This window comes from Spermophilus citellus, assembly GCF_964194105.1.
Source record: "Spermophilus citellus genome assembly, chromosome: 10".
Lineage (NCBI taxonomy): Eukaryota > Metazoa > Chordata > Mammalia > Rodentia > Sciuridae > Spermophilus > Spermophilus citellus.
The window spans coordinates 88,085,825-88,157,913 of NC_138197.1; the positions used below are offsets into that span (position 1 = coordinate 88,085,825).

At 37.2% G+C, this 72,089-nt stretch overlaps 1 protein-coding gene across 3 annotated transcripts; it reads right to left on the reverse strand.

Moving 5' to 3' along the window:
* Positions 1–18,441: 18,441 nt before the first annotated feature.
* Positions 18,442–50,977, reverse strand: MDM1 (Mdm1 nuclear protein). 3 transcript variants are annotated; one of them, XM_081311308.1, is made up of 15 exons: positions 50,839–50,977; positions 49,756–49,870; positions 46,003–46,373; positions 44,806–44,940; positions 42,505–42,672; positions 41,040–41,143; positions 40,862–40,961; positions 35,577–35,606; positions 35,076–35,251; positions 33,768–34,073; positions 32,839–32,948; positions 32,638–32,747; positions 24,870–25,122; positions 21,958–22,017; positions 18,442–20,727 (listed from the first exon to the last, which is right to left on the reverse strand). In XM_081311308.1, the coding sequence occupies exons 1-15, from the start codon at positions 50,854–50,856 to the stop codon at positions 20,615–20,617; spliced, it is 2,169 nt and encodes a 722-aa protein (XP_081167434.1). In that variant the 5' UTR covers positions 50,857–50,977; the 3' UTR covers positions 18,442–20,614. The 3 variants fall into 3 exon arrangements, with proteins under 3 accessions (XP_081167434.1, XP_081167435.1, XP_081167436.1); XM_081311309.1 differs by lacking the exon at positions 49,756–49,870 and having other exon boundaries at positions 50,839–50,921; XM_081311310.1 differs by lacking the exons at positions 44,806–44,940; positions 46,003–46,373; positions 49,756–49,870; positions 50,839–50,977 and having other exon boundaries at positions 41,040–41,112; positions 42,505–42,573.
* Between the last annotated feature and the right edge of the window lie 21,112 nt (positions 50,978–72,089).

The window sequence follows — 72,089 nt, forward strand, 5'->3', positions numbered from 1 at the left end:
AATGAGTCCTATCCAAAGAAGGTAGTCATCCCCAGTTTTCCAGTTTCAAGACAAGAGTTGTCTCCTACATAGAACTGCTCAATGGTGAAATGGAATAAAATAGAACTTCTCTGCTAGGCGATTTACATAGCCCATTTGTGATCTCCAAAGGAGGTATTTTGGAGATGAGAAAACTGGGACTCAGAGGATTTATGTGAGTGCTATTTTGTGGTGGAGTCTTGTTCAGGCAGAGGCAGAACAGCTTTATGCCCTTAGTAGATACAGAAAGTTCCTGCCCAGTGCCACTTGTTTGCTGTGTCTAGTGGCTACAGCTGTGGTGGATACGGTCCTGTCCTTGTGGACAGAACAATCCATCTAACAGACATCAAAAACTATCAGGTGTCAAGTGTTATGACAGGGGCCACAAGGAAGCACATAGAAGGTATACTCACCTCAAACTGGGCAAATATGAAAGGAGTTCTGGAAGAAGCAGTGTCTAAGCTAAGACCTGATAGAGAAACAAGGAACAATGATGTGGCCGGGACTCTATCAGGTCTTAGCTCTTGAAGAAATCATTATTCACTGAAAGATAACAAGTCAAGACAATATAATCACAGAGTTAGAGAATTACATATCCCCAAATGGTTTTTTTTTTTTTAATTTTGAGTAATGGTCTTTATTTCCAGAAAAGCTTTCTTTTTTTTTTTTTTTATTGTTGGTCGTTCAAAACATTACATAGTTCTTTTTTTTTTTTTTTAATTATTTTATTGTTAGTTTCTCACAACACTGGGAAGAATGTTTCTAAGCTAGTCCTTCTCAGGCAAATGTCACTAATTTCTGAAAGACGGACTTTGTACCAGCCTCAGAATGGAATCCAGTTTATCATGTAATTTTTTAAAAACCATTTGGGGGTAAAAATGGGAGTTCATATCCCCAAATGGTTTTTAAAAAATTACATGATAAACTGGATTCCATTCTGAGGCTGGTACAAAGTCCGTCTTTCAGAAATTAGTGACATTTGCCTGAGAAGGACTAGCTTAGAAACATTCTTCCCAGTGTTGTGAGAAACTAGAATAATGGCCGTGAAAGTGATTAACCTAATTGCTAATTGTTTTAGGCAGCACTTCCACTCTAAGGAAGAAGAAAAGAGGCCCCATGTTAAAGCTATCAATAATTTTTTTTTGTCTAGAATTTTCTGTACAGTTTTGCATGTCAAAACCAGAAATAAATAATGTTAAAAGTAAAGGTTCCCTATAATCCTTTAATAGCCTAGTGTATATTCATCCAATTGTTTTCTACAGTATGCTAACTAGATTATTTTTATTTTCTAAAAATGGGGTCATGATACCAACATTATTGTAATTTCCTTTTTGTGTTTTATTTTTCAAAGTTCTTTTTAATTGACATGTGTTTTTTAAAAGTCCTGCTGAAATCCACTTATAATTATTTAAAAGAATATGTAAAAAAAAGAAATATTTTCTTTACTTAGTGGCTCAAGGTTTACCAAGTGGCACTTGATATTCAAGTCTTCTGACCTTATGCTTAACTTCACCAAGAAAAGTAAATAAGAAATTAAAACAAGTTAAGTCAAAATGAAGTAGCAATCAGTAAGCACATCATTTTTCCACGAAAGAAAATTGACATATAAACATTTTTCATTATGCAAATATTAGACAAAAGATGATTTATTGCCTACTTGAAAGCTACTTGCAATTTTCTTCAGTGCTGGGGATGGTCGATGTTGCTAAAATTCAGAGAATGAGAGGAAGCATGGCTGAGCTTAGATGTGTCTCTGAAGGCAGAGGAAAGGAAGAGCATCCATAAGATTCCTAGAATTTGTTCTTTCAAGGACCACAGCCCCCAGTATGGTCAGAAGAACAGGTAACTGCCATGAATTGTGATACTGCTCATTGACTAGTCAAATGTATACTGTGTCAACAGTACCCCTGGTTAACACCTTCAAAATCAGGAGTTAAGTTCTTCATTCAACAAAAATCACTTTCTCCATGCTGGAACCTAGACTATGTTTGGAGATTAGTACCCAGTTCCTGCTTTCCAGGTGTTTGAAGCATGGGGTGCAAAGTCAGAGATGGTGTTTTCCAATGACAGAGGAGACACTCCAAACTGGAGAGCCTCTGAGTTAAGTCCTGAAGAAAAATGAAATTCACCTGATCCAAGAGGGCTCAACATGCCCACATTCACCCTTGATGAGCTGTGAGTTGTTAGGTGAAACTAAACAATTTATACTGTATGACAGAGAGACAGAAAGAGAAAGGTTGGAGAGAAACACATGAAGTACTCAGTATTCCTGTCAGATTACACTTTAACCTATAGGGGATGACAAGGCACTAAAGGATTATAATGGAGTGAGTCCCTGAGATCCCATCTGTTCCTTATAAATGGCATTCTGAGGAGAGTAAGGAGAAGAGTTTTGGTAAGATTGAAGGCAGAGAAACAAGTTAGCCAGCTGGTGCAATAATGAGAAGATAGTGGTCTGAAGAGGTTGACTGGGGGTGGAAAGATTGCAGAACATATCAATAGGATAGGCCTAAGAAAAGTAGAATTTAGAAATAGATGGGATGTGACCATGGAGGCAGAGGAAAAGTTGACAATATCTGGCTTGAAGGGCAGGCTGATGGGGTTTCATTCAATGGGCATCTAAAGGAAGAGCAAAGAGAGAAAACATAACTAGTTTGGTTTGAGCCATTGTGGTCCAGAGGTCCAGTAAACAGAGACAAAGATAGGGAATGTTGCTAAGCATAGGCCACTGAGCTACAATATTGCAGGGGACTTGTCATCTCACTGATTGTCATAGAATTTATGAGCAAGGATGAGCTCACCCAGAGAAAGGATATCGCGTGCAAAGAGAAGAGTCCACAGAGGAAAAAGAAATGTGGTAAAGCAATGCTGCAACAGAAATGCCTATAGAGTATAGCAGTAACAGGGGGAAAAAAAAGAGTGTGTGGTCAGCTGAGCTTGGAAAGTTCTGGAAGCTTTATTAAAAGATATAATTCATGAGCTGAGTGAGGTCAGTTGAGTAAGTTCCCCTTGTGTAGGCAAGGAAAGAAAGATCCTCCAGCAAGCAAAGGGTATTGCTAAAAAGTGGTATAGAGATGTAGAGAAACTCAAAATGTTAAGAAACCATGAATAGTTTGGAATTGCTGGAGTGTAGGATGCACAGAGATAAAAACATTTATTTTTTTCAAGATGTGAAACTAATAGAGTAGCCAGAAGATGGATCGTGAGAGGTCTTGGGCTCATTTCAATGCTAAGGAGTTGGATTTCATCATCACCTATCAGTCTAAGTCTTTTTTTTTTTTTTTTGAATGCCTAAATATGACTTTTATTTGCTTTTGAATCATTCATAAAGGAAATCATATAGAGTATTCTCATTTGAATCTGGCTCCTTTCTCTTCCTATTATATATCAGTCTTATTTGATGTAAATGAAGATAACTGTGCAAACAGAGTATTACAGATAAAATGTGCCCAATCTCTAACACAATGCCTGGATCACCGACATGAAAGAAATGTTAGCTATTACATTGCTAGCACTCCCACTCTAGCCTCCTTGTGCAAGAGGGTAGAAAGTGTAGGAATGGGGGTACAAGGTTGACTGCAAGGAGAGGACCTCAAGCCTATTTTCTCCATATGGCCCAGGTAAGCTTGTACTTAGGGAACTGTTCATCACTCTGCATGGGGCACTGTGCACCATTTAAAAATAATGAAGTCATCAACAAACAGCACAAAAAGGGGAAACCGGACTGATAAGGAAACACATTTATAGTTTTGGCTTCCAAAGGCAGAGCATCACCCTGTTCATCGAAGAACACACACATAGGGCCACTCAAAGTTTTCACTATTCCAACCAGGTCTACAAATCACCAAGAAAGCCTCATTATGATGGATTTTGGAGTTACAAATAAATTTTAGCAGAAGTAATATAGAATCTCAAACAAAAAGTATTGACTATACGTACATTCAGAGGAAGGAATGGTCATTTTCTAAAGAGATCAGTGCCAGAAGGAGACAATAAGTAAAAAAAAAACAGAAAACAGGTAGAGTCGCATTTCACAGACAGTTCAAGTAAAATGAGGGCTGGATAGAATCCATGAGATGGAGTAGGTAGAAGTAATTGCTGTCACTTATTAGAGCACTTTCATGAGTGGTTGAAGCAAGGGCATAGTTTGTTAGAGGATAATCAGGAGATGGTGACCTGGAAGGGAGAGGGAATTGCCTTAGGAAGTCTAGCTGTGCTGTGCAGGGAGATATATTCAACATTGCAGTGGAAGTTCTGTGAGAGTGGGGCTTTCTTTCTCTTGCTGCTTCCTCTGCACCTAGCAGAGTGCCTGGAACATACCTCAATCCCTATCTGTTCCAGTGGATCTGGTCTGGTACAGCTGAGATGGAACTTTTGAGTCATGAAGTTGAGCATTTTGTCTTCAGTCACAGAACTAGCTGATGCTAGAAAACCAAGACTTCTCACTTTTACTTCAGTGTACCTTTTTCTATACCATGTGGTCAAAGATGGGAGGTAAGTGGAAATGAGTGGGAGCAAAAATATTTTGATTCACCATTACAATAGGGTTTTCAGCATATGGAGATCCTGGTGGGCTTCCCAAGTGAACAAAGCAAAATGCAAACCAGAGAGTGACCCTGTGTTTTTAAAGTAAAAATAATCCAGCTGACATTGAAAAAAAAATGAGTATCACTACAAGGTTAAAGTAGTTTTCTCTGTAGGGTAGGATTTAAAGGATCTTCACTTTTAACAGTACATATTTCTGCAGTGTTTGAATTTTATTTAATACATCTATTACTTCTGTTAAGAGCAAAATAAATAGAAGAAACACTTTTAATGCCTATAGGGAAAAGTTAATTGCTGTTAGAAATGGATTGGGAAGCATGTCTAAGTAAATGAGGGATCTTTGACCAACATCTGGAGATTTTATTTGGTGCTCACAAAAATAAAATAAAAAGAAACCTGAAATAGCATTTGAAGTTTTCTTCAAACACCAGAGGGATCTAGAAGACTAGTAGGAGTTGATAGAATTGCTCATGCAAAGTAGGAGAAAGAGAAGGTGGTGGGAAAAAATAGGGAGGGATTCCCACTGTGGGGGCCTGAAGTGTGCTAAAAACCAACCACAGATAATCTAGGGATTAATAAGATAGACACCTACTGAGAAAGAAAATGACTCAGAGTTTGGTAGTATCAAGAATAGAGGGTTTCCTGCCTCCACCTTCTGGCCCAGCTCCCATTCACATAAGCACGCACAAGTGGCTCTGCCACTCTCCTGCTGCATGCACGGTTTGTGAATTACTAAACCCCTAGGAGCTAACTTCATCAGGGATGTTTGAGGATTCAATGAAACAATGCAGCAACTATTCAAGCACAGCAGCAGACCCATACTAAATTATTATTATGGCTGAATGAAAAGGCAACCTAGGGTTGCATATGCCGTGGGGAAGTTCACAGATCTGTTTTATGCTACATGTACATTTTCTCTTAATCAAACACCCTTCCATAGCTTTGCATGGAATAGGAATCATTAAGTGTGTGCATGTCCTGCTGATGCTCATGCTAGAGAACCTCCCACACAGTGGCTGTTTTTTGAGAACATAGTAGACAAGAGATGGTATGGGAGGTTCATTAGCCAAAGTGCAGGCTTTTCTTTTCCAGGTTCTAAATTAATAGTATCTTTTTTAAAAAGCAGTGAGCAGAAAGGTTTAGAAATCCAAGAGATAGGCATCAAGCATTGGATATCATTTAGTAGTAATCAGATATTTCCAGTATTTGTTTCTCAGTGTTCCTCTAATGATCTTTCTTTGCTGGAATTGTTTTGAACATCCAAGTAAATCAGAAAACCACCTCTTCTCTCACCCCCCCCATCCCCAAAACTCCTCATGCCTTTTGACAAATTAGGATGTGAGAAAAAGCATCATCCATCACAGCCAGCCCCAGATACCTGAGTGGCTGTTGCTGCTGCCCTCACAAGGTGACCTGTGACTAAGACAGTCTGTTATTAATATATATAAATGTGTAAGGCAGTTTAGACCTTTATACTCAAATAATTGACAAGAACATCTTTCCTTCTCAATGGAAATCTTAAAGAGTTGAAAGAATAGAAAGTCAGAACTAGAACCAAATGTCTACAGAGATTTGATATATGATGAACGTGGCCTCTCTGATCAGGGTAGTAGAAATGACCCTTTTAATAAAATAGTGGGGGGCAATTGGGTAGTCAGTGGCCAAAAAGACAAACTCGGATCCATAACTAATATAATGCTCATCAGAATTGATTCCAAATGCATCGAAAATGTAAAAGTGGTGGAGGAAGGGAGAAAGTGGGAAAATAGGATAAAACACAGGTACATCCTGTTGTAACATCAAGTAGGAGCAGCTAATAAGAGCTATTCTAATTATGGCTCAAAACCCAGAAGTCATGAGAGAATGATGATGCACTAAGTGTGTAAACAAATGAAAGCCCTCTGAATGGCAAACTAATCGTAAAAATAATACACCAAGAGCAAAGTCAAAAATGGCAAACTGGCAACTCAGGAGACTGAGGCAGGAGGACTGCAGGTTCAAAGCTAGCCTCAGCAATTTAGTGAGGCCCTACACAACTTAGGGAGACTGTCTCAAAATTAAAAAAAAAAAGGTCTGGGGATGTGGCTCAGCGGTTAAGCAAACCTGGGTTCCATCCCGGGTACCAAAAAAAAAAAAAAAAGAAAGAAAGAAAGAAAAAGAAAAAAAAAGGCAAACTGGCAAAATTATTGTAACCCATCTCAGGTAATGCAATCTCCACAGTATATATTTTCCAAATATATTCTCCCCAGTATATATTTTCCATACAAAAAAATTCTCAACCTCAGTCATTTTTTTAAAATTATGTAAGTCAAAACTGCACTAGGAAACCATTTCTCGCCTATCAGATTGGCAAAATTTCAAGAGCGTGGCAATACACTCTATTGGTCAGACAGTGAAGAAGGTGGCTATCTTATCTAATGCTGGTGGGAGAGTCCTATGCAGGACAATGACAAAAACCATCAAAAGTGCTTTAATCCTGTGACCCAGCAATCCCACTCTGGGAATCTTACTGCATAAGGAAGAATGTTATTTGTACAGGTTTATTCATTGCAATGTTGTCTGTAATTACAAGATTGCAAATAACCTAAATTTCCATTAATGGGAACTAATTGAAGTATAGCTACAGGATGAAATACTGTGCAGAAGTAAAGTAAAAAGTGAATGGTGTCTATGTACTGATATGGAAAGATCACCAGGACATATCATTAAGTAACAGGGGGGTTGGTTGGATGGTACAGCTTTCATGTAAGAAAAGATAATACAAGTATATTTGCATTTGCCTATATTTGCATTTTTAAAACATGAGAATTATTACATGATAAAATAATAAATATGCTTACTAATTTGGAGGGAGGAACAGAGTAGATGGGAACAAGGATAGAAATAAGACATCTGTATATATATAGAGATGTACATATATGCCTATATTTGCATTTTTAAAATATGAGAATAATTACATGACAAAAAATATGCTTACTAATTTGGAGGGAGGAAAAGAGTAGATGGGAACAAGGGTAATTTGTATATATATATACATTTGTATATATAGAGAGAGATGTACATATATACCTATATATGCATAAAATCACTTTATGTTGTTATAGCTGAACCTCTCTTACCTTTTGTTTTGATTTTGAGCCATCTGAATATATTATTTATTCAGACAAATAAACTGAAATTTTATAGGAATATAATGGCATAAAACAAGACATAATGATGGCAAAGCATCTCATGCTTCTCTCCTCCTCTTTCTGTAACATGTAAATCCAACTCTCAGGTAAAGATCTGCCCAAGCCTTGAGAATTCAGTTTTTCTTAGTTGGTTCAAAGGCAGACTTCATATTTGAAGGGAAGGCAGGACGTGAGAGTATTAGGTGAGTGCTTGGGAATAAACCAGCACTGTTTATTTCTCGAGACAGCAAACCTGATATGTGCTGTGCAGGAGCTGAGCACAGCAAGACTCTTCAGGCAAGGGATGGCAGTTTGTGGATTCCATGTGGTGCTCATTGGCTACATCTTCTAAAGAGACAGTCTGCCAGGGTACTCAAGACTGAGGTCTCCAAAGTCAGTAAGGCATGAGCCTCAGCCCCAAATGTACCATTTACATGGAAGGTAACTCAGTTTCTGTAAACCTGTTTCCTCATCTGTAAAACACAGGTAACGATTACAAAGATTACATAAGAATCTCCACATACAGGCACTTAACACAGTTGGCTGGCACATAGCAAGTGCTTAATAAATAGTAGCCATTGACATTATTACTCAGCCCATCTAAAGGGAGCCTGTTGTTTTGTATCTCACTGGGTAAATATCATGCATGGGCACTGTATTTCTAATGAGAACTATGGAATGTCTTTACTATCTCCCTTGTTTTTTTTATTTCAACTCATATTTCAAATTGAAAAGAGTAAAGTTCTCATTTGCACAGCACCTATTAGAGACAAGTCTTCCTAACGAACCTGCTCTCCACATGCAGGCTGGAAGGTTGCTCCTCACTTATTGCAATAATTTAACACAAGTGGGAGAATATCTAAACTGAGGTTGGACACCTTTGATTGAGTTCAGCAAAACCTTTTAAAACCAGTTAAATCATTTGGCTTCAGAAAATCTTCTCAATACAGGTACCAAATAGCCAGTTCACTGTAGCTGTTTTATAATCACGATGGTGCCTCTGTTTTCTCATCCCCTTTTTCACAATAACAGTAATATCTGTACCCTTGGAGAAGATTCAGTGAATACAGTACTTGGTGACAAAGAATTGAGCCACTACCTAGAAAAATCATTTCATTACCACATCAGTGCAGGGGCGTTTGTCTAGTATCTCTTGAGATATCACAAGCCCTACGAGGCTGGTGCTTGTCTGAGAATCCAATTTAGGGAAATGGAGCTATGACCAATTCACAGTTTTACAAGGAGGAATCAAATTTAGTAAGACATTTATTGGAAGCCATATACTGGACTGGCCTAGTTTCACAAGCACTTTGTCAATGCTGTACTCTCAAAAATCAACAGCATTTGCAATTGATGTGTGAGCAAGGATACTTACGAAGTGCTTAGTGAGTCAGGTTACCTTACAGAAGGTGGGGAGCGTGCTTTGATCTGGAAATGCTGGGTGCAGAGGGCAATAGGAACAAAATAGAGCAGCATCATAATTACACACTGAGGCTCAGAACTGGACCAATCTCATTTTGATTTCCTTCTCTGGCCCTAATAGGTGTGTGATCCTCAGAAAATAGCTGAACCTCTCTTACCTCAGGGTGCTCCTCTGAAGATTGAGGAAAACAGCAGCATAGGTAATGAGCTCATTTATGTAGAGCATTAGTAATAAATACCAGACACCCGAAACCACAGATCTTATTATCCAATAAAGCCACTATCTGTGAACTGATTTACCTGTCCAGTGTAAACAACAAGAGTACTCACTGCATCCAGTTACTGTGGTACTGAGTTAGCATGGATCAAACAGTTGATTATCATCCAGCCCTATGTTGTGGAAGAAGAAATTAATACTTGTAGTTTGAACCACACCGATTGCTAATATTTGACAGTTTATGTACCTGCAAAAATGGCAGTTTTTTATGGTTCCATCTAATCATTTTAGACCTCTTTATTTATACCTGTTCAGAGAAGCCACTCTTCCTGGTACAACCCCATCTTGTGTGTGATGTGATAAGGTTGTACTTAAAGCCCCTCAGATTGGGTATGGCCCTCTAGATCACCACTTTTTTATGTTAGAATGTTGTCAAAGGTATATTCTTTAATTAATTAATTAATTTTAATTAGGTATATATGGCAGCAGAATGCATTTTGATTCATTGTACACAATGAACTTTTCATTTCTCTGGTTGTACACAATGACAAGGGGCAGATCAGCCTCAGGCTCCAAGGAGCAACCAGCTGGACTCTCCCCAGGTTTAGCTGTTATAGTTAGGATCTGGAGTGTCCCCCCAAAGACCCATGTGTGGGGAGCATGGTCCCAGCCTGTGGTGCTGTTGGAAGGTGGTAGAAGATTATGGAGGTGGGGCCTAGCAGGAGAAGTTAGGTTATTGGGGGTGTAACCTTGAAGGGAATTGGGACCCTGGCCCTTTCTTCTTTCTCTTTTTGCTTTCTGGCAGCCAGAGGTGAACAAACCTCTCCCACCATGATGCACTGTGCTACCAACAAGCTCAAAGTAACAAGGCCAAGCAACCATGAATTGAAACCATGAGCCCAAATAAACCTTTCTCCCTTTAAGTTGATTTTTCTCATGTAGTTTGTCATGACAATAGAAAGCTAACACACAATACCTAAAATTAAGTTTCATTAAATAAATAGCATAATTATTTTACCAAGTTCTAATTGCTTAATTAAAAAAAAAAAGTATAGTGTGCAAGTTAAAGTAGTTATTTTAAGTAAAAATAAACAGATCAGTCCATTGTTATATCATTCTCATACTGAAATAGTTGAATGGCTATGTTTGCCTCTTGTGTTGGTCAACTTTCTGTCATTATGTCAAATTACCTAAAAAAAATTTTACCTAAAAATCGACTTAAAGAAGGAAAGATTTATTTATGTTTCACAGTTTCAGAGGTTTCGGGCTATGGTCATTTGGCTCCACAGTTTCCAAACCATGGTGAGGCGGAACATTGAAGTAGGGTGTTTGTGAGGGGAGTAAAGCTGGTCACCTCCTGGTGGCCAGGAAGCAGAGAAAATGAAGAAGAGGCCAGAGACAAACATAGCTCCCAAAGGGCACAGTTCCAAGGACCAATCCCTCCAACTAGGCCTCACCTCCCAAGTTTCTACCCCCTTCCCATGAAATTTTGACTTATCAACAGATTAATCCATTGATAAGGACAGAGCCCTCATGATCTAGTCACCTTCCAAAGGCCCTACCTCTGAATGCTACTCCCTCAGGGACCAAGTCCTCAACATATATGCTTTAGGGGACATTTCACATCAAACCATAATACCCCTTTAAACTTGGTTTTCTTTTTTTTTTTTTTCACAACCTTTGCATTTTTTTTCACTTCTACCTAAAGTGTCAAAAAAAAATGTAGTTTCTCAAAAATTTAGTCAGAATCTTTTACTCTGAGTTGAATTATGTCATCTAACTCTCAGTGTGTCACTGATTGAGGGAAGCCCCTCATCCCTCTCTGTGGATATAGAGAGGAACATATTAGACTTTGAAGTTAAAAGACCTGGATTTTAATGACGACCTATCTCAGCCTCAATGTTCTTACTCAGCAGAAGGGAGACAGTACCCAGAAAATCATTCAGAAAACTGAGTAAAATAATGTAGGCAAAGGACAAGCTGTCCAATGCACATTGATCCCTGTTACTTCATTTCTAATAATAGCTAATGGTTATTGAGTGTTTGCTGTGTACAGGTGATTCTGTAAGAATCCTAATGGATCTGTTTATTTAATCCTTTTGGGAGAAACTAAACACAGGCTCAGTAACTTGCCTAAGATGACATGGTACATGTTAGAGATTTGCACCATCAGTCTAAGTCCACACTAACAACTGCAGCATCCATGGAGATGATTTTCTGAAAGAAATCAGAAGTTTATTAATACTTTGTTGCTTTCACTTATCAAACATTTGGAACTTTTACAACTAAAGTGCTTGAAGAATGGTTCTCAACTTGTTTATCAGAGACACCCAGATGGTATTATGGGTATGAGGCTTGGGCTCAAAGCTCATTGCACAAGAAACACAATTCTGTTATTTTCTCTATAACGGTGACTAATTTCTCTTTGAAGTTCCATTGAGGTGGGTGTTAGCATGGAGTCCACTGCAGGTAATCACAATCAACTAAGAATCTGCTCACTTCTTTTTTAAAATTATTTTGTCACTTATTTTTAATGAGTTATGTTCCTTGATCAGACAATGGAATCACAAGGTCATCCAGAGAAGCCTGGATCTGAACAAGACATCAAATAAAGCCTATGAGAAAAAAGTAGCCAGAATGGATGTTCTCTGGCTGTTGATAGTTAGATACTTGTTATCTTAATATACACATACATAAATGAAGCCAACTGTGTATCCTATTTCATCTTTAACTTTGTGAATATGGGAATTTACTATAGAGCAGGACAGAAGCTAATATAATGTTTTTGGCCTTTGACTTCTTGGCTTCTATTTTCTTTTAAAAAATTTTTTTATTCTTTTTTATTTATGACAGTAGAATATATTTTGACATACATATGTGGAATATAACTTCCCATTTTTGTGGTTGTTCATTATTTGGAGTTACACTGGTTGTGTATTCATATATGAACGTAGGAGGGGTATGAAGGTAGGAAGGATGGTAGAATAAATCTGACATTATTACCCTGTGTACATATATGACTACAGAACTGATGTGATGCTACATCATGTATAACCAAAAGAATGAGCAAGTATACTCCATTTATGTAGGATGTGTCAAAATGCATTCTACTGTCATGTATAACTAATCAGAACAAATAAAAGATATTTTAAAAATCAGACAGTAGAATGAATTGGATGTAACTTTCCTGTGTTCATCTATGAATACACAAAGTGTAATTCTTCTCACTTCTTTATCATCTCTGTGGTTGCCTCCACTTGTACTCTTACCAGTCAGAGGAGGCAGGAACCTGGTCCTGAGTTGTCACCTGCCCACTCTTACAATGCTGAGATGCTCATCTTTCTGATCTTTGGTCATTAATGTCCACAGGCACAGCTCCATTTCAATGACTGAGCCACTCCCAAAAGTACAGGGCAAAGGTGTGTTCCCTCCCATGCATGGGAAATGCTGGGATGCTGTCTTACACCCTCCCTCTGAGATAAGACACCGGCCACATGGCTGCTTTTTGCCAGTCATAGGATAAAGAGGTGGCAGAGGTCCAGAGGTTTACCATCCTTCTGGACTTCACTGGGGAGATGGAGCAGAGGTGCCCTTTCTTCTCAGTAACTCCTAAACCCAGTGGTGTGTTGTAAATACTTACAGCTTAGCTCTCCAGGGGGAAAAGCCCTGATTTCTAACAGTTGCCAATTTCTGCAGTATAAATGCTCCCACTCGTGGCAATTTCAAGCTACCAACCTAAGAGCACAGAAAATGTACAGTTGGGGAGAGATTACACAATTGGTTCCAGAGGGCTCCAGCACACCATTACCCCAAGCTGAGATGTATATTCCTCATTCAGTGAACCCAGGCCTCCATTTACAGTTAGGACACTTGGGATAACCCCTCCTTGGAACCCACCTATATCTGCTCCTTCTCTTTCCCTTTTCATTCCGCAGTCTGGCCAGTTTTAGTCTCCCAGGGACTTAGAATTTATTTTCCTGATTACATAGGCATCTAATTTTTAGCTTTTTAAAATTTTATTCTTTTGAAAACAAAATCTAAAAGCGTGACTCTGTATTTCTTTAATTATGCAACCAAAACCCTATGATTTGATGGATTATGTAATGTAATAGGTAATAATGGCTCATAGCCTCATGCTGAATTGGGAGATAGAAACAATCTAACAGAAAATATAGGATTGAGGGATGAGGTAGGAAGAATTTACTATATCAAAATAATATCTCACCACATCATGGACGACCCACTCCGTCTCCATCTCCCACAGCTCCCACCAACACTGCCTGCCAAGGACGATACCAACGTTCCCAGTCCTTCCCAGTTCCCAGCAGTAGGGGTATGTGTGTGCTACAGAGATGCCAGACCAAAGGATGCCAGAGAGCCACAGTGCACCATCAATGGGTGACCTTCCTATTCCTTAGGCCACTTCCTCAACTGCCTCATTTGCTAATTACATTTTTTAAGTACTAATTTTTATTTCTCCCAACATCCTTCGCCTCCTGTAAAATAAAGCTATTTGTAGGAAATAACATAGAAAATAATAATGATATTGCAATTATTGAATTATAACTACATGCCATCATTAAGTGCTTCAAATGCATGAAACTATTTAGTTATCACATTTTTTGAAATAACTTATGCTTATAACCCCATTCAACATACTCAGCTACTGGAGCTCTAGGAAAATCACCCAGGATCACACTACTACCAAGTAGTAGAACAAGATTCAAACATCCTCTTGTCTGACCCAAGAATGTAAAACTCTGTTTCAATTAATGAATATTGGTTGCTCCTTGTATTGTGTAAAGATTGTTAAAAGAAAATCTAAAGGAAGACTTGCAGAGATTGGATCATTTACCCAGAGTAAAATGTGGCAAATGAATATATTCTAAACACATTTGTCTTTTTGTCATTGCAAAATCTAAATTCAGTGTGCCCTGGGAGGCCAAGGAAAAGGTGATTCTGAATCCTAGAGCAACTCACACCTTTGGATCCAGAAGGGAACAAGCTCCAGGATTCCCATGGGAAACCAGAAGGGCAAACATGGTTCTTTAGAGGATGTTGGCTTGGCCGAGGGGAAAGACTACAGGATTTGTCATATTTTTTCTTACTCTTAATGCACATAAAGGAACTGTAGTAAATGACAAAATGACAATGTGTTGGTGCTGTTACTAACACATCTGCAAATACATACTCACACACACACAAACCACACATGCATGTTATTGTGGCCTAAGTGGACTTTTTGTTATTAGCAATTAGGAAAGAGAATTTAATGAAGTGAACCTGACGCAGGAAAATTAAGACTTGCTGGCTCTGCTGTCCTTCAGGGAAAGGGAGGAAATGGAAATTACTTGTCACAGAAAATCTGAAAATCCATAAAGCATGAGTGTAAAATGATCTTTCTCCTTATATGGAATTAATAAATAATAATAGCTAAATGTCTAGCGAATTAGTTTGTAACTCGAAATTGTGACTTGTTTAAACAAATGACTACCAAGAGACACTGAGATTAATGTGTTATATGTATCAGAAAATATCTGTGGAACCTTTGCATCTATTCAAATTAATTAATTAAAACAACTACTAAACCTGCATTATGAGGATTATCAGTCTTTCTAGAAACTTCAAAAAATATTCACATTGCTGTTTTACTCTTCTTATATCATTAAGTTTATTGAAGAATTTACATGTTGATATATTAGGCTCTACAATTAGATATTTTTATACTTGAATTATAAAATAAATGTGAACAGAATTTTGAGGGTTCCCATAATTTTGATTCTGATAAAAGAAACTGATGTGTTCTTAGAACATTGATTCATAATATTCTTAAAGACTTGGTTGTCATGATTCACAGAAATTAATTCAAATGAGCTTGCTAGGGCATTTGTTAGGCCAGGTATTTGTTCTCTTTGGATGTTTCATCTTTGCAAAATTACAGGGTAAACTTTGTAGCACTATCAGTTCTTTGTGGAACTAGAGGGTTAGTATTTTTACACAACCTATTTTCAATTTTGTTATTGGTTTCCCCAGTTCACCATTTTGACCTGAATAATTTTTTAATGGGAACATTGAATTATAAAGTATTCATTGTAGGCAAAATTTTCCTGAGATGTCCAGACTGATTATAATTGAAGTTACGAGTATAAAGCGTCTACATTTTCCTATAATGTATACTTTTAGGTGATTTTTCGTTTTCTTGAAATTATAAAATTGTTTTATTTAATTCACCTTAGAAGAGAAATAACTTGCAGCAAATATAGGAAACCTTTGATATTGGGTATATATTTATTCAGGGACCAACCTTGTCTATCTTTCATCAATAATTATCGTGGGTCCTTTATCTCTGCATTTCCTGACTCAAACCTGATAACATTTCCAATTCATGGTTACACTAATATGGTTAGCATATATCAGGTAATTGATTCCACCTTCTAGAATCGCTGAGTCACAACAGAGCAGCCAGAATCTTTTTTGCTTCACCACATAAAGGAAATAGATAATTTCTGCACCCTTACCCAAAACTGCTTCTGTGAGCTAAATGTAGGTCATAAAAGAGGTCTGTGATGAGAGAAGCCACGATTTCCCCACACTTTGCTTCTGCTTTCTTGATTTAACCTTACCCTCACTAGAACAAGTCTTAGTTCACTGTTGTTTTAATAAAAATTTCCCAACATAATAAAACTAATATTTTGGATTAAGTAAACATTTGAATGGCATACCCGAAGAACTTTAATGCTCTTTAATCCTAGAACTAAATTGATAAGCTATTCTCCTCATCTGTAAAATGAAAAACACGAGCTCAAGAAGCTCAACAGACTTGCTCAAGGAGGAGTTGGAATTAAACCATAGGTTATTATAACCCCAAAGTCAATGTTTTCTAAACTACTTGACTATCAGAATCACCTGGAATATTATACATCGATTCTTAGGCCCCATCTCGGGGCTGTTCCACAGATCTATCATGGACAGTCTCCCTCTATATATTCATTACCTGCTATTTGTGACTTTAAAAAAAAAATCTAGATTAATTTCAGTCAAGAAAGGAAACTAAACCAAACTATATTTTGTATAAGCCAAGAAAGATGTAAATGGTATAACTCTTTTGGTAACTTATCTTGAGCTGCCTCTTGTTTCCTTTCTGAAGTAGATTGTTTTCTCTGTCAGACAAAAGATTAAGAGAGACTAATTCCATGGCTATAGAAATGGGCTTATCAATTGTCTGTGGTGCATAACCAGGAGCAGCCCTGAATTATAGTGCTTGCTGATTTCAGTGATGTAAATACTCCCACTGTGGCCAAACTATTGATGATTCAACAACCAGCTCACAAAACCCCTGAATATTTAACAGTGGGCCCATGAGCCAGCTCCAGCAAGCTATTGGGTATAGAATATACGGGGGGGGGGGGGGGGGGGAATCGAACAATTTCCCAGCATTACCTAAATCATCCAATATGTGGTTTGAATTTATGTGAACTCATCAAATATCATTTTACCTACAGATTGGCTTTAGACTATGACTTCCAAAGGTGGCTCGGTTTCCCCCAGGTCCTCATTTCTCACTCAGTTTCCAAGGAAATGCTCTGATAGAGGTCTGGGGCACAACAAAGCCATGATGATGAATAGAGTCCTTGGTGGAAGAGAAATGGGTACCATCTTTCAAGGATGGCTCTTGCACTCCACCTGCCATGTGCAAGCTGCCCCATGTTTGAAACACATTTATGGGAATGAAGCATAAAATGAGACTTATGGAAGCTTAGCTCTATGCCTAAGAACCAAGGGCTGTGTCTCTGTGCTTCCAGTCATTATAAGAAAGACACGTTTAGACATCAAAGTCAACACTAGCCCAAAAATCCACTACACAGAGCTGAAGAGACACTGATCTACTTTTAATCCATGAGGTAAACTGGAGGCACAAGCTATGACCAGTGGGGCACGACCCTTACTGTCCAATGGCAGAGACTGTTCTTTTGCCTAGAGTAGCCTTTGTACAACAAAATCACCTTGGGAAATGGAGTGATTATGGCAGTTTGACAAACACCTAAAAGCGCATTAACATGATAACTACCCACCACATGTACTAGTACCAAAAGCATATTCCAGAACCAAATGTAAATGTTTCTAGGATAACTACCATTTTAGAATATTTATTCTTTTGATAAACTTCCAGGAGTCAGAATATTTTTGAATGCTATCAATATAAAACTGCAACAAAGAAACAATTTATCCTTGAGCTCCTTAGGTAGCCAACCTCAGCACTGCTCTATGTAAGGATAAACTTATTTCATATGTTAATTCACTTTCACTGGTTGAATCCATTTGTGCAACAATTCAATGATCATATTCTCTGCTTTCCTGACTAGAAAAGATATTTATCTTCCACGATGGCAAAGTGGGAATTTAATTCTCAGATAAATCAACCAAGAGAAATGAATCACGGTGGGTCTTAAATTTTAGCATAAACACACCAGAAGAGGTGGTATGGGTGAATTTCAAGTAAGAACATTGGTCCCATCATTTAGTCTGTTTTTCCATATATAAAATATTTATGCTTAATTCGTATTATAACTTTTCCTACCACATATTTTCATGTTCTTTATCCTTAATTCTCAGCATCATCCTTCCAGAATTCTTAGCTTGGAATTCAGACTCCTATAGGAATCCATAGATGAGACAAAAAATTTACCTGCAAAATCTCTCATGTATGTATGTACATCTGTGCATTTTAATCTGGGTTCTCAATCAGGAAACTGAGAATATCAGCATCTGGGGTAAAGATGGGGGCGGGAAAACCCTCCCATTGTGATTTTGATGTTCACTCCTCAGTCTGACTTTTGAGATATTTAGACAAAAAGACCAAGCTATGAGTTCATAATATTGAAGTGAGTATACTGTACATATACTCAAGTAGAAGTTATATTAAAAGAGAATAGAGATTGAATTTCCTAGGCATTTCCCAAAGATAAATGAAATCTTATGTCAACACAAAGGATTGCATACAAATAGGAATTAACAGCTTTATTCATTAGAATTCCAAATTGCAAACAATCTAAAAGTCCACCACTGGGAAGAATAAATTAAAAGGGAACATGTACACCAAAACATGAATGACTTTCAAAAATACTGTTAAGTAAAAGACAGATATAAAAGACGATTTCATTGATATAAATTTTTTCCCAAACTAAAATTATCAACAGAAAACAGATTAGTGACTGCCTTGGGGACAAGGGATGGAACAAATTTGACTGCTAAGGAAAATGAGGATACTGTAAGGGTGATGGAAATATATCTTCACTGTGGTGTTGGCTTCACAAATGTATACAGCTGTGCACACTTATTGAGCTATAATTTTTCTTAATAATTTCAGTTTGTAATCTATCAACACTTGCCTTAATAACTGATAAAAGTTGAATTAGTGATCTCAGCTCCTAAATACTAGCACAACTCATGGGACAGGTCTCATTTAATTTAGACTATTTACCCACCAACTCAAATTCCTATCATTCATATTGCTCTTCTAGTATAAGAGATGATCAGTAATGATCCCTCAACACTATTCTCTCCCCTGGTCCTCTGGGTAGTTTTAAGACAGAGGTGGCCAGTAGGTTGCTGCAGAACTAAATCATCACACAGAGTAGGGTCACAACATTGGCTCCAGAAGAATCATAGCCTCCTATTCTAATTGACATCTGGTAGATCAAGTTCATGTGGCATGATTCACTGTAATGGGTAAACTCAGATATTACAGTCTGTACTTTTTGTAACATAAGACTATAAATTATGCAGTTCACGGAAAGCTAGCTATAATCTCTTTCTTTACTATGTATTAGTGGTCAGCCATTAAAAACTGTCCCAAATAACCAAACCAACCAACATTTAAGGAGGAAGAAAATAATTGATGCCTTTAAGCTTCTAGAGGAACAGTAAGTTCCAAACTTATAGCTATTATGCCTCAGAAAACATTTGTATAAAGCTAATTTTTGTTCTCAAAGCCAGCTATTCCCCAAGTCCAAGCTTTAATTCCATGTTTAATGCCTCAATAAACTTATTTATAAACAAATTATTTTAAAAGGTTAGTGTAATTATGGCAATCTGTATATCTACAATTCTTTACAACTTCACAATATAAGACTAAGTTACTGTGAACCAGTGATTGTAAAAGCACTTTTGACCGAATTAAGCACTTTAGAACAGACTGTTTTCTATCCAATGAACATTAATATTCTGTATATTTTGTCTTTCATACTTTTTGTGTAATATTGTAAAGATTTTATAAAATCCACATTTTTAGAAACTTAAATTTATCATGATTTGTAAGATAAATAAGACAACTGAACATGTCCAGTAAGTGGAGTAATAGATTCAAAAAGCTTGTGTTAAATGTTTAAAAAATGAGTCTGCTTTGAAATTCTAAATTTTCCTACATTTGTGAAAATGTATCATAGACTCAGCTTCATTACATTTAGACAGCTGAGAAAGAAGTAAAACTTTTGATTAACCTGTGATGAGTAGAATATTTCTAAAAGACAGTTGTTCATTCCACGTATTAACTTTCTGAAGAAGCCAAACACACTTGATCAATTTTTATTTCAAAATGTCTACAAAGTTATAATTTTCCATTATACAAATAATTTTCAAAACCCAGACATTATTAAATGTAAGCCAAAGTTGTTATACAAATAGAATACACACAAAGATCAAAAATATACATATTCTCTCAGCAAACTTTGTCATATAAATAAGAAAAATATATACAGCTGGTATTTTCAAAGTACAATTACCTTAAATAACACTGCAACCACATATAGAAACACTAAAACAAAAGTTAAAAGGACAACAAATTCATTTTACAACATCTACAATTATAAAGACACATAAAACCAATCTTAGGGAAATGTGTACTCCATACTAGAATCTTAATTTTCACTTTATTTCTTTAGCTTATTCTCTGGATGGGTGAAAGTCATAATTCACCAGCAATCCTTGACATCTAACACAAATGACAGAACATGTGAAGAACTATATAATCTAGGTCTTCGAATTTTGGGATTGATGTAAAAGAATTTTTAAGAGCTAAATTTGTATAAGCATGTGTTAAAATTTTCCAAGTAAAATGAATATTGACAAATCAACTCACTTAAGCTGGAAATGTCAGAAGAAAATTCAGATACTCAAAAAAAATCTAAACACAGTAAGCAATAAAGAAAAATTATGCCAGTGGTTCCCTAGATAAAAACAAGGTTTATGCTTTGCCCCAGAAATTCTCCTTCCTTTTCTGAGCTCGTGCCAGAGTTTGAAAAGCCCGAAGGCTAGACGCAGCAGAGCGAGCAGAAATCTCAGACAATCTGTCCTCATCTGTAATGAAAAAAAAAAATCCCATGATTATGTTCTGTACAAAAATACCTCCTGAATAAATATGATATTTTATATAACATTAACAGAAAATTAAAAACATCAAGCCTTATAATTATATCAATGTTGGGTCTATCAGAAAAAAAATAGTAATCTATTAAATGTAAGATTTTAACATTTTCATGGTAATTTTCCAAGTTTATCTTACATAGATATCAAACATTTTAATCTGAAATGAGCATTTTTTTTCCCTTTCCTGAAATCCTATAATGTCATTAATTAAACACAGCCAAAGATTTCAGTATTACTTGGAAACAATTCATCATGACACTGTTTTGTCCTACTTTCAAAAGCATAGCTATTTGGGGCAAAAAAAAAATTAACTTTTTTAAAAACAAAAGCCATATATTAACATCATTCTTATATTTCTAAAATAATCTCACTAAGTACATAAATAATGTTTGAATATTCTTTCTTATTGCTGAAATTCCTCATTTCTGAGTAAGCAAATCTATAATGTTTATTTATAAGCACTGTTCTTCTACTAAAAAGAAAAGATAATGTGATTCAAAGTTGCCAAATATTTTGCATTTTAAAACATAACTATTTGATTTCTAGCTCATAAATACTAAAACAAAGCCCCAAACTTACTAAAAGAAGAAAAAACTTTAACATATGTAATCTAAAATATAATGTATTAAGTTCAAATTTATTTCCCAATTCAAAATTTACAAATTCAGTTATTCCATACTTCTTTGGATGAATCAATACAATGATTTCAATTGTTCACCTAAGGATTCAAAATTCTTCCTGCCAATGAATCTGTCAGAATGGAAACTGCACAGGAGAAAAAAGCCCATTTTCCCTAGTGATATAAATATTTTTCAAGAACTGAAAATTGACAATATGCAGGCATTTGAAAAAACATGGATGTAATACTAGGCCAAATTCCAAAGCCCAGAGCTAGACAGGGTAGAAGAACAGAAAGAGCACCTGATGTGTGTAAGGTGCAACCTCTTATCACCTGTTTGCCATAAAGAATACTCTTCACCACTAGACCCCTGTTACTTATTTGTAAAAAGGGGATAATTTCATCCTCATCACTGTTTCAAGAATCTAATGAAAGAAACATCTGTGGAAATACTTTGTAGGCAATAAAGTGCTAATCAAATATATAAACTATCATATAAAAGAACCTGTATTTTTATCTTATATGTTATGAGACCGAAATACCTTCATCATGAAAGCCTTCATGTTGAGGTAACTGGAAATCATTCATCCTTGCTTTCCCCGCTAAAAAAAAAAGAAAGAAAGAAAGAAAAAGAAAAGCACAAGAATTTATCCTTCAAAATCACCAAACATCGTGTCTGTCTCTTCCAAAATTCATATCAGGAGTGAATTGCCACTGAGATGCCATGAGGAGGTGGGACTTTCCAGAGCTGTTTAGGTCATGAAGGATCCACCTTCAAGAACAGACTGATGCCATTGGCACAGGAGTGGGGTGTTTGCTCCCTTTTCCTTTTTCTCCTGCCTCCTCTTTGCCCTTTGCCACAGGATGATGCAGCAAGAAGGCCCTCACCAAATGACGGTTCCTCTAGCCTGCATTTCCCAGCCTCCAGAACCATGAGTCAATAAATTTCTGTTCATGATAAATTACTCAGACTCAGGTTTTCTAACACAGCAGCACAAAACAAACTAAGACATTACAGTAAACCCTTAAAGAAAGTAGATGACCAGAAATTTTATTAAGTTTTATATTTCAGTAGAAATTACTATCAAAGAGCCCTCATTAATTTATAATGTACACTGCAAGTACAAAAACAAACTATGAATAACTTCCTAGAATTCTTTTCAGTAGTACTCATCTAACATTAAATAAACATAGTAGGCTCCTGTTTAGAGATGGCTGGATATACATATTTATAAAAATGACATAAACCCAGAAGACAAAGACATGTAAGACAAGAAAACAACAACAAAATTTTGGAAAGTGGAAGGCAAATCAAAGGTGAGTGAGGTGTGTAGTTCAAGCAAGTTGAATTCTTAAGCCAGTAGAGGAGTGAAACAAGAAGCAACCATTTTCTGCCCCTCATGGCACGTGGGGTTTGGGAGTACTGAGTCTCACAGCAAGCTGTAGTGAAGGCCAGATGAACCAGGAAACAGGTTAAAAGTCTTTTGCAAAACAGCTGGACCCTTAGGTTCTTCTTAAAACTTACATAGTGACATAAATATTTCTCTCCTAAAAGAATAAATGGAGATTTTGTCTCCAAAGGCTCATCAGATACCCTGAGACCAAGGGTGCCATAGTCAAAACAGGATTTTATACACATATAACCACATAAATATATTTTAAAAACTGTCTCTTCAAATAGATAAAACACTCCCTCTATGAAGTAAAAACGGGAAGCCATATAAAATGAGTTTACAGCATTAAAAAAAAGTTCTTAGAAATTAAAAATATTATAGCGATTTTTTTAAAAACAGAGGGAGGTAAATGATAAAAACCAAGTTAAAACAAAAGACAGAAAATAGGAGGAGAAAGAAGAGAGAAAATAAAAGAAAAAATCATATCCAATTTCTGAATAACAGGTGCCAGAAAGAGAAAATGAAGGGAAGGAAATTACTATCTAAGAAAATTTCCCCATATTAAGAATTTTCCAGATTGAAAGACCTACAAAGTACCAGTAAAATGAATAAAGAGGCCCCTCCAACACACAGCATTGTGGACTAACAGGGCATTTGGGTGTAAAGAGAAGATTCCAAACGCTACCAGAAAAGAAAATGACACATGCAAAAGACGAAGAATGAAAACAGCATGAGACTTCTCAAGAGTGACAGTGGAGGCCAGAAAATAGCAGAGCAATGCCTAACAATGCTAAAGAAAAACAATTTCTGGTCTTAAATTCTACATCTAGGCCATCAAGCCTGGAGGAAAGGGGCTACTAGTATCTGGAGGTTACCCACATATGTATGAGTAAGAACTTAAGACACAACTCACACCTACATATAAAAGTAAAAACTGAACTTAAGTGCATCATAACCCAGTGTCTTAAAGAGAGTTTTCCTATTTAAAAAAATAGGAAGATGGAAGGAGACCCTCATTGTTATACAAAATTACATATAAGATGGTGTGAGGGGAAGAAAAAAAAGAGAGAGAAATGTGTCACAGTAGATTGGGTAGAGAGAGGTGATGGGAGGGGAGGGGAGGGGAGGGGGGATAGGTAGGGCAGCAGAATACAACAGACACTAACTAGTATGGCTGTATGTATAAACGTGGCTGTATAACCAATGTGATCCTGCAATCTGTAAACGTGGAAAAATAAGAATTCATACCCCATTTGAATCAAATGTATGATATGTCAAGATCATTGTATTGTATAAAAAAAGAAGACATGACATAGAAGCTGAGAAATTCAAGAAGGAATACAGAACATTTAAATGAAAGATACCTGGGTAAATATAATTTTAACATGTAACAAGAAATGATGAAGAAATCTATGAAATAATAAGACAAAATGGCCCCAATAATATGTGTACCATCCCATATGAAACAAAACTTCTGTGATCAGTTAGAGTGTGACATTGTTCATCCTCATCAATAATTAAGTAATAGAAATTAAAATCAAAATTAAAGACTCACGGGAATACTAAAATTAAAGGTTGATAATAGCCTACTGTTGGTGAGGTTGGTATAACAAGAACTCTCATTCACAGATGGTGGAAGTAAAATTATCAGAATCACCGTGGAAAACAATATAACATTATCATAACTAAAGACTGCTTCATTACCCAGCAATTCCATTCCTTATGTTTACCCAACAGAAACGTGAGCACAAGTACAAAAAGACATGCTCAAGAAGATTGGGGGGAGCATTATTTGTAGTACCCCAAACTGAAATAACTTCAATGCTCATTGAAAGTGGAATAATAAATGAACCATGGTATAGTCACACAGTGACCAAAAACAAACAAACAAAAAAAAAAAACTAAATATCATGATATATGATATCATGTTAGCTAAATATCATGATATATGATATATATATATATATCATACATAAATATATGTAGTACACACTTATAGCATTTTACCTCTCTGTGCCACTTTCATTTTAAAAGGCAAAAAATTAAACCAAAATAATTACCATTATGCTGAAATTCTGGATCTCTCAGGGAGCCCTGAATTCGACAAGCAGGATGCCAGTAGGAGGGAACACCCATTGGAGAAGGCAACTGTCTGGGAGTGTTTGTGGGATATTCTGGAGTTTTTGAAACCTGAAGAGCTGTCTCAGCAAATTTAGGGAGATTAGTTTCAGAATCTTCCCGCAAAGGCAGAGGATCAATTGTTTTTATACCAGCAGCAGGAGAAGTCAGTAGGGATAGGGCACGACTTCCTTTCTAAACACCAAAAAAAGAAAAGATACATACACATATATTCATATACAGATAAAGAAACCAGGAACTCAAAGTTGAACTGAATGACCATTAAAACTCATAGGAAAAAACACGGGACATTCTATGTCATTCATCTCCATGGAAAGAAAATTTTATAAGCATAACATCCAATATCTATCAATGATTTGGCTGTATAAAAACAAAAAATATATATATACATTAAAAATCAAAAGAAAAAATGGCAAATTTGAGGAAAATATATAACTTGTATGATTGAAAATGAGTTATTACTGCTCTATAATATTTAAAGTACTATGAAAAAGATAAGCCTAAATAAAAAGTACAAAAAGAACATGAATAAGCAATTCATATACACAAATACAGCAAACATATTCTACTTTGTTAATGTTCAAAACATTATAAAATGAATGCATTGAGATAATAATTTTTTTATTTCTCAAAACCCATAAACCTGGCATTTTCTTGTTTTATGATATGAAAAATTCAAATACCATGCTAATTTTTACTCAATATGCTGAATTTAATGAGAATGATCTAAACTTTTTGTTTTAAAGGTATGGTTGCTATAAGTAACTTACCTTGTTATTTCCATTTTCCTTATATGTGTTTTAAACCTAAAATTAGGTTTTGAAATTTATCAATTTCTTCCCAAGTTAGTCTATTAACATAATGAATTTAATCAAAAGATTTTTATGATGTCGAAAAATCTTTTCATTTATGGAATAAGCCCTACCTACTTTAAGATATTGTATTGTTTTTAACAAGTTCTTAGATTCAGTTGGTATTTTATTTAAAATTTCTGTCTTCTCCAATACCTACATCACAGCAAAAATAAAATAAGATAAATTTTCTGGTGAGATACCAATTATTTGCTTACCAAACAGTAAAAATTCATTAAAAAAAAAAAAGCAATAATACCCAGAGCAGGCAATGATATGGGAAAATTGGCATTCTCCATAGACAGACTGTGAGCACAATCTTTCTGGGATGTTTTTGTAAAACACAGCAAAAGCCTTAAAATCTTGTGTCCTTTCATCATGCAGTAAATACTTGGGGAGTAAATATTTACAAAAACAAAGAGAACAATATGAACAAAAAGGTAGCCAAAGGATGGATTTCTTTCTTTTTCTTTTAATTTTTTTTAGTTGTCAATGGACCTTTATTTATATGCAATTCTGAGAATCAAACCCAGTGCCTCACACATGGCAGGCAAGCGCTCTTCCGCTGAGCTAGGACCCCAGCCCAGGATGGACTTCTTTATAGCATTTTTTCAAAATAGAAAAATTAAGAAATGGAAATCTAAATAAAAATTAATTTTCAGCAAAATCTAGTTTAAAAATTATAGTAAACTATAGATTGTATACTATATTGCCATTAAAAATAAGATACTTTGAATGGTATGAAAATATGTTCACAATACAGGGCTAAGTAAGAAAAACTAGATTAACATATACACATACAGCTGTATACCTCAAAAATTTAATAGTGAATGTCTCCAGAGAACAAGGGTGAGACTATTTATTTTCTTTTATGATTTGGTCTAGTATTTTCTGTTCCACAATGATAATGTATCATTATCCTAAAATCCTGATGATTTTACTTTTTAAGAGAATATAAACTAACAAAATTAAATACAGTTCCAAACTTTCCTGATCATTCCTTAAATGTTGCCTTCATTATTAGCTTTGAATCTATAAATGCAACATTCAAAATACTGCTTTTTAACCTCAGGTATCATATGCTGCAATTGGAGATTCAAAGTGGAGATAGCACGAAGTCTCAACCAACAAACATATTTTAAATCAAGACCTAGGATAAAACCACAATCTCCCACTTGCTTATCTTTTTAATTATATCACTTAACATAACAAAAATAACTCTAAAGGGAAATTGTTCCTTTTTTTTCATTTATTACATATATCAGCAAAGTTTAGATTATTTATCAAATCAGTTTTATATTATTAAAAAAAATCTGAAAATAATTTGAATGCTTAGGGTTCTTGGGTTTAATGTGAGTGATGACATGATCTGTTTTTGAGTCTACAGCTCCTTACTGGTCTCAATGCTTCCACTCTGCCCTGTATACAAAAGTTCTCCAGTGAGTAGCCAGTGTGAGTTGATTTACCCTATAAATCAGGTCCTATTTGCTTTGCTGCTTCAGATCTCCAAGGGCTCCCCAGTGTTATTAGAGAAACATTCAAATTCTTTACTCCACTTCCCTTTCCAGTTTCATTTCCTACTCTCTCCTCTTCCCTGTTTGGGCTCCAGCCAAAGGGCCATTTCACTCTGTTTAAACATAAAATGTGTGCTTCACTCTTCTAGCTAAAAAGTAAGCAATATTATAAATTAACAAGGCCATAATTTTACTGCTCTTTGCTTTATTTCCTTTCTGCAAAAATGAACAAAAAATTAACATGACTACTAAGTACAACTGCTTTAAGAAAACAAAAATCATGCTTTGTAGAGTACATCAGCAGCCTGAATTTTACCTCTTGGGAATTAAAATAACCTTAAAATGTGTACTTACTTTCCAATGAGCATATGACAAAACTGAAATTTTTATAGATGGTAAACTTTTTAATTTCTAAAAGTAACACAGAAGTACAAGGTCTAACCAATTCTATTCTCTTTATCTCAAAATATTGTAATAAATATCAATTATCCTCAACTCACAGTCAAAGTTATAGTTTTCAATGTTCTTTCCTCAAATAAAATTTGGTACTAAGACAAAAGGCAAAGGCAACTTAGGTTATTTTTCATATTGCTAGCATATCATATAATTAATGTTATGATTGTTCAGAATGTTTAAGAAATCTTTTGAGTTTGGAATCTGCTAAAGTAGTGTAATTTATTTAATGATGCACTCTGACCCCTCTCCTCCAACTCTGTGATGGCAATTAACTTTATGGGATGAAATTGCTTTTCAACAGCAAGTGATTTTGTTTTCATTGTAAAAAGTTTTGGATTTTGTCTCCTACATTTTTAATCATACAGAAACACTAAAAATATCTTTTTTTTTTTTCTTTAAAAAAGAAAAAAAAAACAACTTAGCCCCAGGTAAGGACACTTGCACTTGCTATTCTTCCTACTTGGAAAACAATCTCAGCATCAAGGCTTGGCACTGTTCCCCTCACACAGTTTCTTCCACTTCTTCAGTTTCATCCACTTCTATCCAGGCCTGTTCTCATTAGCCCAAGACATCCCAACAACATCCCCTACTTGGACTACCTCAATGGACTTTAAAAGAACTCCAGTCTACTCTTGCTTTCTAGGATAACCACCAAGAACTTGCAAAATATAATCAATCACAGTACTCCATTATTTAAAATATTTTGATGGCTTCCCATTGCTCTTGAGATAATAAGAGAAATTTTTAATGCTGCTATCTTTTCTAGCCTCATGATCTACCATGCTCCCCACCACACAATGCACTGGTCCTTATTTCTTAAAACCTGTGTTCTTTTTCTCTACAGATTTTGGTATGTGCTATGCTCTTCCTCCCCACCCTTTGTACACAGTTAGGGCTTCCACTGCCTCTTTATCTCAGGTGAATTATGATTTCTTCTAAGAGGCATCCTTGATTTCGAAGATGCTTCCCAACTTCCATGATCAGGTCAATTCCTTCCAGAACAGCACTATATATTTCAGAGTTTGAAACCTAAATTAGTTTTAATTTCTAATTTTTTTTTTGTATGATTGATTAGTTTGTCTCCTCACAAAACTATAGGTTCCACAAGGTCTTGTATCATATCTGTCCTTATTTGCGTCACAGCCATGCTATCTAGTATGTGTATAAATGGAGAAGCAACTCCTGCTGAATAAAGAAAGTAACACACATCTGAGTTTTTAATATCATGTATAAAATCTGAAAATGCTACCTGAGGACCAAACCAATATCATGAGAACTCTATAAAATTTTGTGAGACAGTTATGTTTAAGGATTAAAATCACAAGCTCTAAGGATAGACCAACCAAAATCCAATTCTATTCCTCCACATGACAACCATGTGACCTCAGTTTCATTGTCTAATTGAGCATAAAAACACCTCCCCAAGTTTATACATGTAAGGTGAAAGTCACCCTAATTGTTGCTACCATATAATTTCTACACAATTTAAGGTATGTGATTAAAAGTTAATGGTGAAAAAGTTCCTGAATAGTATGACTTAGTCTAATTCCTACAGCAAAAAGATATAAGGTGCTATTAATCAAATGTAATTAAGTAATGGGAATAATTCATTAGAAACTAAAAGACTATGGGTTTAATTTCATATGTAACAATAGTTTTTATAAGAAAATAAAGAAAAAAACTGATTTGGCATATCAAGTTTAATGACTCAAGTTTAACAACTCTACCAACAGCAACCAAGGGATAGAAAATAAGAAATAACCACATCTAGTTCCTAGTCCAGCCCCTGATGCTACTTGTGACAGAAAATTCTGGTGGCAGAGACTTCTAATCAAGTTATGAATAAAAAATATGCTTGTTTCAGAAAAGTTTGTAATTCAAATGTTATAATTGTATAGTGTACCCCCTGAGGTAGAGATTGGCATTACAATGTCAAAGGACATTATTAGTCTATTTATATTATTCAAAAACTTAATTCCACAATAAGTGAAAATAATACATAAAAATCCACTGCAAACAACAAATTATGTCCACCCACTGTGGCTAAGTCTTGTGTGCCCAGCTGCCTAAAGCTTACACCTTCCAGGTGGCAGCCTGGACTCCTGAGGAGGGGGCAGAACAGTCCATGGGGGCAAGTGATCATCAGCATTTTATTCTGATCAATCCTCTGACTATCCTCCTATTGTCACATTTCATTTAAGAAACCAATACATGCATAAGCAACAAGAAATAGTTCAGATATTCTATCACCCAAATGATATTCATTCACCATGTATATAATAAGTAACGGCTCTGAGCTGGCCTCTATTCTGAGCAGTGGGGTTAAGAGGACCTCTGATACACTCCCCCACCTCTCCCTGAAACCCCTAAAAAGTCCTACTGTGTACTCTGGAACTCATGAAAAGCCATTAACAAAATCACACACAGGTTTTCAATCCTTTCTCTGAATGTTTTCTATTCTACTTTAACCACTTACACCCATGAATATATGTGAAACCTTGTCATTACTAGTAACTGCAACCTCTTCATAATCTTAACTCCTAACCAACACACCTTTCCTAACTTTAAAACTAATCTCCACAAGTACCCTAATTCTAACAAGTGTTTAAGGCTGTGAAGACCTTCCTCCCATTGATCCTGCAATGTTTGCATTGTCTCGAAACCTTCTGCTGTCCTGCCTAATGACTTCCACAGTCAATTATCATAAATCACTTCCCTACACACACTATAATTCCCTTAGCCTGTTTCTCACTTTTTTCCCTTAACAAAACATGTTTACAAGTAGTAGTTAAATCCAACTCTACCTATCCTTCATCTCTGCAACCAAAAATATGCCTGGAGAAAAACACACAACCTGTCCCATTTGTTTTGTATCAAATTTGTGACCACTAATCTACAACAGACCTTACCACTGCCTTCCATGTTCCACATTTCCCATTGCTTTCCTATTCTCTGATAAGTCTATTTTATGACTCCTTCCTTTTCTTCAAATCTCCAACATTTTCTTCCCCAGCCTCATTTGCAGCAAGGATATTCCTTTATACATCACCAAGAAACAATCAGAAGACTCTCTCCAAAAGCTCCTTCACATCTTCCTATGTTCGTTAGCACTGCACAGGAATTCTGCTTCCCTTCTTCTAACAATGAAGGAATGTCAGACTGCCCAAGACCAACCCTTCAAGTCCCCACCAGATCCCAAGCCTTTTCTCCTACTCAACATCTTTGAACAATTGTCCCCATACTCCTGCTTTGCTAATCTTCTCTGTCTTCAGAATTATAGTCATCAACATACAAACATGCTGCTACCTTTCCAATCTCCACCTCACTTCTTAAATCTACATTCTATTACCCTGCTTCCTTTTTGGAAAAAACCTCTTGAAAGGACTGTCTGTGATAGCTATGTCCAATCCCTCTCCTCATCTTTCTCTTCAACCAATTTACATTTAAGCTTTTGTCCCTCCTCTGCCCAAATATGCCCTTTATCAAGGTCATTAATGACCTCCAAGTTGCAAAAGCCAATAATCAATTTTTATGCTTTATTGACTTATCAGTGGCACTGACACTGCCTCCTTGATACCTTCAGAATACCAGGCTCCTCTCTGTCATCACCTCACTGGCTGTTCCTCTGCTGTTATTTCTCAACCTCCCAATATTGCCTGCTTTTTTCTGTCTATGACCACTCCCTTGATTATCTCATCTCGGATTTTAAATACCTATACCACCTATATGATAAAGAGCCTCAAATCTGTATCTGCAGTCCAACTTGCATATACATGCCTACTTGTGTAACTAATAAACTCTCAAATTTGACATGTTCCAGCATGTTCCAACTCTTAAGCTTTCCTGACAAATCTTTTCCTCATAGTCTTCCCTACCTCAATTAATTGGCAATTCCATCCTATTTCTAGACCAGAAATCCTGGCTCTTCCTTGATTCTTCTCTTTCTCCCACTGCACATGTGATCTGTCAGCAATTCTTGTCAGCTGTACCTTCAATCTATATCCAGAATTGAACGTCATCATATGACCTTTATTGCTACACCGTGATCCAAACAACCATCACCTCTTGCCTGGACATGGTAATTAAGTACTAATAGGTTTCACACATCTGCTCTTGTACCCCTACTACATATTTTCCACACAGTGGCTAGAGTGACTTTGGAAAAATTAAGGTAAATCATATCACTCTTAAACCTTTCAATAGTTTCTCATCTCACTGAGAATAAAACTCAAAGTCTTTCCTATGAACTATAAGGTCCTACACATTTTAGCATGCCACTGTGTCTCTGAACTACTTTGTTCAGTCACATGACCTCCTGGCTGGCCTTAGGAATCGGGCATCTTTTTACCTCTAGACTTTGCACTTGTTGTTCTCATTGCCTAGAATTCCTCTCTAGATATTTACAAGTCAATCCCTGATCTTCTTCACATTTTGCTCCAATGCCACCTTCTCAGGGAAGACCTCCCTGGCCACTTCCCATTCACTTCCCCTGCTTTATTTTTCTCCTTAGCCTTTATCACTATTTTACCTAGCTATCTTGTTTATTGTCTCTTTCACTAGCACATAAATTCAATGAGGGCAGGATTTTTGCTGTTTTTCACTGATATATCTCCAATACTAAAACAGTGCCTAGAACATAATGGGAATATAACTGCCACACAGTTGGTGCTCAATAAATAGTTTTGTTTTTCTTATCTTTCTTCCTGTTGAGTCACTACTAAGATTTGAAAGCATATCAGCAGCAATGCAGCAACCAAAAAAAAAAAAAAAAAAGAAAATAACACTCAATGCCTATCATTCACTTATTATATGTGACAAAAATAATCTGCTACAAGATACAAGAGATGTTCTTAAATATAAATATTTACCTTAGTAAAATCATTCTTCAAAGTTTCTAAACAATCCTGAGAGGACATTTTTCTCCTCTGCTCTGGGACTAGAGACTTCACTTTAGATGGGGACACCAAAACAGCTCCACCTGGAAAAATGCAGAAGACAGGTTTCAATTAAACTATCTTATCATTTAGAAAATGTAGGGAAATGAGAACTGCATAGTGTTTGCCTATTACCAACAGCTGGAGTAGTAAGATCATGATGAGTCCTTTGGATTCCACCAAGTTCTCTCAGCTTTGGAGTAGGAAGCCTACCTCCATTTCCTGAGCATACAGAAGAACCCGACCTACAAATTGGAACAATCTATTAGGAAGCATTTTCTCTGGAAAATATGATTTTTTTAAAAATACTATACCAGCATTGTACAACAATAAAATACAAAACGTAAGAGAAGGCCATTTTGTTTCTGAAAAAATAACAAGTCCATATGCAGTTAAAAGGACTGAATACTAGAAAAGGGTGGGGGAATCAGTGCAAGTCAGCAACAACACAGCTGAGAACTCTTCAATTAAATCACCCACAAAGGAACAAGGGCTTTGGACTAAAGACAAAAAGCACCACTACCAATGGTGCAGAACCAATCCCCTAAACAATTTTCATGTAAAACAACAGGAATTAGCACATTTCAGAAATCACTTTTTTAAAAATTCTATAAAACATTATCCTTTCTTTCTTTTTTGGTAGTACCATCGGATATTAGTTAACATGCACTTTTTACCTAAAACAAAAAAGTCGTTCTTCCAGGCACATTTGCTAATATTACAAATCATAACTCCCGGACACAAATAAAAATAATCCTACTTTTTCCACAAGGAGTCGAGAGTTTTAAGTGTCCAATTACCAATTAGTGGTGACTAAAATATCTGAGTGAATCAAATTATAAACAATATAGCAGTGAATACTTGGTGACATTAAAGTAAAATCTGCTTTTTATTAGTCACAAATTTAAAATATATTTTAAATTTATAGTATATTTTATAGTATATTTATATTTATTTTATAGTATACATAAAGTATATTTTTATATTTATTATACTTAGTAACAAATCAAATACATATTAGTCATGTATAATATTCTATACATTGATAAATTTAAAACTCTCACCCTTCTTTTATCTTGTCTGCCTTAGATGCCTCGTGCACTTCCATCTTCTCTGGCTCTCCCATATATACCTGTTTGTCTCTTCCCCTTTCCTCTTCCTGTTCTTTCTCCCCGCTGGGCTGTTTCTCTATGTCTTCACTAGTATTCTCTGCGTCCCAAGCCAGCCGCCTTCTAACAGGCATGGTGGGGGCATCTGACATGCCTATTTCCTCCGTGGTATTTTTCTGGGGCTGTTCTTCCAAGATGTCTCTTTTTTCTTCTGGTTTTGTACCAGGACACTTCTGCAAAGTCTTATGACTTGTAGGAACTCTGCATAACAAAATAAGCTTTGTTTTAAATTTGAGTAGCTTGAGCTTTCCAGTTAATACTAATTATATTGAGCTCATCATTTCCTTCCACTGTTTACAGCTATATGTTTTCCACAAATATTGCCTTGTCTAGGTATTGAACAAAAATTTCTAATTAAAAGTTCATTTCATAGAATATAAATGAAAGTTACCATATCTCAAGTTGACTTGCTCAGTTCATAAATTGATGTTATGCACAAATTCAAGTATACTTGGGACCAAATACACCAATCCAAATTTTATATTTTAAATTTATCTTTTCAATACATTATTAAAGACTAGATTTTGTGATACATTTTAAGTCAAATGTAGTACAATTCAAATTTATAGATTAATTTGGTGTACATGATTATATTGATATACTGTAATAACTAAAAACTATTTTATTTGCTATAAATCAAAATGTAGTTTCTCTGGAAAATAATTAAATCATGTTCATTTTGAAACCTAAAACAGAGTATTCTTCCATGATATCAGGGGCCAATCTCCATAGTAGCCACAAAATCCATTAAAGAATGATAATGAACATGTAGTAATAGATTATATTGTCTGAGTTTTTATTGTTGTTGACTCTTTTTTATAATTTCTAAAGTCCTTTTACATCTGACATATAATCATTCTAATTCTGCTATAAATTATGACAAAGAATATTATATAATCCAGCCTTCCAGAATTACATTATGTATTATTTATATGCAAATACTTAAATCAAGTATGTGTGTGTGTGTGTGTATATATATATATATATATGTATGTGTATATATGTGTGTATGTGTGTGTATAGATATGTATGTGTACAGATCTCTGTTTTTACACAGAAAATAAATTTAAAATAATGAAATAAGTGAGACATTTTTTCATTTGACCAAAAGATAAATTTTGAGTAGGCATGTCATCTTCCTATATCACTCCATGATTCATTTAAGCTACAACATACTTTTCAACAACCACAAAGAAATCTCACCCTGCAAGATCTAAGGCTTTGATGTTGTTACTAATGGTTCCCTCCGAGCTTGTGGTTGAGGAGACATCCCAACAGCAGTTTTTATCAGACAGAATCTGATTCAAGTGGTCCCGAGAAAAATGTGTTCCCTGAATTCGTTTCCTATAAAACTCAGCCTTCTCTCGGAGTTCTTTAACCTATGCAGGAGATTCAGACAACATCCATTATGGTAAATGCTGCTTTATAAATATCACAAAGTAGCAAACACTACACAAATACAGTCAGGGACGAAGGAGAAAAGAAGGTGAAAATAGCCACATACAGTCATCAGACTATGTACACTTAAGCAAAAATTAAAATAATCAAGCTAAAGCATGATGCAGGTATTTTATTTCAGACCAGCAGGCAAGGAGAAATTTTTAGGAGCTAAGAAAAATATTGACAACTACTTTTTATTCCAACTTAAATTAGACAAGGATTTGATGCATTATTACAGTTTTAAAAAACTCAAAAGCAACCAACCTCTGCATACCACATGGCATTTAGAGAACCCTAGGGGAGGAATACAGAAACATACTTAATGATAGGTTAGTGCCATAACTGAATATTAATGAAATAATGAATAATAATGAAATACTATACTCATTATTCCTACTTATAAATATATACCAAACTTACTAATACTTTTAATAATAATTAATTCAGTAATTATGATATCTTACTTAGTATTATCTTGAAAACCAGTCACATTCTTGCATGGCTAGGATACCATTGGTGGCAAGTAATCTGATCCCTCTTCCCATCTACCCACCTCTAGAAAAGTACTTAAATGCCAGAAACTCCCATCCTGGCTTTATTTACATCTTTATATGCTACTAATATAGAAGACCCCACTGAAAGAGTTGTGAGTTTCCCTCTCCAAATCCCTCAATTCCCTTAAAATCAGCAATCTCAACTTTTTTAAAAAGGTACTAAGTATACAATTAAAAAGAAATTCCACCACATGATGTACCACCATGAGAATGGGAATGGGATTAATTTGAATAAGTTATACTCCATGTATGGATAATATGTCAAAATATATTCTACTGTCATATATACCAAAAAGAATTAAAAAAAAAGAAATTCCAACAAAATAATAATTATAATATATTCAAGAAGATGACAAGATATAAAAAGAATGTTAATGTAATTTGAATTCCCTAATATGCAAATAACATTTTCATATGAAAAGAAGCCTTATACCCATTGGAAATCCTTTTATTTTATACATTATACTGCCACCTGCTGGCTTCACTAAATACATTTGCACAATTTAAAAAATTAAATGCATCAAAGCTTTACCCTTAAAATTTTACTTAAAATCTTTATTTATTCTTGAAAAAACTATAACTTTTTTTAATCATAAAAGTAGACCATTAGCATTAAAAGACTGTCAGGATATTGTGATAGAAATGTTTTCATTTCACTTAGAGGCAAAAAAAGAAAAAAAAAAGAATGAAACTTGGCAATGCAAAAGCCACTGAAGAAACATATCCTCAGTTTCTTAACAAGACACTCTTTTGAAAGCAAAGAGATTGAAAGTGTTACATTTCTAAGGAAATAGAAAAAGCAAAAAACAGCACCTATGTCATAAGAAGCCACATGATCCCTGCAAAGCCCTAATGCTCTGAGCTGAACCTAAAAAAGAATCCTAAAGGAGAATTTTAAAAATTGTTTTCTTCACTGCCCCCCCAAAATCCAAGTATGCTCATTTTTCATTTCTTTCAACTCCTGCACTTTAAAGAAAATATCTTGTAGGGGGTTTGTAATTAATAGGTAGAACTGAAACACATGGGTTGTCTGTTGAATGTCTAACCAGTGTATTTGAATGCACAGCAACCGTGTTATACAGTGGCTTGACATACTCCTGACTGTATGTCTAGGAAATACATTCCACATGCTTCATGGCCTCTCTATTACCTACACAAAGTCTGCATGCTTTAGTATCACTTCCTGCTCTGTGTTCTCAAAGACCTCTTCCATTAACCTATGAACTCCTTGAGGTGAGGGGGAATGTAGCATTTAAGCACTGATTTCATCATAACCTGTTCTGAGTATGGATGAGAAGTAGGCCTGAGCTGCAGAGCTAACAGAGATAAGCAAGAAACTCCCTTGTACTGAATGAGTTTCTAGTCCAATAAAGGAGGCCAACCTGTACCTAAATATTCTAATATTGGCAAGTCTATGTCATAATAAACCAGTGAGCTATAAACTTAAGAAGAGGTTCAAGAGGGGGTCCAATCAGTACCGCCCCGTGTGAAAGAGTGGAAGGAGCAGTAGAGGAGGCTGCATTCTCTCCATGTGGAAGCAGCTTATTGCTTGTTCAATGAGAGAATGGATGAAAAGCCCCTCTATGTACACAGTGATCCAGTTTTGATACCAATTATATTTAGAAAGGAAGGAGATAGTTTATAGAAATTCTGTAAAGTTTTAGTTTCCCATTTTTACTGACATTTAAAACTTGATGCATTAAATTTTCTTTATTAGCAATCTTTATGAATAATCTCAGTGCTGATGCCGTTTCCACAAATACAATCCTTTAAACTTCTAGAATTCTAAAACTGAGAAGTTAAGAGGTTGACATCTCCCAAAGTAAAGTGTTCTACTAGAAAGAGAAAAAAAAAAAATCAATAATGTAGATTAAGAACGACCCCTACAACCACAACCAGAACCACTAAAAAGGAAAGATATAAACCATTCCCAACCTAAAACAATATACACAGATCTTTCTGGGTTAAGTAATGCCATCATATTATATGATATAAATGCTATAAGTAGGATGTTTTCATTATTTAATTACTTTTTCCAAACTAAGCATTAAGTCATTTGAAGTTTATATGCAGAAAAATTAAATTCAGAAAACTGGAGGGAAAGAATCTTTTTTCTCAAAAATCATGCCTCAGTTGGGTGCAGTGGTGCACACCTGTAATCCCAGCAGTTCAAAAAGCTGAGGCAGGAGACTCGAAAATTCAAAACCAGCCTCAGCAATTAAGTGCAGACCTGAACAACTTAGCAAGACCCTATCTCAAAATAAAAAAATAAAAATAAAAATAAATCATGCCTCCAAAAAGAGGAGTCACTTTATATCTAGTCCTTACATCTGTCAAATTATAAGTTGACTCTTGAATGTGGGACTTTATCTTCAAAGTCCTACTTGTCCTATTCTAATGTGTCCTCACATTACCTCAACCAATGTTTGCTGACCAAAAGATTACCAAACAATCGAGCAAAAAATAAATTTAACACAATTCAGTAATTTTTCTGAGGGCAAGGATCTAACAATTGCAACTCTTGGTTGTTATTATTTCTCTTAGCTGTTATTAAAAACAATCTTTTAAATAAGTACTTCATAAAACAGTTGTGTAAGTGGTTATATTACAGAGATGACAAACATAAAACACCTGACAAAGCCTACCACTAAGGTATTAAGTGAAGAGGTACTTAGGACTTAGGACAAAACACCTGGTGACTTGACGATAAATACCACGTTTCCACAATATAAAAGAAAATGAAGATGATATGTGGACTTGAAAACTGTAACATGACTCAAAAAGTGACAATATTTTCATGATAAAGGTCACTTATGTCAAAGTGCATTCAAAGAATATGAATGGTGCATTAAATATTAGGAAGGGAAGTGACAGAGAACCTTATATTTAGGCACCTCATTATCAGCCACATACAGTAAATGTCTTTGGGTGGTGAAAAGGGATCTAAGATTTTAAATAAAATATGGCCTACATTAAATGTCTATAACCTGGTTAACAAAAACTTACTAATATCACTGACCACTAACTTATTAGAGAAACTTTTTAATTCCTTTCAAATTCCAATTTACTTTTAAAAATTATTTTTCTCAAAGAACTTAAGACAAACTATGCTTCTAGTTTAAATATTTACAAATAGCAGTAGCAATTAATAAATCAAACAGCTGATTACAAGATATCACAACAGGAAACCTTGAAAATAACATCTTAAATTTACAACAAAGTTCCCTTCCATCATGGAAATATCAGGAATTTCATCTTTTCATGACTTCAACATAACAATCCTCTCAGTCCATTAAATGTTTAGACATGAGGCCTAAATACCAATTCATCTTAGTGTAAAGATGTCTCAGAGACTAGGAGATAATCTTTCCAAAACAAGAGCTTCTCACCATCTCCCTCTAGTAAAGTGCCCAAGCATGACAGGTCAGCAGCCAACCCTATGTAGTGGCCACCTCAGTGACCATATGTGTTCTGCCTGTGTCCTTGACTTTTCCCCTGGCCCCATCACAGAGCACAGAATTCCTTGCCAAGATATGGGACACTCATAAACAGCTCAAGAGTTTAGCTGAAGGAAGTATAAGTGAAATAAGCTAAACTCTGAAAGTCAAAGGTCAATAAGTACTTTATAAAACAATTTTATGTGTTTTATCTCAGGTGTGGAAGTTAGAGCAAAAAAAAAAAAAAGCAGTGGGGTGGTAGGTGGGGCAGGAGGGGGGCATCTCATGAAAATGGAAAGGAGACCAGTAGAATAGGGGAAGGGAACCAGTGGGAGGGAGGAAAGGAGAGAGAGGGAGGTACTGGGAAACAAAACTGACCAAATTACATTATTGTATACACATACAAATATGTAAAAACAAATCCCACTATTATGTATAATTAGAATGTACCAATAAAAGATAATAAAAAATACAACAATAAAAAATAATTTAGTTGCCTTAATTCTTCTTCCATCAGGGCTGCTTTTGATGCTCAACTTTTTAACTTGATTTCACTAGGGTGAACAGATGAATGCTGCCCCAGATAAAATCTGGGACAGCTGGAGCTTTGTGTCTTACTCTGTCTATACTACCACTGAGCCACGATTAGGTAGAAAAGCACCAAGAGCAAGCATGGTAGAAGATTAATCAAGTAACTCCTAGAACCAATCAAAGCCCAGAAGAGGCCAAGAAATGTGTTTAGGAGCTGCCAGCTTAAAGAACCAGAAGCTCAAAGTGCCAGCACCTTCACTAGGAGTGAAGCCATGCAGCCCTTGGCAATGGTTTTAAGGACTGAGCTAAGTAAGAGATTCTTTGCCCATTCAAATTACCCTCTCTTTAAAATGTTGGGGGAAGAAGAATGTTTACCAATATCTAACAAAAAATGTTTTAATTTAGTTTATGCACACAGAAAAGGAAGGAAAAAAAACTTTCAAGATATGGTTTTAAAGATACTAATTAAATGATAACTAGAAGTGCTCCTTTGCTTATCCTTTGCCTATTAGAAACTCCAGACAAGTAACAATTCTCAGTTTTAGGGAATAATTACCCTTTCCTCAGACCTATCTTTAGATTCCCAAAGTTTCTCCCTTATATCAGGGTATCCCAACACTAAAACTCCTCAAACTTCTAAGAACTCAGGCTTCACCTTCCTTTTGCCTAGAGACAGTAATGTACTTACACACTGACTAGAGGTTTGAATGTCATAAAAGAATCAAATCTATGGTGCTACAATTCTGTAAATTGAATTTATTAAAATAATCAAATGTTTTATTGCAAAAAAAATTTTAACTTTAAACAGGTTAATAATAAATATTAATCTCTAATAAGACTTTTGTTATAAAAATAGTAAACACATTGATAAATTATATTCTAATGCATACAGCTTGAAGTTCCTGATATTTTTAGTGCTATACTCTAAAAGTATGCTATAGTGCATCTTTAAGTCTCTGTTATTAAAATTCATTGTGAAATTAAATTGGTACACAGACAGAAAGCAAAGGGGAAATAACACACTCACCTGATCTGGCACATTTTCCTTCACACATGTCCAAGCTCCACCTTTATATAAATACTGAGCTGGGCTCAGAAATTTTGCTTTATACTCAGAATTCACCTTCCTAACAGAGAGGAAATGAAGGTAAATATTCCACTATGTTCACCATCTAAATACCATGGTATTTTTCTAAAATACACACCCAAGCCTCTGATGTCTCCAAGGAGCAAGCTTCTTTTTTGGCTGGTTTGAGTCCTTCGATGCCATCTCTGCTTCTAATTTTAAAAGATCATCTGTTTTATTACACTAAAATGGAAATAATTTAAGATTTTATGCTTCAAATATAAAGTAAAAACACAGATGTTATAAAGTTAAGCATGGATATTATATTCCATTTCTGTTTTCAGAAGCAGGCTTTAAACACTAAAGATAACAGAAGTCACAACAAATCAATAAGTAAGTTTTGAAACCAATATATCTAGTTAGTTTCGGGGAAATATAACGCAGGATATGGTTTCATTTTCTAACGAGAAACAATTTAGACCCTTTGGCTAGGGAAGATTAAAAAATACACATCTAAATAATCGAACTTAATGTTACTATATATTGAAGAGTGATTGAAGATTTCTTTGATGTTCTAAATTTACATTTAATTGTTACAGTAATTAAATGTAAATTCTGATGAATAAGTTACCACAATGCTTTATTGAGTAACTTAACATTTTTCCCCAAGAATGTCACAGTTAAAAAAAAAAAAAACGCAAATACATAGACACATATAATTTTACTTTTAGTCACACACTTATTATAGAAACCATAAAGTATCAAGTTATCAACATTACAGGAGAGTCAAAAGTAACATTTATATTTCATTTTCCTGTCATTTATGATTTTAGTCTAATGCTGTTACTTAAAATGGGTATAATTTCACATACTGAAGCAAATGTTATATTGTGTATAATGTTATATTGTATATAAGTGATGTGAATTATACTAGTTATAACTTAGCATGCTAAGGTTTTGGCTTAGAACACAAATGTATGTATTTCTGTTTAATTTCTATTACTTAATTTACAATATGTGTTTCTATTTTTCCTGTTATACTTACAGCTTACATTACTGTAAGGTCAATCATTTGATATCAGATAGTATACTTACCTGCTGTATTGCTAAGAGTTCATCACACTACATTATTTTTGGGGGTGGGGGGTGCTAGCAACTAAACTCTGGGACACTCGACCACTGAGCCACATCCCCACCCCAATTTTGTATTTTATTTAGAGACAGGGTCTCACTGAACTGCTTAGTGCCTTGCTTTTGCTGAGGCTGGCTTTGAACTTGAGATACTCCTGCCTCAGTCTCCCTAGTCCCTGGAACTACCAGTGTGCACCACCGAACCCAGCCATATTATTTTTAATTACTTATATATATGTGTCCCACTAGCTTAGGAGCAGCTTGGGACTTGGTGTGTTTGTCATCCCTGTAGTCTCTGCACCGACCCAGTGCCTGGCTCCATCTGACATATGATGAGCATCTGACATATGATGAGCATCTGACGTATGATGAACAAACAAATAAATAAATTCACTAACAAAGAAAAGAAGAAAGGAAAGAAGGGATCTAATCATGGGGATTTGTTTGTTTGAAGGTTAAGAGTCAATGAATACCTTCTTTTCAGGAGATACTGTTTCAAGATTTTCGTTTTCTTTCAAATCGTTTCTTAATTTGGGTTCTTTCACTGGAGATAAACCTTTGAAATTTCTTTTGTATTCAGTTTCATGGACAATTGAATTACCTTTGAATTGTGGAACAAATTGGGCTTTATTGTGGAAAACCTTAAAACAAAAATTAGTTTAGTTTAGATTTTTTGTCAGTTAATACAGAACTTAGGTCTTTGCTTTAAAAAAAAAAAATCATATATATAGTTGAATTATAGGATTAAAAAAAGCATTTTGTCATTTCACTTCATATGTTTAATTAATATCCAAAGGTCAAATTTCCATATTCATTATTATATTTTAAATAATAGTAACTGTAATCAAAATAATGCTTAAGACAAAATAAGTAATAAACAACACTTGTGTTTTATCTTTTCGTCCCATTTACCTACCTCCAATCTCCCAAAAGTAAAATAGAAATATTTGAATTATATAAATAAAATTGTAATTGTTTTTGTACAAGTTTTGTCCCTCCTTTACATAAATTTTCTCTTCTTATAACAATATAAAATTCTTAATATTTTGAATACCAGATGTGTTTGATTGAGTTTTTCCATTGCTTGCTTATTTTTACCTTTTTCGTTAAGCAAAAAAAAAAATTCGGGAAATTACATTCAATGTTTTATTTTACCCTTAATGTTTTATCAGATGGTTTCAATCTTATGGTATATAACCACTGATTACAAGGAAGTCAAATGGAATAAGTAGGAGCTCAAGTAAGTTCTACAGTATTGTTATTTTAAAATGCTGAAAGGCACATCTTCATTCAGATCTAATCCAAGCAGTTCGCCTTTTTTAATACGAGACAACCTCAAGGACTTTTCAGTCGAAAACTGTTCTGACTCCTTTACATATTTAATATGACATCCTTTCAGAGAACAGGTGTCTGATAAAATAGAACTGAATAGCTCTATTAGAGGTTCCATCAACAAGTAATGAAAGCTTATCATAGAGCTCTTCAAGTCACAGACCCTGAAACTGATACGCTTTTGACTTACAAAGAATATTTGCTTCCAAAAGAATTCTTTAAAACCCTCACTAACGAAAGTAATAAGATTACTAGTGAAGATATTGCTATTGATTTATTTCATGTTGTACTTTTGATACTATAAAAATAACATTCTTCACAATGCTTTCGCTGACATGTAAAACTTGTCAATATGGTTCTGATTTGAATCAACTTTAGTTTATGAATCAAATATTCCATGAAAACTGAACAATTACAATTTTCAGGTCATAAAGTAATTTTTTTTAGGTACTTAAAATCCAAAAATATCTGTGAACAAGCAGAAGAAGTACTAAACCTATTTATTAGGTTAATATGTTCTTAAAATGTTATAAGTTTCAATAAGCCCAAAACTGCCACAATGTATGCAGTCACTGGTGTTATTATCTTAGTGTAAGATGAATGACATTGTCGTCCTGCAGAATCCAACTATCCTCTCATCTTAATTTTTAGAGGTATATAAAGTATACAAGTGAATGTTGCAGTACAGGAAAAAATGAATGTGAGGGGGTGTGAAAGAGTGTATTTAATCAAGACAAACACAAAGACCAGGAAAAAGAAAAGGCTAAATTCTCAAGGGTCCTGGAAGTAGAGCTATTTCCTATCTAGGCCTGGAAGTATGGTTAAGAAAATAAACAAGGGTTCAGATCCTAAGATATATCTAGAAGATGGTAGCAATAAAACAGCAGAATATCTAAAATTGTGCAAGAGTATAATGAAATCTAATATCACATTTTGAATTTTATAAACTGTCAATTATTATTATTATTCACCTGATACAAAAACAAAATTACATATCTTGTGTTACTTCAGTGTATTTTATATTTATTAAAATATATATCCGAACTAGTTATGTCTTTCTTAAAAGATAGAAAAATGCAAAAATATTAGTCAACTAAGCACAACATTTTAGAATAAAATCAATTTAATAAAATTTTTTAGTAAAAAAATCTTGTAGCATGCAAAAACTTACCAGTTCCCCAAGTTTTCATTACCCTGTCTCATAATTAGTGTATGTGATGAATCTGGCAACAATGATCATCAGTAGCCTAGGACAGTATAATATTACTGCTATAAATCATAAGTAGTAAGAGGATTTTAGCAAAACTCTCATTCTCAGTTTTCTAGAACCCACCTCCGGGCCTACTTAAGTACCAAATTTCTTTTGGCTTTTAATTCTATGTAAATTTACATCACTACATCAGATGATGATACTTAGAAACATATTACATCCTTTAAACTACCTCATTGGCTGCAAACACTGGAACAGTTTCTTTAGAGGTCTTCCAAACAAACTGCCTTTGATATTCAGAATTTCTCAAGGCATTATGTGAAGGAACAACTGTCAATCCAGCTTTCTTACGTAGAAGTCTATCCACCTGTTAGAAGAAAAAAAAAATCACTCAAAGCCGTTAAAAATTTCTACTCAAACTTTCTTTTCAATTGTGCTTAGAAACACAAAAAAGAAATCTATCCTCTTTAACAAGTTTTTAGGGCTACATCACAGCATTACTAACTATATGCACATTATTGTGCAGCAGACTTTAAAACTTTTAAATGATCTTTAAACTGTTAAACTATTTCAAATTCCACTCTTAATACTGTCAATGGACTATTATGCACCCCAGAAAAAGGCAGCATCTCTCAGTCCCTTCCTATCAATCACTCATAATTCAATCTATTACCAAAAAAAAAAAAAAAAAATACCTTTTCTAATCCACACATTATTTATATGGACACCCACTTCCCCTGCCCACCAGACTCACATCACCTTCCTTGATTCCCCTGCACCCCTAGTTTTCTCAATAAGCCATAGATTCTTCTCCAGCACTCTGAAGTGCCTCTGCAGGGTTCCAGTCAGTGGTGGACTTGAAACAAGGAAGGAGCCATGGATTGAAGGCAATGAGATCCCACAAAGGAGCCCCTGAGCCTCTGCTTATGTGCTCACAGGGAACAGTGGCAGGCCAGCTGTGACAAAAGAGAGCAGAACTGCAAGATCTTCAACAGCCAGCCAGAACTCTCCTTCCTTTTGCATTTGGTCAACTGAGATTCTGTTTGTTTTCTTGCTGGTATACAATAAGAAACCGAAATGGGGATGGGTAGAAGTCAGCTCAGCACCTCTGCCAGAAGTAATGGCCTACTCCCTTTCTGTCTCAACTTGATATCTCCCTTAGGACTCAGGTGCCGATTTTGATGACTAAAATCCAGAGGCAGGCTGTTCACCCAGTGAAGGCCTATCCTAGTAAAACCAATTCAAAATATCGAGTATGAAGAATAGAACCATTCATACTAACTGAAGTCAACAGCCTCTTTATCAACTATACCACAGACAAAAAACAAGGGAAAATTTTTAAACACAAACTGTAATATTAGTGAAGTGATGTTAAAACCAATAAAGAATTCTAGGCTTCTGGAAAAAAAAGTACAATGAATATGCCTACCCCATCATCGACATTTTTGGAAAGAAGCTTGGTAGAATGTTCCAGTTCCACATTTTCATTAACCGGTACATGGTTTGTTATTACATCTTCGTTCTTTTCCACAGCACACGAAGCTCCTTCAGATCTGGAGTCTGCAGAATGAGATCTGGTTCTCTTGGGAACCCTGGAGCCCTCTAGTGAGAGAACTTTTTCTTGGTTTACATTGTTTTGTTTCATCTCTTGTGATTTTGGTATTTCTGGGACTTTAGGTTCTGGTGATACAATCACATCATTCTTTGAGATAGCTCCAATCCACTCCAGAGATTTTGAAACCTGTGTGTCATGGTAAGGGACTCTTCTTTTGGAAATAAAACTTGGCTCTTTGGTGATCCCTACAAAACACAGTATACAAAAATAGCTACCAAACCACAAAGTAACAAAGAAAACTCTTAATAATACCTATGAAAGAAGAAATGGAATTTAAAATTCAGTTAGAGATATATATACAGATACACACAAACACAATTTCTTTCAGAATCAGGATATAAAGCTAAGTATATTTTTCAACATAAAATATTTAATTTTGCTTTATCAAAGTATTAAAAGCTTAACCATAACCAAAAATTAAAAATTGGGGTCAGAATGCTCAGGTTATCTTTACACAAGTCACTAGAATCGAAAGGTGAACAGATTGGCAAGCCAGCGAGGACATGTTGCCTCCATCTCTAATTACTTTCCTGTTCTACTTAATAGAACAATGAGCCCTGGTCTGTCAAAATTTGGAACTCTGCACAAAGCTTCTCTTATGCAGAGCAGACCAAAATGAGAAGGGATGGGATGTCATTATGCTGGATCGTGGTTCTACTTTTGCCTTGATTTCCTGAGAAGCAGAAATAATGAATCCTTTCAACGAGAGTTAAGATATTACTTCTCTATACTTCTGTCTGGCAAGCAAATAAATGTCCAGAAACTTCACCATCTACTGAGGTAAAAGAAGCTCTGCAAATGACAGCACTGAGACACTGGCCTAGTTTGGAGTCATTCTTTAAAAAGAAAGAAGACTGCTGCAGAGAGGGGAGGAGGGTGAAGATCAGAAATGGAAGAAAAAGGAAGGCAAACAGAGAATTGGTGATAAGATAAAACCAAGAGCTCCATCACCACTATCACAAATGTGTTAGCTGTCAACCCAGAGTTCCTGTCCTTACCAGCTTCTCTAGACCAATGGTCTCCAAATGGATAAGGTTAAGACTTCCCAGGGGAATAAACAGAAATGAACACCTTCCAGATCCTCAAATCCATATGTGCTCTTGCTTTACACTGATCTATGCCAAGAGCTGTATCTGCCACCTGCAGTTCCATTCCTACTGCCCCTTTGATAATCACCCTATTCCTACTTTACAAAAGACAGACATGCCTCACAACCCACTGAAACTTACTATAATGCATCACCCTCAGGTATAACAAAATCTCAAGGGTGGGGAGACAAGGGGACAATCAAGAAAGCATAATTCCCAAGGGAGAATAGATGACAGGAAAAGCACAGGCAGACTTGAAATAACAAAGGAATGGCATCTTATTAAATACACTTTCACATCTTTTCCATCCACCTATCTTAGAATCAAAATTCAGACACATGAGAAGGATGTCATGTGAAATTAACTTTTGGTTCAGTAATTTTGAACCAAAAGATAGTTAATTTTTTTTTCTCACAGGAAATACCTAATTTGGCTGTTCAGTTTGCCAGTGAGAAATGACTTTGTCAATTACATGAGGAATATTTTCCATAAATTGAATGAGCTAAGTTGGCAGCCTCATGTTTTAACAAAATTTACGTAAAGCATCTATTCAATATCCAATATGCCAGAAAGTACTCTCCTATAAACTATTTATAAAAAAACATAAATAAAAATAAATGAATATCAATTTTAAAATGTATGAGGGTAGATAGCAAGATTTTCTAAATTCTTTTAGGAAGTATGAAAGCAAAAAAATTTGAAGAACACTGCCTTAGACTTCTGTTTTAATACAAAGTCAGGATTTGGGTAGGTGCACCAAATGTAAAGGGAAGATTCTCAAGTAGTCTGACCCTTGTCTCCCAGCACCAGCAAATCCCAGGGGTAATAAACACAGAATGTTAAAAGAATGTGCATTCAGTCCTATGCAAAACTACCATTGTTCCTTGCTAACCTCCCACCTCCATTTCTGAGCTCTGGCTCTACCCTTTGCCCTTACTTAAAATTCCCATTGACATTCCTCCCTCTAGACCATTCCTTCCTTCTAAACATACATTGTTCAAAAATGGCTTTGTTCCCAGGGTCTCCTTTTATCACTGTCCCTTAAAATGTACTTGATCTAAGTTAAAATATTATGGGAGCAACTATCTGGCTAAAAATTGTTAACCCTCTTTTCATATCCCTCTGGGCCTTCAGCAGGATGTCTACATTTTAAGATTTATTTTGCATTCTTAATATAATGGCACCTTGAAAATGTGGAATTTCTAGTCACTTGGAAAGAGAAGATTATGAGTAGAAGGATATTCCCAACACCCTCCCAAAGAAGCAAGGGATACCCAAGTCTCTGAAGTCACGTTGGGATAAGCATACTGATATCTCAGAAGAATCCTAAAATAGCCACACACTGTAGCCACTCTTCCTTTGTTCCCAAAACCTAATCCTGGAAACACTCCCCACTTTCAATAACTTCCCAGGCTTTGTACTCTACTCATAGGTCTTTCTTTTTCCTGGCTTTAAAATATAGCATTTAAGGAACTTAAGATACCACACATCAGTCATCCATGAGGTACCAAGCACTGATCTGTGCATATACACATGCCCTAACAAGCAACATCTCATTTAATACCACACAACAATCCTATGCTGTGGGTTAAGTCTCACTTGGCAAAATGGGCTCACTTTACCCAGGTCATACAGCTATTGTAGATTTAAATTTAGGTTTATTCATTCATTTAAAAAGTTTTAATAAGTAGTTGAGTGTTTCAAGGCCCTGAGTTAAAGGTATTGGGAAGAAACAAGAAGACAGAGCCCGGCTCTCAGAGATATTATACTCTAGTGAGGGAGAAATTAAACAGGGAGATACAGTAAAGTCAGTCTGTCTCTTTTCTATCTTGCCTGGGAAAACTTGGTCAGGACCCAGAATTCCCTAGGATATGGGAAGGCAATATATGTAATAAGAATGTGACCTTCTGAGTTCATGGGCTCTAAACAAAACAGACTTGATTCCAAATCACGGCTCTACCATTTACTATGAACCTGAAGCAAGCCACTTAATCTACACTTCCATTCCTCAAGACTTTGGGAGTGTTCTTCCCCAGGCTAATCCCTTCTCAGCTTTCTATTCCCAGCTCAAATGTCACCTCCTTAGTCTTCCCCAACTATCAAATCTAAAATGTATTCCTTCCAATCCACCTGTCTCCCATGTTATCTATCCCACATCCCTACTATTTTATATATAACCTGAAATTTGTTTATTTATTGAACTGCTTATTATCTCTATAATTAAGGGACTTTGGTTCAGTGATACAACCCTAGATACTAGGATACTCTGGGGCCATAGTAAACAAATATTTATTTATTTATTTAATGGTATGTTTATTAAATAAATATTTAAATGTTTATTTATTTAATAAATATCCGATGAATATTTGTTAAATAAATGAATGAGTTAATCAGACCATCTGGATTTTGAATAAATCATTTTTTAAATTGAGTCCAAAGTTTACTAAAGTTATAATGGCTACTAGTTTGCTCAACTTACCTAGTTGATCTGATCTAAGTCCAGCCCATGGGTACCTTCGAGCCACCGAGGCATTATAGGAATCTGTCAAATATGACTTTTTCCACAGAAAGTTTCTCTGGTATTCACTCAGTCCCTGTAATGTAAAGTACAATTTGAGTGTGGTGCAATTAATGAAAGTTGATTTAAGGCACACATCAATAAAAACAACTTCCAAAACTCCGAAGAGTTGAAAGACTCAAGACTGATAATTAAACACAGACAAGCTCCTTAATAATAACTAATGTTCACCCAGCCCTGTGCTAAAGAGTTCATGTGTTATATCCTTTAATCCTCACAACCACTTGAGGCACAGCTAGTGGGAATCTGAGAGGCTCCCCTTTGGGCTGGTTCTGTGATTCCAAACTGTGAGTGCATCTGATAACCTGTGGCAACCTAACTCCTCATCACTACCAAGTTCCCACCAAGTACACAATATTCTGAATCATGCCTAGAGGCATTTTATATTTTAGAAAATCAACCAAAGAAAGACAAACTTCCTCCCATTCTAGATATGAGACCTTAAAAGAATTACAGTCAGGATTTATGGAACACTGTGGTCACCTATTATGTTGAAGGGTGCTGGTCCCTGAACAGCTACACCTGAACCTTCTAATAAATCCTAAAACAAATGCACAACTATGAAAACTGTGTACTACCCAAACTCTTTTTACTAATGACCCATTTCTCAACTATTTAAGAGATTCTTACACTTTAAAGTTTTAAAGGGAAGGGGGATTGAACTGTGAGATGGGGTCACAGGTGTCCCAAACTGAAGTCGCTTTTCGTTCCTCCTGTCTCCGCTCCTCGGAATCCCCTCAGATGAATCCGTCCTAATATCATCCATCATCCCCACACTCGGTAACTGGGAAGTGTGTGAGAACCCTGAGGGAGCCAGGTAAGAGGAGTGAGCATCCACCAGGGCCGCAGCAGGCAGGCTCGGGGCTGGCCGCCTCGGCGGGGCCAAGATGCGCAGCGCAGGAAACCAGCGCGGCGCCCTCGCCCCGCACCCGCCCGGCCGCGGCTCCCCCCAGCCGCCCTCAGGCTCCGAGACCCCGGCCTCACCTTGAAGCGCACCGGCATGGCTGCGGGCGCTGGAGGCCCCTCCACTCCGACAGTTAACGGGACAAAAAGCCCCGAGGGGGCGGGGCGACAACAGTCGGTTCCCTAGCAAAAGCCGAGGCCTGGCGTCCCCGACTACGCGCCGGCGCACTACGCGCCTCCCTCCTGAGACCTGTCGCTCTGCCTTTCCCCGCCCATTTTGAATCTTTAAAACCAATAAAGACTCGCAGAGTCGCTCGCCGTCTTTACGATTTGACCAATCAGTGCCCGAAAGGGAGCCACCCACCTCCCTTGCCAAATCCAGAGGCGAATAGATATGGCGGGCGGAAGGCTGGCCAATGAGGCTCTCGGGATCGGGATGGGCGGAGCCCCGCGGGAGCTTCATACTCGAAGGGCTCGACCGGTCCTGGATCTGGCTCTGCGCAACAATGGGGTGGGGCGTGCTGGTGGGGTTCGGGTGCAGCCGATTTCGCTGGTCCCAGGATCTTGACATCATAAAACATGAAGGGGTTTGCTTCGTTCCAATGCACAACGAAACCAAATGTTTTCTAAAACTAAATGTTTTCAGGAAAGATATTTGGGGCTATTCCGCTGAAAATTATCCACCTTACACTATTGTCACATCAAAAGGATAGGGTCAAAAAATAAATAGTTTAGAATAAATTTTATTGAAATTCAAAAGGTAAATCGTTGTTTTCCTCCAGAGAGGTTCTTCCTCCCTCAATCTCTGCCTGCCTCCAAAACTAGATATATGTACAGTTCTTAGATTAAAAAGAAAAAAATTATTAAAGATGCCTGTCTCAACTTCCAAACTTTTATCCTTTTTCTCCTTTTTTAAAAATAAAATTCCATTTGATTTTAATAGTCTTATGGCCATCATCATCAATAGATATTTATTGACAGAAACTGTGCTGACTCTGAGAATTGAGAGAGAGATTGCCCAGACTGTTGTATAATGTGTACTTGGGAAGGATGTGCATATATTCATTCAATAGTCATATGATGTGTCATGTGGTCAGTTTCTAAATAAGAGGTGTAAATGAAAGGGGTGACAGAAGTTTGAAGCAGGGAGTCAGTCATCCCTGAGGGCAGAAATGATTAGAAAAGGCCTCAGAGGAAATATTCAGACTCAGTCTTGAAGACTGGAAGAACTGCAGTAAGTAAAGAGGGAAATAGTATGATCAAAGGGCAGATATCTGGGTACAATGCCCCCAGATTTCTTCCAGGAACAATGAATATAGCACCTTCTACTTTTATCATTTGTTGACAAAAAAAAAAAAAAACTCTCTTAAGTGTTCAAATATTAGCACCAACCCTTGATGTGCTCTCCTTTATGCATTTTCTGCCAAGGCTTGTCTTTCTGATTCCTAATTGATGTCTCTGCTCTTATTCTTCATCACTAAGATACTTAAAAATTCATTTGAAGGAGCCACCTGATATCTGAAACAAGGAGAATATTAAATTAGTCCCTATGCAGCCATGTATCCAGGGGGCCCTTGATTAATGTTAATTGGTGATGACAGCATCTCTGTTGTGCAAATTAAGAATGGCACAAACAAGACACAGTGGAACATAAAATAAAATCCTCTGCAGGAAGGCAGTCCAGATCTTACAGGGTAGGAAAGCACAACTCCGATTGCACACACAGCTTTGTTACCATGTAATGCTAAGGTGAAATAAGCAAAAGCAAATGTGTAGAATGTAGTTTGTCTCGTAAACAAGCCAATGATGACTGCAGTAGAGTTCTGCTTCACAGAGAATGACAGAAAAACCAAATGGCAGGTGGTAAAAATAATTTACTCACTTCCTAGGTTTGCTAGAAATGTATTACAAGGACTCAAGGAAGAATATTTTAATCTTTATTGTTAAGCAAAAGCCTATCCCCAGTTTATGAGGCAAAGATGTAGAAATCAAAAAAAAAAAAAAGGACAACCTCAGTAAAGAAGTTTTGTAATCTGTGTTCTACCAGCTCTTATCTTTTCTGCTGCTGTAGGAAATAGACCCAGAAACCTACAAATTTCCACGTGTTTTTTGGGATTCCCTAGTAGCTATCTCACATGTGCTTTCAGCTGCAATATACTGCAGCACTGACACTTATTCCAGTAACCACACTTCCCTCAATGTCACTCTTGTGACCCAGCCATCAGGGCCACATTAGTTTGGTGCTGAGACTTCACTGGGCACAGGTACTCCCTGAACTGTCCAAACCTAGGAGTAATCTATGACAAAGTGCTTTTCTCCCTCTTTTGTGTTACCCTCTTTTAAGTGAGTACAAAAGTGTCCTAGAGAAATTTTTTTTAAAAAGTGTCCTAGAGAACTTTATTTTTCATTTCTATTGTAGCCTTACTTATCTCCAAAGGTCTCAAAGTGAAGCCCATGAACCCTAGGTCAGAAAGTGATTCCTCAAGTAATAGATGTCATGCTGTGCTTCTTTCTCCCACTAGCAGGCCCTCTTACTGGAACAAGAGTACCATACCTGGCTCACTCTTCCCTTTGTTGATTTCTGATTCTAATACAAATAGATTTCTGTCTGTTGCTTCTATATAGGGCAATTCTTTTGACCCAGTAATTCCTCTTCACACATGGGGGAAAAAATTCATTTCAGTTTACTTAATGCATTGTTTGTAGTAACAAATGCTGGGAAACAACCTACCTGTCCATCTAGAGGGGACTAGGTAAATACTAGTTAAATACTTTTCGTTCATCCAAGACTCCAGGTAAGAACATGCTCTGCAGTGGGTCCCAGAGGGCAGTGCAGGCTGCTGTACTACCTAGGGTACTTAGATGGGTTGGACCCCCTTCGGGCAACAAGTAATAAGTCTGTTCAGGTCCAGCCAGGAAAACAGAAGCTACCTAGGCATTTCAACAAAGAAATTAATATAAGCTATTGGTTATTTAGTTATTGAGAACTTCAAACAGCTAAAAGGAGAAAAAGGGTCAGTAATTCCAGGAAGCAATTCATGCCCCAAGACTGAGAAAACAAAGGGAAAACAAACATTAAGGATAAGAGAATCCAGAGGTTTTTCAGGAGAGGCCTTGGGGAAGGGTCACTGGCCAGGGACGTGATTGCCTCTGAGTAAATAGAATGAGGCTACCTCTGGGAATGTCAAAAATAGGAAAACTGGAGACTGCAATCAATTGCCACGACGGGGTAAAAGGTCACTGTTTAGGTACTCCTGAGAGGAACAGCAAGCTAAGAGAGCATTCCATTCTCTATCCTGTGTCCTGTCCTGGCAAACCTCACAGGGAGCAGGCCTCCTGGGTTGCAGTCTGAAGGGTGAGACAGGAAGTGACAGGCAACAGCATATTAATTGTACACACCCATAGAGCCCTTGAAGAGGAAGGGGCGTCTATATGAGCTAACAAGAAAGACTCAAGAAAAAAAGCAAGTTGTAGAGGTGTGTGATAGTATACCATCCGTTGAGATTAAAGGAAGAAAAAAAAAATGACATATGCCGTCGTATAAGGGCACAAGTCACAGGCACGTTTTCCCTCACTCGTGAATCTAACTCCATTAGCAGAAGCTATAAAGATGAAGAGCATTTTATTCAGCTTTCTTATAAAGATATGGAAGCTTTAAGGTATTGATAGTTACCATTAGAGCTGTTCTCCTTCCACAAAAATAACTCCTGTTGGGCAGCCAAGCCGGGGAACTGGCCTTGCTCTGGACTGCCTGGACTCAGCCATTCATCACATAAGAAATAAGTGAACATTATAAAGAGGAAAAAGTTTGTTTAATGTGGTTAAACTGACTAAACTGGGGAGAAGCATCTAGATTGTTTCTATTCTGGTCCTACAGAAGCATTTATAATTCATAGAAACAAAAGCCAGGAGATATACATATACAGACTCAGCTATACTGTGCTAGCCAGGGAATCTGTCAGTTTTAGTTTGCTTGGATTCCACCTAGACCATGAGATAGTTTTTTTTTTTTTAGCTTCCATTTTCAGCCTGAGGAAGTTGGGAAGTTAAAACACTTCAGAGCTTTTAATTTCAAAGGGACCTTTATTTCCAGTGGTCTTTTCTACATTTACCTTAATCTGTGTACATCACAACAAGGATGCTGATCCTTTCAAAGACAAAAACAACAAAATCCTTTGGAACAACTTTTATTTGTGCTTGAAATATAAACACACTCACATATGACTCATTCTATTCAAAATAGGTACTCCTGAGAGGAACAGTAAGCAAAGAGAGCATTCCAGTCTCTATCCCGTGTCCTGTCCTGGCAAACCTCACAGGGAGCAGGCCTCCTGGTTTGCAGTCTGAAGGACTGCGATCACCTTGTGAATCTAACAATCTCCTGTCCTCTCCCTGGTAGCAGCTGAAACAGTGGAGAATTGGTATTTGCCTCTAACTATATTTATTTTTATTTAACAACAGAAAATTAAATATGATCCATACACGAGACAAGGCTTGGAGAAATGAGATACAAAAATGAGTAAGACATCACTCCTGCCTTCAAAGACAATCTCAGCCTGGGAGGGAAGGGGTGGGAGAAACACACAAAGAACACAGGAGATGAAAAGAAATGAGGAAACGAGGCAGGGGTTCCACATGAGCACCTGGATATTCTAGAGATGCTTTTACATCTAGTGCCAGAAAATTGGATCCAAAAAGGGACCTGAGAGCAGGCAAGATAAAGGAGCTGCTTTTAAATTTCATCCTAGAAAACACCTGATCCAGGGCCTTTCACTTTCTCTTTGTTCTGCCCTGGGTAGCTGAATCCAGGCCAGACCTTCCTTGGGAAGATTCACCTCACATTTGCTCCAGATCGGTTCCCAAAAAGGTAAAATGTGATATCATGCTGCCTTTTCTCCCCGCCCCCACACATACACCTCTGTTCCATTCCTCTCCCCCATCTCAGCCCCATTGCTTCCAAAAATCAGAGTAAAGCTTTTTAGAAACTACTATTTTGTCAACAAAGTGATAACAACTGCCTTGTGTTTGCACATATGTAATTTTCTCTAAAATACCATAAAAGGAAACTGAAATTCCAATTTCCAGGCTTCCAGTTCTTGAGCTGTGTAACTTTCTCTCCAGTGAGACTTAGGAGTTTTCCTTGGTAAATCTTGGACTTCAGCTTTTGCCAAAAAGCAATCAGTCTGACAACCACTTTCTTTTGCCTTTTGCCATTGGTATAAAGTGATTTTTCCTGATATGAATGGATTTCTAATTGTACAACTGTAAAAAATGACAAATCAATGCATTCTGTCTCAGAAGCAGAACTGATGACATTTCACATTAATGTCAGTAAGAATTAAATAAACAGGGTCTGTGATTAAGACTTACACAGGAAACGAGTGCAATTTGCCCTCCAGATTTTAGCTGTAGGATGTCTTTGTTGACAAGGGAGTGTCTCTAGCATTTAAATGAGGGGGGGACACCTTTCTGAGGGCTTTGGAGGGACTCCAGGTTCTCTTGACAACAGGGCTTTTTTTTCTTTTAGTGAGTCTGTAAGGGTCCGGCGAAGCATCGGAGAAAGAGACCACAGGAGACTAGCTTCATGCAATGGCAAGGGGGATTTATTAGGGATCCGTTCCAGCGCGCTGGGGCTCCGTGCTCACTCAAGAAGGGAGAGCAGCCCAGAGCCCAGAGCAGAGGTCAAGCAGAGCTTAAGTACACTTTTTGGAGAGGGCGGTGGGCTTTGCATACATCAGAACAAATCATCATGAGGCGCGGGAAAATTGAACAACAACTCTGAGACATGATTAGTCCATTCATTGGCGGGAACAGTTTGGGCAGGAGTGATTGGTCACTTCTAAACGGGATACACATTTAAACTGATTGGTTCTGGGGCCTATATGCTTACGTGCCATGCTACCTGGAGCCCTTAGCTATTAAACAACCAGGGAATCAATGGAGATATTTACTGGGCAGTTCCCGCATTGTCCTAACAACTTTACAGAGATTACAGGTTCCGGGGATAGCAGAGGAATTGTAACAATAGACTTTTACCTTTTAGCCCAGGCCTTGTAATCTAGAAGCTTTACAATGCCCTAGTCTTTTACACTTTAACTCAGACTTTTGCAGCTTAGAATCAGCTTAGAAATTTTACCTTTACAAGTCTAAGGGACTCCTCGCCATACAAGGCCAATTATGAGTAAATAATTCTTAGTAAGGCATAAACCACTGCAAGCCTCACATACCATAATAATAATGTTGGGCCTCAGTTGAATACAACACAGGGAACAAAATTGGGGGGCACAAAATTCCTGTCATTTTAACGCCTCCGTTGTCCGTGATTGTGCTTTCTAAGAATTGCCTTTCCCTTTCTTTACTGATTATTCATAGTCTTAAATCATAATCCCTTTACAAAGCACCTGAAGCGACACAAATTTTTCTAGAATTGCTAACTGCAGATTTGGAAGCATTTGTTCCCTGACCACATAAAACCAGATGCCATGTTTCAAGGCCAGAGCAGAGGACGCTATGCAACTGCAACCTCTTCCCAATAACCTGTCAATCTCTACCTTTATACCAGAATAAATTTTGAAATATTTCTTTGCCACACAGTTAATGTACATGCACTAAATAATCTGGTCTGCAGGTCCAGACCTGATTGCTATTGTTATTCTTTCTGAAATCACTGTACCTTCTAGTAGTAATGCTTTTATCCTGTATCAATAAAGAATCAAGAATTTTTTCAGAACATAATAAAGTCAGTTTCTTCTTCTTTGTGCTTTTAATTATTGGTTACCCTGAGCGATTTTTACATATATTTTGTGGAGCAATGAGTTCATAAAATCTTAGTATTATGTTGTTCATCTTTGGTTTCTCAGCTTCTATTAATTGAATTAATGATGTTTGACATAATAGAGAGTGATATGCCCAATTGTAAAATATTGCACATATAAATTTAAAGACAGTTTCAGTATCATTGAGCACCATCTATGGAATAGACTAGGATTCGAGTTCACTTTTGTTCCTTATAGCCATGGCAAACACTGAGACTTAATCCATACCCACTCCCACTCCACTTCCTTCTCCTACTGCAGAAGGTAGAAAGCTGAATATCCCTTTGATCTCAGACTTGTGTGCAGCAGAAGTTCAGGTATAACATTCTGCTGATCAGAAGCAATTGCATAAACTGAGTTATGGAAAAAAGCAGAGCATGGGCATGTACTATGATGGTGTAAATCATGGCAGTCCCAGCAGCAGCAGCAGCAGCAGCAGCAGCACAGTTCTGGAAGTGGCAGCTCTATCAGCAGCTTTGTGATCATGGCAGGGGTAAAGCCAGGGCTTGTAGCAATGACTTCCTGATTAGCAGGCAACTTCCTGGTTCTATCAGTTCTTAACCGTGAGTCTGTTCTGTGTTCTGGCCCTAAAATCTACCTCTTCAGCCTTCCTAATCATTCTTTAAGGCAGTTGTATCAATCATCTATTGCCACAATAATGCTATATAACAAACACCCCCAAATGCAGTGACTTAAAATAATAACCTTTGCTCTTGAATCTATGGGTCTGCTGGTCAGATCTGCTGATCCAGCTTGAGCTTGGCTGATCTCACTAAGCTTGCTCATATATTTGTGGTCAGCTGATGGTTAGCTAGGAGGCTGACTGGTCTCAGGTGACCTCAGCAAGGACAACTCATCAATGTTCCACATGGCCTCTCCTAGCCTGGATTGTCCTTGTGGCAAGAAGGGATCCTAAGAGCAAAGAATGCAAGGTCTCTTGAGGATTTGGGCTTAGAAATGACACACCCTTATTTCTACCGCATTCTGTTGGGAGGAGCTACAAAGTCACATGTTAAAAGTCACCCCTGAATACCCTGAAAATATCCTTTCTGTTTTGAATAGCTAGAATATATTCTACTCTTTGCAATTTAACTCTGACCAATACGATACTGGGTCAAACACATGCATTTGTCTCTATTCCCTCTTTAAACTTCAAAAAAGGACAGTAAATTAATAAATCAGGTATAAAGAAGTGAAGTCAGAGAGAATGGCAGAAAAGACAACTGCAAAATAGAGATATCAACAAATATTGGCAATATTGAGAGCAGAGTCTGATATAGACTGAATTCTGTAAGATGCAAACTCTGAGATGAAATTTAACGTGCTGAATGTTCGTTAGTGAGGGTTCTTGGCATTGAATCAGTGGAAAGGAAGGCACAGGGGCAAAACTGGATAGAAGGAGAGGTCAGAACTACAAGGCAGACCTGACGACAGCCTCAGCCAGGCCCAAGGAGGAGTCTGAACTAAAACGCCTGTCAGAAATTGTCCTGCCTTGGTCCAAAAAGGCCCTTAGCAAGGCCAGAGCCTTGCCCTCTGAAGTAGAGGTAACCTTTTAGGAGGACTGACAGCAGAGAATTCTTCCAGAAGTAGCAAAGTTAACATAGCTTTCTTTGAAGTAAGATATTGGATAATGTATCATTGAAAGCACATTCCCACTAAGAAGCCAATTCTCTTTATTCTTTTTATTTTCCTTTTTTTTGTTGTTTTTGCTTTTGTTGTTATTGTCGTACTGGGGATTGAATCCTGGGGTACTTTACCACTGAGCTACATCCCCAGCTTTTTTTTCATTTTCTATTTTGAGACAAGGGTCTTGCTAAGTTTCTGAGGCTAGCCTCAAACTTCCTATCATCCTGCCTCAGCCTCCCAAGTCACTGGGATTACAGGTGTGCACCACTGCGCCCAGCTAGCAGTCAGCTTTCTTAACAAGCAGAATATAGTTGAAGCCTTAAAAAAAAAACTGTTCCTGTTGGGATCTAGCTCAAACGGTAGTTAGAGGCTTGATCCCAAAATCTTTAGGCGTGAAGGAGGATACATGATGCATGTCGGCACTGGTAGCTTTGGCCGAAGAACAGAGTCCTGGATTAAACATTGCCCTGGCCTCTCCAGATTCTGCCTTAGCAAAGAACTGATTCCTAGCACCACCAGAATCCTACACAGAATCCCTTACCCTAAATCTTTCTATCCCTTGTTCTGATTAAAAACTCCTAAAGATAAAATACTAGATCTGAATGTAGCCTTTCCCTTCCCTGGGCTTACCTGGAGGCAGGGTGGTGATGTTCTGCTCCTGGATCCATCATCCACAGCCTTGTGCTTCCATAGATTCTGCTGGTGTTGGTGCCATTTGAACAACTAAGAAAGCTCGATCCAGGGCCCAGGACATTCTATTTTTAACTTACACAACAAAGGAAGAATGGGAATGGGGATAAAGAGGAGCAGAAGAACCCCAGCCCTTGAGGAGAGCAAGGAAAAAAGGAACTGAATCTGAGAAGCTGGTCCAAGACTTGTCTTTTTACCTACAGGAATAAGAAACACACACACACACACACACACACACACACACAATGAAGGGAAATTGTCAATACTGGTAAACCAAGAGGAAAAATAAGAGAGGGGATACTACCATTTAGGCCTAATTACAACAAGCACAATAATAATGGTACTATTTTTTTCTTTTTCTTTCTTTCTTTCTTTTTCTTTTCTTTTCTTTTTTTTTTTTTTTTTTTTTTTTTTTGTACCAGGGATTGAAAACAGGGGTGCTTAACCACTGAGCCACATCCCCAGCCCTTTTTGATTTTTTTTTTTAAGTTGAGACAGGGTCTTGTTAAGTTGCTTAGGGCCTTGCTAAATTGCTGAGTTTGGCTTTGAACTTGCAATCCCTCTGCCTCAACCTCCTGAGCCATGGAATTATACATATCTTAAAGCATCTGTTCAACTCAATTAAAAAGTTAAAATCTGCAACTCTAGGGATAGCCTGGGTGTGAGTGTAATTGAGAAGAGTTATAAAATGTGAGCAGTTCTGTCATTAGATTAAGAATTGTCCCTTTTTGTACCACTGCACCTAGTTTAACATTATTATCTATTAGCCTCAAATTTATTTTATTTATTTTCTGATTATTATTGATATCTGTTAACATTCAGGGAGTCCTTGCTACATGTCTCAAGACTGGGTATGCTGTGTCAGAATGGTTCAGTCAGGAAAACGGAGGAATATGGGCTTCATATAGAAGAGAGAGCTACATGAGATGTGAGAGAAGCTAGGGGAGTGAAAATCTAGAAGGTGACAAGGGAGGACACAGAAAAAAGTTCCTGATGATGTCAGCCTGAAGCCTGGAGTGTGGGTGGAGAAACTCTGGAAGTCTGAGAATCCTGATATAACTACACAGACTTTTCTGTGAGCTCCTGTGTCTGGTGACACCTTCAGCAACCATTACCCCAAGAATAGTGGTCATCCTTCATTTCTCTGCCTTCCAAGTGTTGCATACAAGTCTTATTCACAAACTCCAACTGGGAACCACATGTAAAGGGGATTTGGGGAAAGGTAGTCCCAAGCCTAGGCAGGAGAGATGCTGCTGATGTGAGTTACTAACAAGCCACCCAGCACATGACTGACTATAAGACCTAGGAGGTAGGTGTTCCTGTTACATTTTTTTTTATTTTTAAAATTTCATTCTAATTAATTATACATGATAGTAGGCTTCATTTTGACACACACACATAGATGGAGTATAACTTCTCATTTTTGTGGTTGTACATGAGGTAGTTACCCAGTCTTGTAATCATATATACACATAGGATAATAATGTTCCTTTCATTTTATTAGCCTTTCTATCCCCAAACCACGTCCCCACCCTTCACTCCCCGTCTAATCCAAAGTAACCTCTATTTTTACCCTGGCCACACCCCTTATTATGAATTAGCATCCACATATCAGAGAAAACATTTAGCCTTTGATTCTTTGGGACTGGCTTATTTCTCTTAGCATGATATTCTCTAGTTCCATCCATTTACATCATTCTTCTTTACAGCTGAGTAATATTTCACTGGGTATACATACCATAATTTCTTTATCCATTCATCTGTTGAAGGGCACCTAGGTTGGTTCCATAGTTTTAACTATTGTGAATTGAGTTGCCCTAAACATTGATGTGGCTACATCACTGTAGTAGCTGATTGAAGTCCTTTGGATATAAACAGAGGAGTGAGATAACTGGATTAAATGGTGATTTCATTCCAAGTTTTCTAAGGAATCTCCATACTGCTTTCCATAGTGGTTGAACCAATTAGCAGTCCCACTAGCAATGTATAAGTGAAGCTTTTTCCCCACATCCTCACCCTGTTAACAGTTTTTTGGCAGATAAAATTCTGAGATATTATGTAACTTGACTGAAATCACATTTTAGTAGCCAGCAGAGCCAGAAACTCAAACCCAAGCCTGTCTGGTATCCAGGATCATACTTTTAACAACTCTTCATGCTGGCCCTTCAAAATCTATATAAATACTGATGATCTGTCAGAATATTTCTTTTCATATTATGCCCCTGTCTCTCTGACCACCCGAGGCATGTGTTTTGACTCCTCTGAACACTGTAAGAAATACAGATCTCAGGACCAAAGTGGTGTGTGAGGGACGTGTGCCTCCTTTGGGGCCACGTTGGGACATTTCTACTGCCTTTGGTAGCAAGTGAACTGTTAGATCGCTAACAGAGCTGCATTATCAGAAAATCCCTTTCTTCCTCTGGTTAGGGAGAAATTAGTAACCACGGTTCTTGTTCTTTTCCAAGTACTATGTCCTACATGATGCCTCCTTGAACCTCTTTTGGAGAGAGGGAAGGATACACTTCCATACCTCAAGTTGAGTGAGAAGTGATTGGAAAGCAAAATGCATGCCCCTGGACTTTGTAAAACAGAGCAGCTATTATCTAATTCTCATTGGGGAAACACAAGGGGGAAAGATTGTGGCAGAATGAAGACAGGCAGGCAGTAGGAACAGCCTACACTTCTGCTCAACATGGGGCATGAATGTACATTTCCTTGCTGGAGAGTGGGAGGAAGCTAACCTGGAGTTGTGTTTGATCCTACCTAAGATGACTGCCTGGTGGAGAAATATGACCCAAGGGTGGGTTGCCAGAAGTCCAGGTGCTGAGAGTGGGATGGGGGTGGCCCCTGAGGTGTAGCCCCGCCCACACACAGGGAGCTGCAGCCAGAGGTCCTCAGTGGACAACCTTCCCAAATATCCCTCTAGGGAAAGAACCCGCAATTGTGCATCTGCCACCTCAGAGGAAATCATCAGATTACAAACTGCATAAACCACAAAGGCCTTCTTTCATTAACCCCTCTCCTCCTGGGCCTCACTCTGGAAATGAAAGAAGCCACCTGGAGAAAGCAGGGAAGAGTAGATCATGTGGAAAGTGAGAAGCAGAGAAGTTAAGCATGCCTCTCTCCCAGCTAAGGAGTCCAAGAGGAGGTGAGGACAGAGGGCAGGACAGAAGGGACCTGGACCAGAGTTTCATGCTACGTGGGAATTTTCAAAGTCACTAAAAGAGGCCTCTCTTTTCATTTTTTGTTTTGTTTTATTTTTGTTTTTTTCTATTGAAGAGTAACAGAAAAAGTCTGCAACCTAGCTAAGATTGCATCTAGGAATGGAATTTAATAGGGAAAGAACAAAGTCAGTATTTGTTTATTCAGTCTAGCTTATAAGTGATAATACTAATATAATAAGAAGAGCAGGAAAACATGACTCTTATCAACTAAAAATATTTTAGCAGAATTTTTAAATGTCATGTAAGAGTTAGAAAATAGAGGTGGAAATTATAACCCAAAGAGAAAAAATCAATTAAAAGACTGGAACAGTTGACAGTCATTGAGGAGGTCCAGAATGTGATATCATAATAGGAGTTCAAGTAAAAAGAAAATGAAACAAAAATGTCAAGAGGGGAATTACCAAAGAAACCAAGTAAGAAGTCTTCTTAGAATTGAAGATACCAATTTTTTTCCAGAATAAAATTACTTATCCAGCACATGCACTAATTCATTCAGTGATTATCTGGAAGCAACTTGAATTTGCAAAGCCCCATTCTAGAACTATAGCAGAGACTAATACAAGTAAAGCCCCTGCTATGGCATTTGCATTCATCTGGGGGAGACAGGTCATAAACAAAGAAAAAGTCACATGAAGTGACAGATGGTGATAGGTGTTATTAAGTAAAATAGACCAGGATAAAGAAATAAGGGTACTATAGAAGGATCACCCTTTTAGATCACAGAAGGTGGTCACAGAAGGTCTCTCTGAGAAGGTGACATTTGACTATGGGAGTGTGAGATATAGATGTGCTATAAATGTGAGCCCAGGAAGGCCAAAGTTCTTTGTCCACATTTTACTGATGTATCCCAACCACCTAGAACAGTGCCCAACACATAGTAGGCATTTAAGAAACATTTGTTGAATGAATAAATAATGGTATGGGGGAACAACACTGCAAAGGCCCCAACAGAGAACATCCTTGGCTTGAGTTTAAACCCCAGTTTAGGAGTCATGTTGAGCTTCTCATCCTTTGCAAAATGGGAATTATAATACCACCTATTGCAATCAGTTTCCATGAGCATGAAATGAGCTTATAGTGTAAAACACCCAGTGACTGGCACACAGTAAACAATGAAGGTTGACTCTCATTATCAGAGATCACACTATCACCACAGACTCAATTAATACAACACCAAACTCCTCACTTCCTCTCCTCCCTCTTCTCTTCCTGTCTTTCCACAGTGTCTCTGACACCCATGCAACTGGACATTTGTAGTAATCCTCGATTTGCCCTCTAATTCTTTTATCCAATCAGTCAGCAGGCAGAGCTTGCTAATTTTTCTGCTAATTTTTCTACTACTTAAATCTTTACTTTCCTCATCATCCCTCTGCTATACCCCGGTGAGGCCCCCAACTCCTCCCACGAGGGCAGCCAGAACAATAACCTCTTAGTTGTTAGTTAGTGAGTCTGTCAGTCAGTCAGTCTCCATGGGCTCAGGCCTTCACCCCCAATTCCAATTATTATTCTTTTTTTCATTTAGTAACCTTCAATATTCCCGCTTTCATTCCCATCAGGAGAAAGATCCTTCAGGTGGAAAAACTTTCTAGAACTCCCACAGCAAGTCTCCACTCTGTGGTCTCATTTCCTTCCACAGGGCCAGCTGTCTCCCCCCTGACCCAAGGCCACCCATACTCTGGCCTCTGCTTTCTTGGATGTTGTTCTCATCTGAACCTCCCTCCTCCCTGTTCTCCACCTGTCTCCATCGCCCTCAGGTCCAGCTTTCTCCCCAAGGTACACAAACCCACTTGACCTCTTTCTATTACTCCAGCACCTGAAACCAACATTTGATCCTGATTACACGCTGTAGCACATCACTCCATGTAGTTTCATTATAAGTCATTTTTTAAAAAAATGTATTTGATTATAAGGTCCTAAAAGTTTGTGATGTTTCCTAAACTTCAGGGCCTGATCCACTGTCCCCTATGTTACCAGGGATATGTGGAAAATACTCAGAAAACTTTGGTGTAACAGTAATAACAAAACACACCATACTATATACTGAGTGCTCTTAAAAGTAATTTTACATATATTAATTTACCTAATCTTCACAATAATTCTATACAGCAGAAATATTATCACCACATTTATAACTGAGAAAACTGAGATACAGGGGCTGGGGTTGTGGCTCAGTAGAAGAGTGCTCGCCTCACATATACAAGACCCTGGGTTTGATTCTCAACACCACATAAAAATAAACAAATTAAATAAAGGTATTGTGTCAACTACAACTAAAATAAATAATTTTTATTTTATTTTTAAAAATTTTGTTTTTAAAAAAAACTGAAATACAGAGGTTAAGTAATTGCCCGTGATTGATTTCCTACCTGGAGTAATCTTCACGTACACAGACAGGTAGAAGAATGTGAAATAAAGCCTAAGAAGACTGTGTTGTAAAAAAAAAAAAAAATACATCTATGACCGGAAAAGAAGTCCAAGGACTTTCCCTCACTTCAGGAATGTGAAATGGCTGTATTTCCAGATGGTGAAGGGAAAGAAATAAGGAGGATGAACTATTTTAAAGATGCAACTTATCATTTCTTTATTTCTCTAATTCTAAATGAATCAAAAGAACCCTGGAAAATACCTAGGAAAGGTCACTAGGATTGATTTGACAGCTCACCCGGTTACAACCATCAACCAGTCTGTTAGAAAATAAGCAACTGTAAATTGGCACCTGTCCTGCTCTAGAGAAAGACACGTGTGTGTTGCTGTATGCTCTAAAAGTCACGAGCTTCTCTTCGTTCGATGTCAGAAGAGCAGTTTGGGATATGCACACATAATGAACCACTGTTTTAATTTGTGCTTCTTTTCAAATCAGTCAAGTGTTCCCCACAAATCGCAGCCTGTCCTCACCTACCTGAGCTCCCGGTCTCACCTTAAGAAGGCAGCAGGAAGGGGCTGTGACCCCTGGACTGCTGAGCTGCCTGGACAGTAGCATCCCCACACTGGGCTCCTGCCCAGCACTCATCACCTCCTGTGTGTGAACGAGAGTAGACAGCCAATCTCCAGTGAATTACTGAGGTGGTGAGGCACAGAGTTGAACAAATCATTTTCCTGTGGACTTAGAATTGTACCTCTTGGCTTTTGCTAGAAGGAGAGAAAAACAGTGGCCTGTTACCTCAGAAAATTCTGCCCAGTGAGAGGCCGGCTCTACAAGGTATCTGTCCTGTTTGCCTCCATCCAATTAAAAACTCCTTGAAATGATAATCTTTGCTTATAATAGAGATTTTTTTAAAGTGAAATGAGAATTAAGAAATGTTTTTACATAATTAACATTTGCCCCACCTTGCTGGTATTCCTATATGTTTTTCCTAAACACAGATGATTTCCAAATGGGTGGAAGACTTCTGGCTTGATTTTATTAAAGATAATTAACATGACTTTAAAACATCAGTTACCTATATGTCATTCTACCTCCAGCAAAATGTTTGTGTGAGAGGATATTTCAGGGTCACACACAGTCTTGACTGACATTCAAGTAGATTATTAACTGTCTTGCCCCTAGCATCTATTCTGCCTGAATGGCTTCTACCCTCCAACACTGCTGAAAGAGATTGAGGCACTATAGATTCCAAACGCAGCCTGCCAGATTAAGCAGAGAAGCCACAGGAAGTGAGCATGCATTTTGAGAAAGAAGTCTGTGCCCTTCCCCTGAGATAGGTGCACGCTAATGTAACCATGGTTTTTAATCTCCTCAGATACTCTCTGTATGTATACATGCCTTGTACAGTATGTTCAAAAGAAACATGATAATAGCTAACAGCTGGACTCTTTCTAGCACTTTCTTATCAAGTACCGTCTAGTTTGCAGATTTCTAGAAAAAAAAAAAAAGAATGCTTAAGCCCAGAAGCTTAATTTATAAACTTAGCAAAATGAACCCTGTCAAAATTTTATTGCCAACCCATTTATACCATAATGAATGTATGGAGTGGCTATTGAATACAAGGGTGACTTATTTTAACACACTGGAACTTTCTGTGTGTTACCTTTCTCTTAGCCCTGGGAATTGTCATTTAGCGCTCCCCCCGCCCAACTTTTTTTTTTTTTATTTCAATAACTGCTATTTAGCCAGCTACCATAAAGATAGCCATTGCCATCTGATTTCTTAGGGGTTATAATTTACAAAATAAAATGGATTCCATATCTTTCATTTATCTTGGGTGAAGAACAAAAAAGACCTTGTCTACAACTGGTCTAAAAGCTATATGTTCTATCTCTTAAAAGTCCATACCCAAATTAAATCTTGAATTATGTGTAATCATTATATACCTCCTAGAACCTACAAATGTCAAAGCATTTGCTCTACAAGATGGCCTGGAACCAGGGTGTAATGAAGACCTTCGCTGGTCCCACTGGACTGGATTATGAGTCATCTTCCTTTCTAACCCAACTGGCACAGGTAAATAGCAAATGACAGCATTTTGTCTGATAAAGAGTATAAACACTTTCCTCACTTTACGATAAGGTGTTAGTTGTATTACTTGCAGTTTTTATAGGACCAAAAATCTCTCAGGAAGGCAAAAAAAAAAAAATACCCCAAAGCAGCTGGTGTATGGAGAAACCCTTTTGCAGAGTTCAAAACCTCATAAGGATATAAAGTAGGCAGAATCATCCTCATGGGTCACCTGCCTGGAGAAATTGAGCCATGAGACTTGAAGCACTGTGGCTCCAAATAGTGACACCACCTTTTGTTCTCGGGTTCATTTTCCTGCCTAGATCCTTCTGTCACCTGCTTCTTCCCCAGGGACTGAGCTAATAGAAGATTATTACCTCTCTCAGCAAGTCCATCTGGTTCCCTGAAATTTATCTTACAAAGAGCAGCAAGTCCAAAAATGGGAAGAAGGACACAAAGTGATCTCATTTCTATAAGTACCCCTCTCCAACTTTGTGAGAAAAAAACAGCAACAGCTTCCCTTTCACCAGCAACCTGTCAGGTAATGGAGCCTTTTGGAGCATTCAGATATTGCCTGGGTTGGGCTGACATTGATCCAGCTTGTTTATGGTATTTTTATTCAGGTTAAACTGACAAGGTTTCAGATTCCACTGGAAGTGAAGTCCTTTCTTATCTTCATAACCTAGGGGAGCAAAAATCACTCAAGTGTACAAAAAAGGTAATACTGCATCCACAACATAAACAAAGAACAGGGAAATCTTTATTTTTCCCTGGGAATTTCTGATGAATATTTCAAGAAGTGGTGAGTGTTATGGCACTTAATCATTTTTTTTTTTTTAACCATGAGTCAGATTTGCCGTATTCTCCTCTAATCTGTGGCTAGAGCCACGTTTCACAAACTAGATGCCTTAGCAGTGAAGAACCACACTCCGGAGCTAGTCACCTGCCTGGGTTTGAATCCTAAATCTCCTGCAGTAGCTGTGTGAGTGCAAGGAAGTTCCTTAATTTCCATATATCTCAGTTTCCTCCTTTGCAACATGGGGATACAAGAACACCTAACTTGTGAGATGTTGTGAGAATTCATTTAGCTAAAATAGGTGAGAAAGCTAAATAGTGGCTGGCTAATCGTAAGTGCTAAGTATCAGCATTGTAATATTCTTCAAAACACTAGATCTAGGGGGTGTTCTTAGGGAAATGCAAGCATGTGGTCAAAAGATTAAAGATGCTTCACACTGGCATATTTTATCAAATCTACAAAGCTATCAATTATATACCACCAAGAAAGAAAGACAATGGCAGTTAAACTAGGACACAATGCTTTCCTGGGGATTTGGCAATTTTCTTGACTTTAGTTTCATTGCTCCCTTGGCAGGTGGTAGGCAATCCTTTTGCAGCCCCTTCAGTAACAAAAAAAACCAGCCTCAATTATTGGGTATCTTCCTTTTTTTAAGTTGTATCATGCGCTTGGCTATTGTTGTGCAAAAAAATATATATATATATATGGAGTTGCAGTGCTATGGTCTGAGTGTTTGTGTCCACCTAAACTTCGTACATTGAAACTCTAACCCTCGAGGTGATAGTCTTAGGAGTTGGGGTCTTTGGAAGGTGATTAGGGTCTGCACTCATGAATGATATTAGTGCCCCCACTAATCCTCACCCTGAAATCCCTCACCCTTTCCACCATGCGAGGACACAGCCAGAAGTTACCACCTATGAGCCAGAAAACCTGTACCATTACCAGTCACCAAAACTTTCAGGGCCTTGACCTTGGATTTCCCCTTCCTCAAGTTGTGAGAAATGCATTTCAGTTCTTTGTAAGTGTTCAGTTTATGGTATTTTGTTATAGTAACCTAAACAGACTGAGGCATGTAGCTAACACAGCAATGATGAATTTTCAGTGTTGTTATGGTTTAGATATTAGGTGTCCTTCCAAAACTTAGTGTGAGACGATGAAAGAAAGTTTGGAGATGAAATGATTGGGTTATGACAGCATTAACCTAATCAGTGCATTTATCCAATTGAATGAATTAACTGTGGTAACAATAGGCAAATAGGGTCTGGCTGGAGGAGGTGGGTCACTGAGGGCATGCCTTTGGGTTTATATTTTGTTGCTGATAATCAGAACTTAGTCTCTCTCTCTGATTCCTTGTGGCCGTGTCCTGAGCTGCTTTCCTCTACCACACTCTTCCACCATGATGGTCTGTGTCACCTCAGGTCCAGAGCAATGGAGACAGCTGTCTTTGGACTGACATTTCTGAAAGTGGGGACACCAAATAAGTTTTTTCTCCTCTAATTGTTCTTGCCAGGTCTTTTGATCACAGTGGTGAAAAAGCTGACTAAAGCAAGTGTATATAGTAATTTTCCATTTCAATGCCAAATCATGATGTGATCATTATGAAGACATTTTAAATAGCAATAAGCATCATGATACGTTGTGCTCAGAATGCATCTAACCCAATTAATATGACAATGGAAACATCTACGACCAGATTCACAGTAAGACACCATTGACCATAAGAGGCATCCCAGCTTCAGAGATGATAAAACATGAAGGAAAGTGCTGCTTAGAATTGATGAAATATTTATTCCCCTCTCTCAAGGATTTCCAAAGCATATTAGCATATTAAAGGTGGAAGTAAGCTCTGCAGTAAAGACACCATCTTCCCTATGTATTGGGCCAATATATTGGGCCAGATGGCCTCTCTACAAGCTATATCTGTTGCTACAATAGGGTGTGCTGAAATAGAGCCTAAAATATCTGAGCATAAGAGAGTAAATCAGGATGGATTTTTTTTTTTTTGCCACTTTATAATTAAGCAGCAGCAAATAGAAGGAAGACTGATCTGTTATGGGATCAAAGACAAAAGTAGCCTCCACTGACACCCTAGAGACAAATGATGCATCAATATCTCCACATTCTTAAAAAGAAATGCTTGCCAAAGTTTCCACCATTAACGAGGCCTACTCCTCAGAACTGGTAAGTTCCAGTTTAATAAATATCATTGAGCCATTAGTATATATTAAACCCTGAGCTGAGCACCAGAGCTACAAATAAATCATAGGACCATGTAGAACTATCTGCAGAAACATAATGATAACACAGTAATAACAGTATCATAGTTTGCATGCAATTGAGTAATGCATGCATAGCACTGAACAGAATGTCTGGCCTGGAGGGTTGCAAGGTCTCTGCCAATGAAAGAGGCAGAAGAGTAATGTAGAAAATGCTGAAAGGGCCACTACAGAATCTGGGGTCCTCAGCCACTCCCCTCTCCCTTATTTTAAAAGGGCAGATTACCATAAAGACTATCAAGCAAATGGCTTACAGTCCTCTGGTCTTCAGATTCAACCCATTCTAGTTCCTTTGTGTATACAAAACCACAAAAACTAAATGAGGCTTCAACCAACCTGGCATTGGTGGTCTGCTGCCTGCAAATGCTGGGGTACAGAAGAGTACAACAACTTGTTCTCTCTCCAGCTTGGCATTGGAGCAAGAACCAATAGTGGGCAGGATATCATTTGGCAGGGGGAGGAGTGGGTGCATACAGACACCAGGAGCTTACCCACAGACAGATGTCAACTCAAGGGCCTTCACTTTGAGCCCCAGATCAGCCAGCAAGGTGAAGGGTGGTACCCCCAAACTGCCTGGCACAGACAGGTGAACTGGAAGAGATATCCAGATATGCTCTCACGGGGGCGCCAACTGCAGTTAGAACCACATCGGACACAGATTCTCAAGGCAAGATCCTTGTCTCACAGCCCACCTACCAGTTCTTTCTCCCTGTCAAAGAGGCTTACCAGGGACTTCTACAAATTTACTGTGCTTCTCAGAGGCTGGCAGCCACTTCATGGCAAGGAAACATCAAAGGCTTAAACACTTAGCCTCCTACTAGGAAAGAGAAACTAAAGTGAGAGAAAATACTTTAAAGGGGATTATTTGGAGGATGGGAAAACCATGAAAGGAGCATACTTTATCCTCTGTTTTTCATATTAAGTGACTCAAAAAAGGGGGAAGGAGTAGGGGAGGCACCTCAACACTTGAAAAAATAATCACAAACAACTAGCGGAGAATCAGTTCAGAACGTTCTCTTCAAAGCAAGAGAATGTTTTGTAACTATAGGGCCATGTCTCACTGTAGTAGGTTAATAGAATAAAACTATGTGATAACATGGAAAAACCTACTTAAAACATTTGAGAATCAGTATGCTTTATTACTCCATATTATAAGAATATCTTATCTTTACATGCAAAATATCTTTCAAGAGGCCAAACAGTATCAGATTTCTGAAAATCTAATTGAATTACAAAATGTTTACTAGTAGAGGCAACCTGGTAGAATATCCACCTGATACACCATACAAGGGAATTTAGTGTTATTTATTTGATGTCACCTGTCTTTGGGAATGATAGTGACAAAAACCTGTTTGTGGTGACTTGTTAATAATTGAAGCAAAACACTGTACAAATTTTAAAACTTCAATAGTTAGCAGCATTGCTGTCAATAGCATCAAGTTTTCTTGGCTTCTCCATGCAGACATCAAT

Coding starts and splice junctions, on each gene's coding strand:
- MDM1 (XM_081311308.1), bottom strand. Junction 25,123..32,637: donor TGAAGAATGATTTTACTAAG/GTAAATATTTAT, acceptor TTTGGTGTTTAG/AAAGGAAGTCGTGCCCTATC. Junction 22,018..24,869: donor TCCAGAATTTCAGCATAATG/GTAATTATTTTG, acceptor TTTTTTTTTTAG/CGGGGAAAGCAAGGATGAAT.